The 69211-nt window shown below is 38.4% G+C and overlaps 1 protein-coding gene across 1 annotated transcript; it reads left to right on the plus strand.

The window, feature by feature from the left end:
- Positions 1-11588: 11588 nt before the first annotated feature.
- LOC141941709 (opsin-5-like) lies at positions 11589-29174 on the plus strand. Its single transcript, XM_074864688.1, is given in 7 exon segments — positions 11589-11731; positions 11733-11899; positions 18512-18631; positions 21116-21286; positions 24078-24412; positions 27476-27720; positions 29005-29174. Coding segments are annotated over 7 exon segments (1245 nt in total). The 3' UTR covers positions 29069-29174.
- The last annotated feature ends 40037 nt before the right edge of the window (positions 29175-69211 follow it).

Below are 69211 nucleotides of genomic sequence, written 5' to 3' on the forward strand. Positions count from 1 at the left end.
GTACACACTCAGAAATCTGCCTTGATGAGGAAAAATCAGGGATTGATTCCTCTATTTCACCTTTGTAAACTTCTTTTGCAGGCTTTAAATTTGATTTTACTGCAGTGGGGAGTGAAAGTCAGGTCTTCAGTTAGTTGATGTAAAAATTTACTGAGTTCAGTGTAGTGATGATGATTTACATACATGTCTTCTTACTATCCAACCCAGTTTTGTAAGTGACTGGTGGTGCTGGTGAACATGAGTGAAATACAATACCAATATTAACCCTGTGAAAGCGCCTTTTAAGACTGCAGATATTTTTCCTCTCTTAACAGAAAGTAAGAATCACTTGATGAGGAAAAACACATAAACCTTCAAGTTTAAAAGCATTCTCTCTTTTGTGGTGTGGGCGATAAACAGGATTACAGCTGTGCTGGCAGGAGGGATCCAGCAGTATGTGACATGTGGTTTGACAGAATTCAGCTGGGTCTGGCTTACGCCCCTTCCTCTGCCAGTGGTACGCTCCCAGGGTCTCTCTCTGAGGTGTCGCTGCTTCTTTGGAAAGCTGATAGGCACGGACATGAGGGCAGGATGCTCCGGACAGTGATTTTCATGGGGTAAAGTGTATGATCGACAGCAGCACCACTGGGAAGAGGAAGAGAAGGAGGAACAGCACAGCATCCAGAGACTGGGAGCCTGAGTTGGGAAGGGGTGGAAGGAGAGAGAGCACCTTTTACTGAGGAACAGCAAGATTTCCCCCTCTCTCTCTTGAATTCTAAAAACTGACACGCCAAGAGCACTGTGGATTTAGGTTTTTAGAGATTGCTCTGGTCTGGATGTTGAAATAAAAGCAGCTGTGGAGCTCTAGGGGGATGCTCTATACGGAGTTCATGAATAAGGTACGTCCTTTTTCTCCTCCTGTTCTGGTAAGTTGCTGAAAGTCTAGGTGTGTACATGCCAAAAATGCAGGTACAACATTGCATGCATATGTGCTTGCACTATGCATTTTCCTGTATTCTTAATTTAGGTCCATCTTCATATTAGTTTCATTAATACTTAGTTTCACATAGAATCTTGATTGCCGTTCTACTTTTCTTCTCATTCCTGTGAAATAAGATGTTTTGTCATAGGAATAAAGATTTTAGGGTGTAGCCTTCTGAAAGGTATCTGAGAAAGTCAGAAAAATTTTTTGAAAGTTTTGATATTTAACGTTTGCACAGTGTCCTTTGTTTCTTTCTCTCCTCCACCCTTTCTGAGGGCATTAGGGTCTCTAGACATTTGTGATATAACCAGCGATAATTTAATGATGTAACACGCCTGGACAGTGTAATGGCATTTTGATAAATATTGTCCTTTTTGGACTGGTGTTTCCTCTAGTCTCTTTGGAGGTCTATACCAATCTGACATTATCTTTATTATAGATTGAATTTGGAAAAGAACTGATTATTTGTGTCTTTAGAGCCTAAAATATTGATTGACTTGATATTGATTATCTGATTGGTATTGATTTGATACTGATTATTAGTTAATTTCAAAGTAAGAAATTAAAACAAATGTCCCAAAATACTCCCTTACAACAAGAGAGAAAGTATTTGCAGAAACTGTGTTCATGTCCCTTCCTCACAGCTTCACTTGTTCATAGAGAGAAGGCAATTGCCTGGAGGTGTAAAACTAGTCAGCACTGTGATGGCACTTTACACCAAAGAAAAAACAGCTATTTGTAAATAGAAGAACTCTAAACTGCATTTAATTGCAAATTAACAGTGAAATACTCATCTGAGAGTCAGGCATCGGCAAATGTTAGCGTTTGTATGCAGTTATAGAGTGTTTCTTTGCTGAGCTAGATGCAGGCACCTCTCTGTGTGCCTGGCTGCACCCAAGTTTGCAGTGCTGAACTACAGCTTCAGCGGTAAACAGGCAGCAAAAGGAAAATTTTAATATCGGTCTCAATCTGTAATAGGAGGAGAGAGATCCAGCAGAGAGAGTGAGGGAAAGGGAGTCAGCATTTCCCAGTTACATTCCCAGCCTCTGACTCACTATATGACTGCACATAAATCACTAAGCCACTCTAATTAAGTTTATGAGCTGGAAAATAGTTATGTATGTATTTACTTCAGGCCTTATTGTTTTATATGAGAAAGGAACAGATGAGATTTCATATGCTGGTCTGCCAGGAAGCCACTGTTGCTCCCTGGGACAGGATCAGGCTTTTGTGTGTCTCCAGGACACTTGTTTAATGGACAAACGGAGAGCAATGTTGAAGTGGAGGAATATGATTTTCTCTGAGATAGGAAACTTCCACCCAGAAGTGTTCCAGGAGCCAAAACCAAAAAAAACCAAAATTACAGGTGCTGTATCTTGTAAACTGGAATTGCCTTTCTGCTCTTGTTTAGCTGGTCTTGTTGTCATAGCTTTTCCTTGTTGCTTGTTCTCGGGTGGTACTACTATTGGGGTACTGTTTTCTTGGTTAAAATTGTACTTTCTGCATTACTTAGCCCCATTTTGGTCCTCTCTGAATCATGCCTTGACTGCTACTACTTTTCCTTTTCTTCTAGACAGTCTCTGTTGATTATGTAGCTCCTGTATTTGAATGGCACAAGCTATTTTCTCAAGTCAACCGCAGGAAAGCAGGAGTGTGAAACCTGCTTTATGACTGCTGTGCTGTAGGTACCATAGAAATATTCAATAAAACCTTTGCAGCCTCTTCAGATCCTGTGAAATGTCTGCTCTGTTTTTTTTTTTGTTTGTTTGTTTTGCTGAGGTCTATAGAGACACCCGGGTTCCCTCTGCAAGATTAGGAGAGGAGTAGAGACAGATATTTGGCACGTATAAGTCAGCATTACTCCGCTTCAGCAGGTTGACACACAACTGAAGATCTGCTCACCACCAGGACTCCCAGGAAAACTATTGCAAGAAAATATAGTCCTGTCTGCCTCAGACAAGAACAGGGATGTGTGCCCTGAAATTAGTAAGCAGGGTGAACTCAAACATGGATGTGAGGAAATTCTGGTGTGCCAGAGGGCTCCCTGGGGATACAGTAGGAACACAGATTTTTTCCTCCTCGTATGCTGGCTCTTGAAGTTGAGGAACTTTGCAATGAGGTCTCGAATCTGGAGATGAATTTTTTAATCTAAGCAGGTATAATGTGTTCTTCTCGAGCAAGCTGTGAATGTGTTTTGGGTGTTGCCTTCCCATGCCCTTTGACGAGGGCACTGGAAATGTCCTCTGCTGTGGGCACTGGCTCAGGCGCAAGGTGCTGCGTAGCGTGTTGTTGCGGTGTTGGTGTGTACGATGCTCTGCAGTTAGGTTGATTTTCTGAACTAAAACCCAAGCAGAAGGAAATCTGCATTGATGTTTATCGAACATTTACATGGCTCTTCATTTTAATTTTTGTTCCCAAATAGAGTTTCTCTCAGTGCTTCTTAAACACCCTTTATTCTCCAGATAAAATAATGCTTGAGTTTGAACCCAGGTTCTTCTGAATTTCTCTTATCGCTTTCCTCTCACCTTCCTTCATCTAGATCTCTTGCAATTAATTTATATTTTGTGGTATAATATTATGATGTCTTTCTATTTTTTTGGTGTCATGATGACTTTCAATTTTTTTGGAGTTTGACCAATTCTTGCCAAAGCAGTGACACTAGTCAACATACAAGTGCACTTCTCCACATCTGTTACCTGTTCAAGGCATTTGAATTGTCCTTCCTTGTGCACAACCCTGCTCATAATCCCTTTTCCATTAACAAGTCTTTTATCAAGGCTGAATTCAGCAGATTATTGAATCTACAATAATTGCATTCCTAAAATACTGAAATTAATCTCTAATATTCCTCCCAAAGGATCTACCTATATCAGATATTAAGGATTTGGGGGCAAAATGGGTCTCTGATTGAACGGTGTGAGTTTTTAAGAAGTGAGTGGTCTCAAGTTACTCATTTTGAGAATTGTAATTAACCTTAGGAAAAAATTACCTAGGGAGGCTGTGAAATTTCCATTGTTAAGCATAGGCTGGACAATAATCTGTAACAACATAACCAGAATTTATCCTGCTATGAAATCAGATAAGGAGTACGTGTTTGCTTGATGTTCTCTCCAGCCTGTTTTTCAGTCATAAGGGTCATCATGATTGCATGCCACAATTTCGTTTCTCGGTGTCTGCCTTCTGCAGGGTGTAAAGCCCCAGTCACCACTGAATTGGCTCTCTTGGAAATACAACCCAATCTTCCAAAATTATCATTGAGCATCGTGGTTCTGGCCTCTTGGAAACCAAATGCAGGGGGTTTTATTTGCAGCCAGAGTGAACAGTTAAGAGATTTTCCTTCCTAATCAGAGATGGTTGTTGTGAAGGCTGCTTCTCTACCCATCTTGCTCAAATGTACTGCTGTTTTCGGAAGAAGGAAATTTTCCATGATTTGCATGTCCCAGCACCTTCAGATTCTGCTCCTGGACACAAACATATACCTGGGTGCTGTCGGGCATATTAACAGACATTACACCACAGAGAGCATTATTTGTTGTTTTGTTGAGCTAGAGGAAAACAAACCCACAAATGAATTGCAAAATTCAGATTACTTCAGGCTTGTGGATGTTCTTATGTGCCCTTTGGACACTGAGGACTAAGGGTATAAATACAGAACTTTGAAAGCATAATGTTTGTGATTTTTCAAATCAAAAATTGAAAATGTAACAGGCTGCTGAGATGAATCTGAAATTTCAGTTTTGATCCTGAAATTTCAGTTTTGATCCTCTTATTGTAAATAAATCAGTTGTCCTCCATTGTCCTCCAAAGATGCTATCCTGGGGAAAAACACAGCTTCAGGTCTCCAAATATGACATCACCTGCAAAATCATAGTCTGTTGTTACAGGCGCTATTAAGTTCATTCTTACTTCATAAAAGCATTGCGTGCCTTTACATCTCTTAGGAGAGCTTGTGGTTTATAATAATTTTCCAAAACAGCAGAACACATTATCCTTGCTTGTATCACTGACTTAAGAGCCATTACACCAGCACACATTAACCCATTGGCCCACCTCCGCTGTGGATACAAATTCATTCTGTTTTCCTTCTGGGGGAAGAGGTTTAGCAATTTGCTGAAAATTGCCCATCAAGTAGAAGAAGGGATAAGACTCTGCAGGACCCAGGGGGTTAGTCTGTGCTTGGTCCTCCAGACCTTTCTGCTCCCTTGGGAGGGTAGGGGGCTGTAAGAATCTCCTTCAGAAGATGGGAAAACAGGTGTACTAGGGTGGAAAAGATGGACAGTGACAAAATCATAGTGTGTGATGAAATATAAATGGACAAAAGCACAACCTGGACAGATTGTATCAGTGGTTTGCAGCTGCTGAAGTAGTGTTTACCATAAAGCTCTTGTCTTCTCCAGATGATGTTGTAGAGGCAGATGTGACCTTAAGCTCACAGGCTGGTGTTTGCTTGGGGCATAAAAAGTCTTATGCTGTGTCTGCAGTGTGCCAGCCACCAAGGGGTCTACAAAACCCTGAAACTGAATGTCAGTGCTTGATAAATCACAGAATCACAGAATCATTCAGGTTGGAAAAAACCCTTGGGATCATTGAGTCCAACCATCAGCCCTACTCTACAAAGTTCTCCCCTACACCATATCCCACAACATCACATCCAAATGACAGGTGATGTTCAGGTCCATTCTGGTTGCTGTCATTCACCTCTGTAAAATGTGCTGTTTGGCAGCCCCAGGTGCAAAATCCCTGGATTTGTCCAAACCTTAGGAAAAACATCAGGTGGTCAGTGCTCTGCAGGAACAACTGAAATTTTTCTCCCCCCTCCTTCAGTGCCCTCTCTATAGAAGGAAGGGATCAGGAAGATTGCTACTCTTCTGTGATCTGCTTTTTCCTGAAAGAGGTGAGAATGACATGTCCTTGCCTTCCTCAGGGTAAGAAGAGCCTGTCCAAGCTGCAAAGGACGTGGTGAAACACCCCAGCAGGAGATGAGGGAGAAAAACTGATGTAGGGCTGGCAGAACTGCATGGATTAAGCCAAACAAAAATCCTCAAATTGCCTTTTTTTTTTTTTAGTCTCAGAAATTTTGAGGCTTGATATTGCCGTTTTATAGTGTCTGAGTCAGGATTTTGGATCTCTCGAGGTTAGCTATAGTGGAATGGTTCCATTTTAAAGGATATATTATTTAAAAGTGGAATTGCTTGTATTAATTAAATATTAATGTCTGCAGCACAGGAATAAGCACGAGTCCATTTCTAGAAGGAATGAACAGATTAGTTTCTTTTGTTATGGTTTTAAATCTGTTTTCACAAGCATTGGGGGCCTTTCAGCACGGGATGTGCTGGAAAGGTGATCTGTAGATGAGCTAGATGGTAGGCTGTGGTGTAGTGCTCTCTGTTCCCACACTTTGGTCATTAGAGACCTACTGCAAAGTAGAATCTTTTGGTCTTGAGAAGGAGCAAGAAGAAACCAGTCCTTGATAGTTCGTTTATTTTCCAGTGCTTGTCTAAGTGTGCCAACCACACTAGAAGACGCACCTATGTTGCAAAACATCTTTTGAGATCTTGGGTTTTAATCTATGCTTATTAATCAGAATTAAGAATTCAATTTTAAAAAGGCTTGTCTTATCATTCACTTTTTTAATATTTTCATATATTTGCCTTTCTTTCTTTTCTTTTTTCTTTTTTCTTTTTTTTTTTTTTTTTTTTTTTCTGAGCACTAGTGCTCAAAAAGTGTACAGCCTTGGAAAAATGAAGGTCCTCAACAGCAACTGTTTTGCTATACAGATCCACTGCTGTAGGTCTTCACTGCTTACTAATGCAAAAGTAGGTTCAGGCACTCACATAACTATTTGTGAATTTATTATTGTCCCATTTTTTTAATAATTATTACATTGTTTCAAAACTCAGTAATAAGTCTTATTTCATACTTTTAAGACTGAGAGGAAATAAAAACACCTAACCAGGGCTTTAATAATTTAGGTTTCACCTCTCAGCAGGGTGTTTAGCCTGAGATGGGGGCCATATACATCAAAGTGTAGCTTTTCTTGTATCTGTGCTCTTCCAGTGTTGTTATGTGATGTCGCATTAAGCTGGTTGGGCAGATCTTCTGTGAAGGGTAAACATAAAGCATTTTCCTAGAATCAACATCCAGAAAGCTGATGTTCCAAAAGCTCTCTGATTCTCTTTTGTAGGAGAAATCAGAAACATTGCAATTTAACTGATTTCTGTCATTAGCACAAAAGCAAGCAGTCTGATGTGATGAAGCACAGTGTGCACCTGATATTTAGGAAATGTTAGTTTAAACTTTTAATTTAATGAATACAAAGTGATGATTCTTCTTCAACAGGTGTGAGAGAATCTACCCCAGAATAACCAGCAGCCTGGTGGGTAAACAAGTCTACTAAGGACAAAAACCATATTCCCAGTCCATAGCTTGAATCTTCAGACTTTGGCCCTAAACAGAGATTAAATCAAGACCTTCTTTCTTAAGAAAACCTCTTTTACTACATAGGAGGTAAAAAAAAAAAAAAAAAAAGAAAGAAAAGTGTGTATTCTGTGGTTGTTTTGAGATAAGTTTTCTGGTCACTGTTATTTACATTCCCAAATACAGCAGCTAGTTGGACTGTTAGGAAATACTTGGTTAAGGATGTGTGTCACAGAAATGATTTTTGACAGTCATCATCAAACCAGAGAAAAATGAGTACCGAGAAGCAGGTATTTAAAGGGTGAAGCAGTGTTTGTCACCGGGTGTGTTGAACTTGTGGTCTGTGTTAGCAGCGTAGCAGCCGGGATGGGTGTAGGAGGACAAGTCAATGCCCACTGGGGACCTTTGCCTATGCCTTCCGCAGCCCATGCTTCTGAGATGGGCTCCGCAAAATACACAAGGGACATTTAGAATAAAAATTACTCTTGACTGTATGAACTGGGATCCAGCAGACACTGAGAGCTGACTAAATTTGCTGTGGAGACTCTGAGAAATAGATGTCACTGGAAAAATGAAAGAAAAAGATCATTGCCTCTTTTTCTCTTAAAAGATAACAATACTCTCTGGCACTAAAGTACCCTTTTAACTTTTGTTTTTTACTGACTCAGATAAAATTATACATAGTTTTATTATTTTTAACATATCATGAGAGGGCACAAAGTTATATTCTTAATTAACACAATTGAAATGTTATCACTCTAGCTGTGTTAATTATTTTAAAATGAGATCTACTAATTATTTCTATGAGGTGGCACTGGGTTCACAGACATCTGTTTCATGCTACCATTTATCCCTTGGTAAATTCATCTGCTTCTACAAATAATTATAACACTTACATGTGGTCCATGACATTGAATATAATATTTCATTCCTTGTGCTCTCTTGTCAAGGACATTAAAGCACTGCTGTCGCAGTAACTTTCACAAAGGAATCTCTGCAGCATCTGATTGTATCTCAGTTTCTGCAGTTCCTATGACACATACTTACTACATACCTCTCTTTCTCATACTAAGTAACGTTTGTCTCTGAGCTACAACATGCTTTTTTTTTTTTTTTTCCCAGATTTTTTTTTTTTTGTTGAAAATGCTTGGTATCAATATTTCCTTCATTTGCCTGAAAAGTTACGAAAATACTTTCCCACTTCATACCAGTTTGGCAAGCTAACATAAGTGAAGTGATTGTTTTCTTACTAATTTAGGCTAAGGAATTCAGATTTTGACAGTACGTGTCAATATTTACCTGAGCCACGTGGAAGAAGGCATAATTTGAATCTGTGTTAGTAGACCTTCCCTTTTTGTAGCTTCCCAGTATGTTTTAGGATTTCACAGGAAATTGCAAGCAATGAAGACTGGTACAAGCATGGATTACTGAAGTTTATATTAAAATAACTTTTTATAGTCCCTGCCCCAACTCATTAACTTACAGGGGCTGTGGATCAGAACCTTTATGACTTTTATCAGGCTTTTAATACTGTGGTATCTTAAAAAGCACGTGTACAAACAAAACCAACAGAGTTAGCAGTTCAAATCTTGGTTCCTGAAATAATTCATGTGGGAAAATGCACATCCCCTATATTTACTAGGCTTTGCTTAATATTTTAAAAGTTATCCCTCTCCATATTTTTTTTACCCAACAATTAGGCACTAGATGTTTATCAGGATTGTGACTTTTCTTGACTTGGAATTGTGAGAGGAATAAATATTCTGCCTTGTTAATTACATCACTTTCTGTTTTTTTGCACTCTAGAAGTGAGACTGGATTCTTGAATAGAGCTTCATTTGGGGGGCACAATTAATTCCTGCCTGTCAGGATGACAAAAATCCTTTAAAGCCATAATCTGGTGTTAAAATCCTGCTTTATATGTCACTGTAACATTTTTTGTGTAAATCAAGCAAATTTAGTTTTTAGTTTCTTATATCTGAAACTTATTCTTAATTTGCCAGACATGATTTAAAACAATGAGGAAAGCTTGTGTGTCTTTTTGGAAGATAGACATTAATCTCCCTTTTCTTTTTGATGAAAATTTTCAAGAAATAATATCCTCTCTCTGTTTAAAGTGAAGATAAGGTGTTTCTTTTTCAGCAACCAGATAGGACTAGTCCGTCATAACATTAACCTTTGCAATCAGGTAAACAACTTATATTGAGCAAAGCAGCAAAATCTGCCATGTTGTAGCAATTCAATTTGATCAGAGGGGGTTTCCTCCTGCCCCATAGCTGTGATTTGCTTGGGAAACCTGCACCTTTGCTTCTAAGGCAGGTTAAAAATCTCAATGACTGGGCTTCTGGCTGGACTTAACATAGGCAGAAGTTGCAAATTCCTCTTTAAAGCTCCTTTTCTTTTTGTGTACCTGTAAGCTGGACAATATTGTCCGTGTGAGCCACATAATATTGACTTGAGTGGGAGACTTAGCGTGGTTCAGGAAAGGAACATGTCCTTAAATACTTTGATACGTATTTATATCAAATCCAGATTGTGCTGACAGGCCCATATGCTTTTCCATTTGCATCATTTCAACCACTCACGTGGTTCAAATGTTGCAGCGATGTAAGAGTTTCAGGACTGTGCAAGCTCAGGGGCTGAAAAACATCACAATCCTTTAAAAGGCCAGGTGGAATTTGGATCAAGACCTGTGGCTATGATTGGATGGAGAGGATGATCAGTCTGATTGTTTCCCAGATTCATGCCTTAGTCCACCCTTTTGTACAAGATGGTCTCTTTAGACCATGTCCAGGCACCTAATCCAAACCTAAATCGTTGCTCTGCTGCCTGGAACAATGAACAATTTGGACTGCTTCTTCTTTATGGTTGTGGAAGGAGAAAAGTGGTCATGAAGTCACTTAAGATTTTTTTTTAATTAATAGGCCTTTGCTTATTTTTTCCTTTATCACGGGAAAAAAAAATAAAGAAAAGCAGTGAAGCTGCTGAACTTTAAAGACTTAGTGTTACTTGGAGGCATATGCCTAGGACATCTTTCGGCTTCTCCCACGTCTAGAGTGGCAATGTGCCCCCATGACCTGATTCCCTTAAATGAGGTCTTTTTCAAAACTAGAGGAACAGCAGAGAGGGGGGTTATGGGTGTCATCTGCTACGTTTCTGGCCCAACAGAGCTGTTATTAAGAAGACTGTCTGCCTTCAAGATGCAGAAGAGATAGCAAATGGGTAAAATAATGAAGCATTTTCTCTCCTCATTTACTCTCCCTGCAAGTTTGGACTTCTGAGGGGGTGAAATTTAGAGCTTCACAAGTTGTCCCAGGTCCCACAGCAAAAAGTACGGAAGACCTAGAAGACAAGTGTTAAGTTCTTGCATGCCACTTCTGCCCAACAAAGCACTGGCAAGAACTAGGATGACCTGAATGTTCTAAATAGCTCTTGGCTGGGTGGTTTCAAACATCGCAGAAATGTTTTTGTCTTATGCTAGAGATCCTCACTTCACTTCTTCAGTTGTTCTGGAGGGGTAACCTTCATGGCTGTCTGCCAGATTCTAGTTTTCCCATATGAGGGTTCAGTTTATTGATCTTAGCATGTTTGACCTCAGTAGCCCTTTTCCACACAAAAGGAAATGGAAAGAAAACTCAACAAGCTTTCCCAAATGGGTCTATTATTTAATACTCCTGCTCCTTCTTCATAACTGTGATAGCCATTTCCTCTTTATAACCATAACCATGTAAAGTTATTTACATTAGAACCCACCACCTAAATAACTCTAAGGAAAATTTATGGATGTAACGTTTCACTTAACTGTAAAATTTGCAGAGCTACTCTCTGTAGACAGAGTGTCCCTCAGGATATGAAAAAATTGCCAGGACTGTCTTACTGATAATTCTCAGTTTCTTGGGATTATGAGAACAGTGCGTATAGATAAAGACAACAAGTTCAGTATGCATTAAACACATTGAGCAATGAAGCTAGCCAGACATAAACAATTGCCCTGCTTGTTTTTTTCCGTATTCTCAGTCTTGGGTAACTCTTACACCCAGCTGAAAATATGACACTCCTTAAGATATTTAAGAAAGGCACTTCAGAGGCCCTGGCTTGAATGCTGTAACACACTGGTACCTAGATACTGCTCAGATGGATTACTGTAGTGAGTGCCATATGAATAATGACATTCTTGGATAAAGTAAGTCATGAAATAAATCATGGCAGGATGCTTTATGCAATTTTGAATTGGATCCTGAAATGCCCTGGAAGCTGGTACAACAGAAATGAAGACAGGAGGCTGCATCTTGTTTATGAACAAAAACATCTTTACATTTTCTGGTGGCAGACATGATTTATTGCAAACTCTGTACTTTTGTTTTTCAGACGCTGAACCGGACATGAATGGGATGGCATCGGATCACAACACTTCCTCCCAGGAAGAATACCTCCCACACTATCTCCAGAAGGAAGACCCCTTCGCATCAAAGCTTTCTAGAGAGGCTGACATTGTAGCTGGGTTTTATTTGACCGTAATTGGTAATGATTTTTAGTTCCTCTTTGAAATATGACTGTGTCATTGCATCCTTGTAGGCACTCACAAAGAAGGCAGAAGCTGCTGTGCATTAGATGTGTAATCATGTATTTCTTCATACTAGAAAGAAAAATCTAGGAGGGAGAGGAGAGAATGTCCAACAGTTAGTGTCAACAGTCAGTGCTGCTCTACATAGCTAAAAGTGGTTAGCAGTAAACCTTCCAGCAAAAAGTGAAGAAATACTCAATTTTTCTTGACTGATAGGTTACTAGCTTGCAGTTTAATCGTTCTTGACCAGAACTGGCTTTTGCCATTATACTATGTGGGTTTTATGGCCTGTTTTCAAAGCCTCTCCCATGTGCCTATGCAGCAAAGAGAACATCCTCAGATGTGCTCATCTGAATCTTGCTCTGCTCCTGGCATCAGCTGTCCTCTGTTACATATTGTATTGAACAGTGATTTCTGCCTAACACACTCCCCTTCCTTTTGTTTTGGAGTCTTTTGCCATGTGCAAAATGACTTTTCAAGCAGAATAGGTGCAATTATTTATTGGTTAGTGCACATAGATGATAGCTGGGACTGATTTCTACATTAAGTCTTCTATGCCAAGGAGTTGTCATTCACGTGGGAAATATGGGTGTCCATGGCTTCTAGGAATAAACTGGTCTTTGCCCTTGCTTTGGGGATGGGGGCAAGGTTATATCTTTTTGTGTCAATATTTTTGCTTTCAAGTACTGGAGCTTCTGTTGCCTCAACACTTACACTTCTTCCTACGATTTAGGGTTCCTTATGTTTGATGGCTTTAGTTTATGCAGTTTCTCACAGCTCAGCAGCTATTTTCTCAGTATCTGAGCCAAGGTCATGTAACTGCTACACTGAACTGGGCTCTGGGTGTCAGACGGTTGATCACCAGGCTGAATACAGGGTATATATACAGTGTATTCCTTGACATTTATTTTGGTTTTGATTCATTTTCTTGTTCTTTCAGTTCTGTGCAAATTACAAAGATCTTTCAGTCCTACCTTCATGTTTCTCATTCGCTATTTTACATCCCTCCTTGCTACTTTCTCTTACTGCCCTTCCCCTGACTGATCTAAGTAATCTAATCTTTTCTGCAGCAGATGTTTCACAAGGGCTTGAATAACACTTATTTCTCATTTGTCTTCTGCTTATGTCTTTATCTAAAAAGGAATTCAGAGCAGCAGAGACGACAGGTGAAGCTATTCTCAGTATTCATGCACTGTTTTGTATGTATCCTAGCTTTTCATATATACAATTTTGTGCTGCTATGCAGACAGATGTCTTCACCGAACTGTCCAAAACAACCCCCCCTTCTTGGTTAAGCAAATTTAGCTTTAATCCCAGGAAATACATCTGATTAACTGAAATGAATCCTTCCAATGTACACTGTATTGACTTGTTATATTGGTTGTAATTAGTGTAGATTTATCCAGTTCCAAAGAAATACCCCTGCCAGGTGTGAAACATCTTGGAAAACATAATCAAATTAAGTCAAGGAGCAGAAATAAATTTCCAGTGAAAAAGCAAAACCTAACTATGAAGGCACAGACTTAGATGAGAAGTGTGAGGAGATTGTAATTATAGTTTAAAAAGGGCTGATAATCATTTTGATATTGGATTTATGAGTAAGATTTATCAGTAAGATTTCCACCTTTCTGATGTTGTGAACTGGACATCAAACAGCCTGTCTTGGGTGCATCCAATGGCCCAAGCCAGGAAAGCTCAAGATGTGTCTCTGCTGTATACATGTGTAGCTCTAGATATCATATCTTACGTTTTGTTCTGGGTTTAACTTATTTTTTTGTGTGTTTGTCTTGCGTTGCATTTTACTTGGTTAGTTACTTTACACTTATTATTATTACACACACCAGTAGCAGCTTTCATTAGAGCCAAGTATGTTTTTCACATGCGCATGTAAATATTATATTTGCATCTTCCTTGGACTTGCATCTATAGCCTAAGATACCACTGGTATCCTGCGCAGATATTTTTAATTCCTTTTAGCAACGTTTATAATGATTTTAAGCAGTCATTGTTTAGATGCTGGTCAGTTGTGCCCTCAGCCATTTCAGCAACGCAACTGGTTTCATGTTTTCTAGATCAGCACAGCAGTGTTTTGAACACTATGTATAATACAGAAATGGATATTAATTTGCCAGAGGCTGAGAGAAGTACAGAACCCCCTGCTTTTATAGGGATTTGTGTGAAGAAAAGTGTTATGCTTTTTACCAGTAAACTAGAATTACACATCACAGCTCAGCCACTAAGAGAGGGAATTAAATAAAACTGGTGGAAGCAGCAATGTCAGGTCGTCTTCTCTGTTTGTGAATAGATGACGTAAAGTAGTCTTTAAACATGTCTCTTAACAAAAAAATAAAAAAGGCTTTGTTTGGGCTATTGCTTCTCATGTGAGTTGTACCTTAAAAGACTGGTTTAGCTTAGTGGCTTGGGGATGTCACTGTTAGCTCCTGTTGATGTGCAGATCCGTATTTTATTACGCATTCATGTTTAGGTGGATAGCAACATTTCAATAATATCTTGGGCTTGCAAAAATATGACAACTTAAAAGGAAATGAATCTTTGTGGTTCCCAGGTAAATCTCTGAATGGCTTTTTTTACTTTCTGTAAAGTAAAAAAATAATCCTAAACTTCCTTTTCCGCTAAGCTGATTTCTGACAGTTCAAAGCATCCACTTTTCTGTTGGGACAAGAAGCACTGCCATGCAGAGATTTTCAGTGCTAGATAGTAGATCTTAAGGTGGTGGAGAAGGAAGCCTAGCTCTGTGAAACTGTTCAATGACATCAAATGCCACACAACAGTCTTGCTAAGGCTGTAAATTTGCTTTAATTGGCAGCTTTATAGTTAACCACAGCTCACAGGTATCCAAAACTATAAGCAACTATGTGCTCAAATAGCTCTTGGGCATGGTTGTGTCTTGGGATAACTCTGCAGTATTGCAGATTTACTTTGTAAACTGTGTAATCTGCAGAAGATGGAAAACCAAGCTGGAGCATTCAGTTACTGTACCCAGTGAGGGTATGTCTATGTTTTTTTATTATAACTTGTGGTTCAGACTGAACCTGTCCATTTTCACTTACTGCCACTGATCTGTGTCCCCTATTCCTTTGCAGATCCCTTCCAAGAAATGGTGGCCCTTCTTGAGGATGTCCTCTGTGGACATCCTGATAGCAGAGAGAGGGACTAGCTGCGGAAAGGTGGGAAGACAAGAGGTAGGGATTGTTATTGGGCATCTTTTGTGCTTGAGGCTTGTAAGGTGCAAGTGAGTTTAAGATTTATTTGAAAAGGGGGAAGAAGCTGCACAGTGAGCAAACAAGGCTGGGATCCTATTAGGAAACTCAGCAGAGCCTTTAGGGTCAGGCTGGTTGTACAACTGAAGTATTGCAGTTTGAAAATATAAAAATATATGGTTTTGTCTTTGAAGAAGATCATGTGTCATGGTCAATCTGTGATAAATTCTCTGCAAATGTGTGATCTTTTGTCCTAACTAGTTCATTTCCACATGTATTTTTTTAATTGTCTGGAAAAAAAATAATCAAACAGTACACGTGGTTGTAAGAATCCAATTCTTTTTACTTTGTCACTTCCCCTGTTAGTTTTTTCATCACTGACTTGATTGATTTACTGCACAGCCAGGTAGGGTGACTAACTACTGAGCGGTGACCCACTGGCTGTCAGCTCCTTTGAAAGCCCGTGGAAAGTAACTATTGATTTGCAAACTGTTGCTGCACGCTTCCTCAGTGTGTTATGAAACAACTTAATTGAAAACAAAATCCGGAACTATCTTTTTTTTTCTTCTTTTTTCCCCTCTGATGATTTAGTAACGCTGCCAGATTGGAGGAAAGGAGTCTTATTTGTTCAGATTGTTACTTTTATACACTTTCACCTTTCGCTGCAGGTTACGTATATGAGCCTGGCTCTTTCTCTGTAGGTGTCACTTTTTTAGTTATTGCATCCTTGGCTCTCTGTTTGTATATATGTAATAGTGTTACGGTGCCATGGACAGTTGTGTTTCCTCCTGGAAAAAAGCCTTTATCTTATATCTGAAAAGTCTTTTCCCCCCTGTTTCCAACCCAGGGCTCTGCCCAGGCACACAGCCTGCCAGCACCTACCAGAGCTGGGAGCCTGCACCAGCGAGGACTTCAGCTAACTATTAGGGAAATCTTTTTTTAATAAAAGGAAAACTGAAGCATTAGAGGGCTCATCTAAGGAGATTACAAAGTTTCTATCGCCAAGGAGTTAAACAAGAATTCAGATAAGCAATTGTCAGACGCAGTTATAGACAAAAGGCAACTTAAATTATCACTTGACCCCTTCCAGCTGTAGGATTAGGACATCAGTAGTCTGGGGTTCTCTGAAACATTGCTATTAATAATGAACAGTTGCTTCAGAGGCTTGTCTGATGAAGACATCTCTCTGGACTACCAGTCAGTTGAAAAAGATTCAGGAAAATATCAGGTGTTTTTGAAAGGTGTCTCAAACTGAATGCTGGCACTGTAGATATCCTAAATATCACTAGAGAGAAAATGACATTAAGAGAGAAAAGGATTAAGATATATGAAAAATGCTCAGCAACACTGATACATTCACTTAACTGTAAAGAAGAAAATAATTCATATGAATATCTGTATCCACTTATAATTCAGATTAAATTTTCAGTCATAAGAATAGGATGTTCTTTAAATTTCATTCACCAAAGATGAATCAAATTTGCTGAGAAAACCTAAGATTCAACCATAAGCCAGCTTCTGTCCTGTTTATTTTTAAAACAATGTAGAAAGCAATACTGTCAGTATAAAAATAAGAAGTGTTCCCATTAGACGAGTGTTGCATTTATTACTGAAAAGTTCAAAATCAAAATATTTTTCTCCTGAGTTTGGTAAACTTTTGGTTCCACAGTTACTCATCTGTCTTGAGAGGTTTTAGCCTCTGGGAACCATTTTTCTCCCTGCCTCATGGATATTCCCAGGTTGCACCATTGCAAGGGGATTCTTCCATTGATGGGACAGAGTAAATAATTAAATACCCATCTAATTCCTGAGATTTAATTCCTGAGGTCTGGCCTTCCAGAAGACACTGATGAAAATTATGTGGTGTTCAAAGGTACAATATTTGGACAGGGTGACGTTGCTGTGAAACTGGGGGGCTGCTGGGTCTTTTCGAAACATGGAATATGGCTGAGTTTGCAGCACCAAAGCCATGTGTAGGAAGGCATCACAAAGAGTGACTTTGCTGCCTCATCCACAGAGGCAAGTTGGGTTATTTATGACTTTTTTTATAGTAGTGTGGAGGGTTGGCCTCAGCTGGTAGCCAAGCACCCAGGGCAGCCACTTGCTTACAGCACCCACAGTGGGATGGGGAGGAAATAGGAAGATCAAAAACCATGGAGATAGAAACAGGGTGGAGGTAAAGACAGGGAGATCAATCATCAGTTACTGTTGTGGGCAAAACAGACTCATCGTGGGGCATTTAACCTCATGTCTAATTACTGATTTGGATAGTGAGAAACAAAGATGACAAACATAAAATGCTTAAGGGAAACACCTTTCCTTCCCCTTTCTGAGGCTGAATTTCAACGTCTTTTGCCTCACTGCTGTTGTAGTCCCTTTGGTGAGGCAACGGCAGTGCAGGAGGTTGGGGTCTCTGTCACTCTGCTCTTCACTCTTTTCTTCTGCATCTCCCTCCCTCTTACCTGTCTCCTCTGCTTTGTTGTGAGGCCTCCAATGGGCCACAGTCTCCTCAGGGTGTTCACCTTCGGGGGTGACTCTTGCTTCCTGAAGGGGATCTTGTGCGCTATCCTGTGTTTCCACTGCAAAATGTTCACTCTGGGCTCGAACTCTTTCAAACATAAGTTAGTGAAGAAAGAGTTTTCTTTAAGGGAACTGAAAACCCTGCAATTTTTGGTACCAGTGTGATTAGCTCCATGGCTGATTAACCACTTGCAGCATTGGTCCCTACAGGTCCTTGGGTGCTGATATGACAAAAAAGATGTCAGACAATGTGCACAGGATCCTTCCTCATGCACTGTATTCCAGCTGGAAGTTAAAATTAGATATATTTTATCATTTTTCTTTCTTATGATTGAAATCAATTTGTGTTGTAAAAATTTTGATATCAATATCTTAATTGACATTATTTTAGAAATTTATCCCTCAACCTCTCTTTATAGTATTTACTAAAATTAAGGTTGGTCAGAGGTTGGGGTCCTTGCGACTACAAAGAGCTGAATTTCATTCTTGTGGATGTTTAAATGTTTGTGAGAAAAATGGGGTTGATCAGAACAGAGGAATTATGGGATTTCTATTATGTACATTCACTCGATAGTTGTGCGGGCTCAGGTGGTGAAGGCAATGCCCTGCTACAGAGGTGAAAATAACATTTGTTGTGGGAGAGAGACATCTGCAGTAGATGCCTCTATGAGCTGCATAATGAGGATGAGATGATCATGTTTCAGAATAAAAGCCTTGGGACCACAGGTTCAGGCTGAAAATAACAAGAATTTCACAAGGAAGATGTGATATTGCTGGTTTTGAGGAGAATTCTAATTTGATTGTTTTTCTTTTTTTTCATTATTATAGGGATTCTTTCAACTCTGGGAAATGGATATGTTATTTTTATGTCCTCAAAGAGAAAAAAGAAGTTGAGACCTGCTGAGATAATGACTGTTAATTTAGCAGTGTGTGATCTGGGCATTTCAGGTAATTTCATGTCTTATTTTCACTCATTTTTACTATCCTGCCATTCTCTCTGGCCGCAGCAAGAGACAGTCCTCTTTGCTACTGATATTTCTGCTTCAATGAGAGTCACTCCAATGAGATGGAGTGTTTCAGGAGAATTTCCGTAGCTATATATATGGAATGTAAACAGATGTATCCTAACCATATAAACTGTATGTACCAACCATGCAAACTACAACTTGTTTGGGAGCCCTCTTAACAGAAGGACTGCTAGTTTCTCTACTAAGGTCTGTCATCAACATAGCACTTGGTCACCTTGCCTTCCACGTGGATCTCAATCTGTGTGTTTAAGTTTTGTAATTAAAAATAATTGTGATTGACACAATCATGCATGCTTTTTCTCCCTTCTCTCTCTTTTTTTTTTTTTTTTTTTTTTTTGTAAACTGAAGATGTTGACTCAAGAAATGTGATGTGTTCTGTCTGCTGGATGGGAAGATGGGACTTTTTCCAAAATCTTCATGTTTCACACATTTGTCTTGGCACCTTGTTCAAGAAACAGGTTTTGCCATGGCCCTGCTTCCTGAGGATTTCCACAGGGTGGCACCAGCTACTTGTTCAAAACTGCAGCAGACACATTTTGCACTGATACCATGCTCAAGAGTCCTGTGCTGCTGAAGAGAAATTTGATTTTGTGCAAATAAATGTGTTTACCTTTAGAGCTGGCAATGATTTACATGAATAAAGCTGCTGACTCTTAGCATATTTCATGTTTTTCTTGAAACCTTAATCACTGAGGTCAGCTTTTGCTTGAAAAATTAAAGTATATTTATTCTGCTCAGAGAAAAGCACATAATATATTGACCTTAGCACAACCTTCAGGCTCAGGCAAAATTTTCCTTACAGGCTGAAGCTAAAGGAAAAGAATTCCAAAATACCTTGTTTAAAATTAAGTCTCATTTTGAAGGGTTCTCAATCATGATGTTTTTGGTATAGAAGATGAAGCAAAGGCCATTTTCTGCAAGATTTTGTTTTGGTAGAAATGGTTTCATTTTCTGTTAAGAATGAAAACAATGTTTAGTTTTGCATCGGTTTGATCTGAAATGGAATATTTTGGGGAATAATCCAAAATATTTTTCTACAGATCACTTAAAAAAAATAGAGACTTTTGTCTTGACTTCTATGAATAGGTTACCTTGTGGGAATTACAGTTTGTAAGCCCATTTTTGCCTTCTTTATAAATCAATTCACTGAGCTGCCATGACATTACAGACAGTGTGGTTCAGCTGGGGAAACTAGCCTAGTGCAGCTGAGATGCTTTCAACTCCTTGAGATGCTCTGGAAACTCTTGTGCAGGAGGGAATACAGTCACAGGAAGGTGGAGTTCAATATTTAATGTTTGAGTGTTGCAGTTGAACTGTCCATGCCTTGGAGCATTTCAGATCAGTCTGGTAAGTAGAAATGAAGGATTTGGAAAGCATGTTGGTGTTCCTAGATTGTAATTTTTTGAGTTTTCAGTTCCGTTAAAGGTGGTTTTTTTGTGTGTTCAGTTTGAGACAAAAAAAAAAATGAAATCAGGAAATGGAGATTTCCAACTAGAAAATTACAATTTCCAGACTTTCTCATTTTCATGATACAAAGAAAGTGAATAATGTTAATCTGTTTTAAGGTGAGAATGGAACAACATATGACCTAACTTCACTTCTTCTATAATGCACCACCCACTTTTACAATTGGAGAAACGAGCTAAGGTGCCACTAAGACAGAGTCTCCAAAATAGTTAGGTATTTCCCTTCTGTTTGGGGATGCTGAAAACTTTTTAATATCTGTGGCCAGGTGACTTGCTGAGAGTCACCAAGGAAGAGTGTGGTATGGACGGGAGCTGAAACAACTCCTGCAGCTCAAGTCCATGCTGCAACCATAGCACCATCTTCCTTTCTAACCTAAAACTTTACCACAGTATGCATCTTACTGTTGGGCCTTGATAGGTTTGCAGAAGCCCTCTTTGAAGGCAAATTTCTTTATTTTGTGTTTGAAGACACTCAATGGATTATAGGGATGTAGCCTAACTAGATGTGTACCTGTTTCAAGCCCAGATTCACTCATCACCTGTACTGTTTACATACTGGCATGTGTTTACATGTGGACTTAACACATACTCCAAAGTTTTCATAATGGGAAGAGCTTGCACATGTTCAGTACCAGAGTATGGGTTTACTTCTGGCTCATGTGGTGTGCAGTAAAGCACATTTCCAGACATTCTGCAGGCTTGGCTCATCCTACCACAGCATAGATGTTATGCGATCCAGATACAACTGTCTTAGGCTTAGTCCTGTGGATGGAGGGCACTCAGGTCATCACATCTGTTGTGCCTGAAGCCCTCTCTCCACTCTGCAGAGCATTTTACTGCATCTTTGGGCAAAGGAGAGGGTTTTCATTTCTGGAAAAGAGTGGTTATATCAGTGATGGATTTTATCGGTCAACTGACGTTCTTTTTTCCTTTTGAAGTTGTAGGAAAACCCTTTAGTATCATTTCCTTCTTTTCTCATCGCTGGGTGTTTGGATGGATGGGCTGCCGCTGGTATGGATGGGCTGGTTTCTTCTTTGGCTGTGGGAGCCTTATTACCATGACAGCTGTCAGCCTGGATAGATACCTAAAAATCTGTCACTTGTCTTATGGTAAGAAAGAAAAGCTATATTAAATGACTATAGAAAAAAACTATATTAATTGATACAGTTTTCTAGACTGAAATCATACTTAAAATCTTCAAAATGGTTTTCTTAAATATAGAAGGGAATACACAGATAAGAAGAACATATAGGTATGACCCAAGTAGTCCCACCTAAAATTGTGTTGCTGGACATAACACCTTCACTGTTTTCTCTCTGCTGTCTGCCTAAGTCATGAGTTTTAGTAATCACGCATAGATAAATCACTTTGTGTCAATCAAGGCCTATTGACATTAACTGATTCAAGTACTGCACATCTTGCAAGGTCTTATGATCTGACACACAAAAGTATTCCATATTAGATGCTTAAATTCCTTTAAAATATGTGGCAAGCTATTTAAAACATCTAAAAGATATGGACGTGCCATAGGTCATAATGGATGTGTCTCTCTAATACGGAGATGGAACCTGAGAGGATGAAATGAATTTAGCAATGAAAGGTGTTATCACCATATCCATCAATATCTTATGTCTCCTGAATATGAATTATTATATGCTTCATTCTTTCCAGTTAAGAGATGTTCTCACAGTTTAGAAAAAACATTTTTCTTGCATTGGAAGAGACTAACTCCCCAACAAAATACTGGGAACACTCAAGGTGACTTTACATATAAAAAACACCTTTCCCATGTGACTTGAGGGGCATACAACTGATCTCATTATAATGACATACGGTATCAACCATAAGTTATAGGAAATGTTTGCAGCTAGGAAGTGTAAGTAAGCTAGTCTGTCCAATAGCTGAGCATGCTGTCAGTTAAAAGCTGTGGTACTGCACTAAGATCTGCTATCATAGATCCTGGCATGTCTGTACTTGTCCTGGTTTCGGCTGTATTTCCTGAAATGTGAGTGCAGGGAAGGTCTCCTTAGCTGAGTTTTAAATACACCGTTCACATTAAGCAGGATTCCAGTTCTTTCTATAAAGGTCTTATCAAAACAATTCAGTGGCAACTCAAATCATAGACAATTTTTCAGACTTGGTGAGCTGAAGTGAACATTTCATGACTGGCTGCATTCATGCTGTGAGTTCTGGTATTTAGTATGACGTCTTAGTTTAAGAGAGACAGAATGTTTCAAAACCTTTTTTCTCAAGGGCTATCTGATCATGGTTGTCCATACAAAATGATGGGGAGCAATAAACATATTTAGCATGTTCAGTCCAGGTGGTTAACTTAGCCATTTCTGTATAAGGACTTCTGGTGTGGTTTATGTTCCTGAAACCTAGGATTTACAACCTGACCTTTCCTACATCATTCTTCCATGTGAAGGTACCGGGTTCCAGTAGGGTGTGTCAACATGGAGAGCTATTCCTTGACCTACTTCTCCTCTAGGAGTAGGAATAGGAAGACCCTTGCCACAGGAAGTGCAACCTGGAAGCTCTTTGAACAATTTCTGAAAGCAAGTTTCATGGCCTAAATCAATCAGGAACCTGGACCACCTGACTATATGCCTACACCTTTGTTTTACTCCAAGCAGCAAGTTTATTTATTTATTGGTAATAGGTGGATGTGGTTTGACAATAGCTGTGAAAATAATGCCAATATTTTAGTCCTCATGTTATTGTTGCTGTAGTTTTTCTACACCCAAACACAACAAACCACCTTCCTGTCTCTCAGCCATTGTGCTTGAATTAATTTAACAGTTAGTGTCCATCTTCCTTCCAGTGATCTGGAAAGGTAAAATCAAGTAGGGAAGGGGCACCAGTCACATTCAAATTAGAGTTGTTTATTTTGCCTTGGTTTTGTTTTAAGTCATTCTAAAACCATGAAGAAAGCTCCTCAGTGTCAGTGGATGGGGAGTGAAAACAGATTAGAGTTTCCAAGATGGAAGGAGCAGTTATAATGCTGTAGCCTGAGTGTCTGTGTAAATCACAGGTTTTAACTTATTTGTCCTATCTGAATCCAACAGGTTGAACATAGGTGATGACGGAAAGCTTGTAAATTGAAGCTTTTTCTAGCTGAAATAGGGTTGCATGCAAGGTGAGCAGAGAGACAGTACTCCACTCCACTACTCCAGGCATTTAATAAAACAAATGGACAAGGATACAGGAAAACACCAATTAGAAATAATTCTGACCATATGCACATGATGATTTACTGTACTGGAAAAGAATGATAAGGTGAAAATAAACCTCGGATATGTTATTTCCTCTGTCAAGCTTTATCTTTAAGTTACTTGGGCTAATGATTTATGTTGAGAAGTGTCCTGAGGTCAAACTGTAGTCAGTTAATATGAAGAATAGGAAATAACGTAAGTTGCATCATATGGTTGCAGATAACGAGCTTTTGCACTGAAAAATGAAAGGCTGAATTAAACACTTAGTCCTTCATGTGGGTTGAACCTCCATCTCATCTAACCACACACTATGAATATGCCTTTACAGACCACAAAGCAATTTTCAAAAGTACTAGACAAGGTTCCCACGATCATTGCTGAGCTAGCTGGTGGATTGCTTTTGTACAGACTCTTCCAGGTCGTAAATCATCACAGCCTAAAGTAGAGATCTGAAATAATGGCACGTGGAGCCCTTTCTATGAGTGTGTATTTCTCTTTATGAGGTACGATGTGAGTGGGGGTGGCTAGCTCACGGGTCACTATAGATAGCTGGAAGGAGGCAAGATAAACCTTACAGCAGCTGTTATCAAACAGCCAAGCAAACTCATGGCATGTGTAGAATGATGTATTCAATTGTGCCAAATACATATGGACCTGAGGTTGTAACTCTTGAATTATCTTCCAGGTACCTGGCTTAAGAGACATCATGCATTTATCTGTCTGGCAATAATCTGGGCCTATGCTACGTTCTGGGCTACGGTGCCTTTTGCTGGTGTGGGGAGCTATGCCCCTGAGCCGTTTGGGACCTCCTGCACTCTGGACTGGTGGCTGGCGCAGGCTTCGGTGGCTGGACAGGCTTTTATTCTGAGTATTCTTTTTTTTTGCCTCCTGTTCCCAACTGCGGTGATTGTGTTTTCCTATGTCAAAATCATTCTAAAAGTCAAGTCATCCACCAAAGAGGTTGCTCACTATGATACCAGGATTCAGAACAGTCACATACTTGAAATGAAGCTGACCAAGGTAGGTAGGAAGATTTAACTCAGTTTTCTTTGTCAGGTCATAAAAGCAGGCTTGGAGAACTTCAACCATGCACTCTCCTATGCCAAGCGATAGTACAATGCTCTGAAGGTGGTTCTTCTAGCACTCTCCTCCATTATTGTCAAGGTGGGAAAAGAGAGGAGTTGAAACATAACTTTGTGATTAGGGCACTCAAGTTCCCAAGATTGTGATTCAGTCTAAAGCTCTGCCACAGCCTTCCTGTGTGACCTTACACAAGTCACATCATCTCCCTGTGGCCCTATTCCCCATCGTAAAATTCCCTTTGTTTTCAGATGTAGTTGTGAAAAATTGTTTTAAGGCATTCAAGGTACCCAGGAATTAGAATAGAAAAACAGATAAAAAGCCAATTATTGTAGCAGGGAAATAAAACTTTCAGACAGCTTACGTTCCTCTGTTAATGAAGATATAAACCAAAGTCACTCCTGTGACATTGCAATTGTTTTTATGCAAATAATATATCATTTAGGTTCAGCCATGAGCTGCTGATAAAAATGAACTCAAGTTATAAAATTAATTTTCCATCTCAGACCTTATCCTATTTTCCATTTTTGATTTAATGTATTTTCTATTTGGCAATGGTGACAGGCATGATCCTTTCTGATACTGGTTATTGTGCCAGGAAATATCACAAAATAAAAACTTGTGCTGAATGAAACCGGATTCCTTAGCTGTAAAAGATTCATCAGCCTCTGTATGCCATGCCAAGAGGGAGACAAGCAGCATCCTTTGCTTGGTTGATCAAAGTTTATTACATTTTTGGGGAGTTGAACTGGAAGTTATATAATATACAGCAACAGGTGACATGTCTAAACATATCAGAGAAACTCAGCTAGCTGCTTGTATGGTCCATGCTGCTAATACATCTGGTAAAACTGTACTTGCCTTTAAAAAGGGTTGCTTCAGTAGAGTAGTTTTGCAGTTATTCAGGACCTTTCGTTTGAAGAACAATGAAAAATTTTGATTTGAGGTTGCAGATTTATTTTTGCCATATTGGAGGGATCATGCAAAACTTTAATGTGATCGGAGTAGAAACACTAGTAGTTGTCCCTTCTGTCTGAGATCTATAGTGGAGAATATTATGTTGAGATATATATAAATACGGAAAATGAGTCTCCATCATAACCCATTTAACTTCACAGCACAATTTATAACTAACAGGCTGTGTTTGAGATCCTTGGCTCACACGCACTGTTTCTTCAGTGGCAGACAACAAAAAAACCATAAAAGTTTCCCGGAAAAATAATATTACCATCAAGATGTGGAAATAAAGGCTCCACAAAAGGCTATGCAATATCCAAAAAAGTGTGCTTTCTGAGGATTTTTTGCTGTAATCCTAAATGCCTTATTGCAAATGAGTGCACGGGTACCATTATCATTTTGGATGCAGAATAATAGCCTGTCAATTGCAGCAGTATAATGGCATATGTTCTTCAGTATGCACTATTGCATGATGTCATTTGAAGCTATATCAGGCTGTGACTGCGTACAGACAGGCTGGTTCAGGTAAAGTATATTAAACACAAATTTTGCCCCCAAACAGTTTTTCTTTAATATTTATGCTAAACATATCTATGGCTACATTTCCTCCTGTTATAAGGAAGTCCTTTTCTCATTTACCAGGAATGCAACCTAAATATTTGGTAGAAATTTGTTTTTTAAAGCATCTGCAGATTCTAACGGAGTACAGAATCCATGCTATATGTTAGGAGAAAGAAAACTAGACTTTGTACTAGTGTCCTCACTCTGAGTTAAATTCCCAATAGTTTCAATTCCAGTTTACCCAGGTAAATACAGTCATTTTTTATCTGCTGGAGTGGGTATACCCAGAGACTTAACAGCTCATGCCTTATTGAATAACTTTATGTCCACTTTTTCCATATTTGTCTTGAAAGGGTTTCAGATGGTTGGCATTTTTCAAGTGGATGATAGGCCATAGACCCCCTCCTGGGTGCAGGCAGAAGATAGACCTGGTTTACCAAAGCTGCTCTCTCTTCTTCCTCCTGTTACCAGTGGCCATCCTCATGGCAGGTTACTGGTCCCACTGGGTTTTGACGCCTTCTCTGCGGGACATCAGCACAGCCTGCAAGAGAGGAAGAAGCCATGCGTTAGATCAGGGTGTTGAAAATTCTTTTCTTTTCTTCTGTTGCTCATTTCCTTTGTTTTTGCATCATTGACTGGTACTTTATGATACAGAAGAAGGAGCTATAGTAGATATAGACAGGGATATACCCTCCTAAACAAACTCAACTACAGAGACACTCAAGGTCCCCCACTCCCACACACCATCAGGACCTAATTCAGTCCTGCAAACTTCTTCAAAGACTTTGATTTTATGAACTTTGGAATCTGATTTCAAAGGACCCAGAATCTGGAAGACTTTCACTTAATTTTTTTGATTTTGTTTTCCCATTGCATGTTTGTTTCACTCTGGAATGAAAAAGAAACTGGGTTTCTTTTTGACAATCTGAGAAATATTTGGTGGAAGGGACTATAGAAGTAAGAGGCTCTTCAAATAAGCAATAAAAAGAGGAAAAAAAAAAAACCAAACAAAAAACCAAAGAGAAACCCTGCAGGATTTTTCCCAGTTTAACCTATGTTCATTTCAAAGATCTTGCTAAGATTTTTAAAAACTTTCACAGCTCCACATTATATATTATCCTAAAAAAGAGAGTCTGTAGGTTTTGAGAGGACTCTTCTCCTTAAATAATTTAAATTTAATGTAAAAGAATTATTATTTTCTGACATCTCATTCAGTTCATTCATGTTTAGCCAGACCTTTTAGTATTTTTAAAGGTCTCTGATAACTGACTCATTAACTGCTCTGTATCAGGTGAAAGAAAAACAGAGACTCGATAAAGAGAAGGGAGATGCGTGACAGCTTTTGTTCATATTGTAAATTTAACTGAAGCAAGTTATAATTTTTGTTTTCTACTCTGTGGCATGTGCCCTTACATTCTGTCTAGCTCTGTGCTGTGCTGTCAGTGTCTAACTGCTAGATTAACCTCTCTCTTTTCCTCTCACAAGGTGGCAATGTTGATCTGTGCAGGGTTCCTCATTGCCTGGATCCCTTACGCTGTGGTCTCTGTGTGGTCAGCTTTTGGACAGCCGGATTCAGTTCCCATTCAGTTTTCAGTGGTACCAACTCTGCTTGCAAAGTCAGCAGCGATGTACAACCCAATTATTTACCAGGTCATTGATTGTAAATTTGCCTGTTGCCAGTCAGGAGGACTGAAGACACTGCAGAAGAAGAGCTCTTTGAAGAAATCAAGGTAATTTCTTCTTTGAAAAGTAGGATACATTTCAGTATACAACATTCTAAAAAGTACCAGACTAAGATCTTACCAAGAGTCACAGCTCTCTGAATCTTATTTCTTCTTTTTGACCATGACCTATTCAGGGTCTTTCTTGCCATGGAATTTTGTAAAGTCACTCTAGGTGTAAAAACAGAAGCAAGGAGATGGTTCTTTTAGATCCAGCTGCAACTCCATTTTTACAGTTGGAAAGAGTCCCATTGGTTTTAGTGTTTTTTGGATCAGTCCTGTTCTCCTGTTCCTTTTCTTTCATGTCATCATATGAATTACCTCCACAACGTGTTGATGACCTCCATTGCCAGTAAAGTAAATGGGAGAGAATTGTGTTTATTCCTTACGTAATGAACCTGTTAATACTATGCCTTTCTGCCACAGAATTGTCAGGGAGAAACAATAGTTCCTTAATAACCCTGTAGGTAATCCTCACACCAAAAGAACCCCAAACCAAACAAATCAAAGTATAGTAAGGACTCATAAAAAGGCCTCTCAGCTATTTACACGTTTCTGGCAAAATCTGTTCTGACCACCAGTGGAGTTCCTGGAAACTGTGCACTTGGAGGAAAAATGCTTCTAGTTCTGCCTTATACCAGACAAGTATTTTACTTCTGTGACTGAACAAGAATGAGATAATGATGGATGTTATTCTGCCAGTGTAGACTGATATAAAGGCCACAAATGCCCTACCACATATAAGTGACTGTGAACCCACACAATTCCAGTAGAGTAATTTGCTTCAACAGCCTAGAATATGTGTGCTTCAGTAAGTACTTATTTGAGGCATGAAGGCTGATTTCATCATTCATATTATTCCCTTACCAATTCCAGCATTTTTCGATACATTGTTCAGAGAATGAGTCAATATCTCCAGCTTCCACAACTTCCCTTAGCAAATTATTCTATAATCTTACACACAGATTTATGTCATCCGCAGAATATAAAGGGTTCATATGTTGTAAGTGTCTGAGGTGCTGAATTTAGTTTACCAAAATCCCTTCTGCAGTTTTACACAAATCCAAAGTAGCCTTCAGTGAGCCTTTGGCAGCTGGATTTGTGTTTAACCTCCATGTTATCACTCTGAAGGAGGAAGGAGGTTTCACGTAGTCCCTCACACTGAATTCATGTTGACCTTCCTAGGCCTGTGCAGTGAACAAAATGATCTGGAAAAATCACTTCCCAGAATTAGGAACTTAATTGTGAGCTTGGTACGAACAAAATGATTGTTGTCCTTTCTCCTTCCCATAGGATGTATACCATATCTGCACACAGGGACTCGACAGCGATGAATGAAACCCAACTGGAAGTATGAAGACTCATTTCGCATACAGCAAATGAAAACCTGATGACAAACAATCATACTGTCTCAAGTTCCTCTTTCTGTAAATAAATTAAAACATGATGACAGTTTTATTTTACTCCCTAGTCCTATGTACAATGTAGTTCTTTCCATCCTGACCAAAATAGTGCTATTAGAGCTGGGCAAATATTTTAAGTACTCAGAGGAAAAAGAAACAGAGAAGATTCATTTGTAGAAAAAATTTTTATTCACTTCAGAGCCTTTGAAATACTTTTATTTTTTTAGCACTAACAGAAGTGATCGTTTGGATGAATTTTCCCTCATGGAAAGGAAAGTATTCACAAAGGCCAGTTTTAGTTTGCTAAAGCTAATCTCCCTAGATTCCTACTGCAGTCACTGGAGAACTGGAGCATGCGAGAAAGGATTCCTTAGAGGACAAATCTGAGTCAGAGCTTCACTTATCAAGGCTCCGAATCACCCATTGGAGAAATGTTATCTCACTGATTATCCCTTGTGAATATCTCTCCAACTTATGTGACTACAAGCCACAGTATTCAGAAATATTTTGGTTTTAGTCAAGGCAAGATCAGAAGTGCCACACTTATATACCACAGATGGTCAGCATTTGTGAATGAGAGGGGCAAGTTCTCTTGTTCAAATGCTAGTTTCATTTAAACCGTTTGGAATCATGAATGACTTTGTAATAAAAAAGCAGAACCTAAATGAAATTAATCTCATACAAGCCAAACTGAGCAAACCAATAGCTTGCACATCTTTTTACCATTCCCTGGCCAAAATTACAATGAAATGTGATGGCAATAAGCAGATGGGTTTGACTTCTTGAATGGTAACTGACTTTTTTTACCTTATATTGTACATTTTACCATTCTTTATGATACCACTATTTAATACAAAATGACAAATCCTTCCTCAATCCTAAGCATGAAACCAGACTCAAAACTAGTGAATTAATGAGAAAAGTTGCAGCACATGTAATAGAGAAGTCTTTCTCAAGTGGAGTTGTATCCAATTTTTAAACACTAAGCCCTGGAAGGATGAGGATTAGGAATGATTTAGGAGAATGACAGTCCTGTTAAAACAAAGTTCGTAAATTCCTAATACACTCAGTAAAAAAAAAAAAAATGTGCCTTGAAAAGACTTGCAGAGCAAGGCAGCCAAAATAGTGGCATTGGATCTGAGCCATAATTATTCCCATTCTCTTCTTTTTATTTTTCAGATTTACCTTAAGGTAGAGGCATCACTACACCCCAAAAATTAGCAGTCCAGTATAAGCAGATTTTTAATGCTTAAAATAATGATTTTGATGTTTGTACGTCATTTCTTTGGGAAGAATATGATACTATAAAAAATAAGTTAATTGCAAATCAAAGAGTCTCCCACACAGATCTATGTTGACTGTTCATTAAGAAAAAGAAAGTTATGAGGGTTGAAATTTTCTTCTGAATTGTTCCTTTAAGGAAAAAAAGCATTTATGAAAGAGTTTCAGTTGTTTCCCTATTTAACGTTTAATGGTGTTTTTTATCATACTTTTATTTCATAATTGTGTTTAACATGTATTCCCTGCCATACTGAACTTTTGTAGCTGATCTGTAGTGATGTTAATCTTGTTTTATAAAATAATATCATAAAGGTTCAGAGTAATCTGATGTTTGTTGGCATGTCCCAGCACTCCCATTCTGCAGTGCAGTTGCTGTTTTCTCAAATGATATTCAGAGGTTGAATTTTGTTGATTTTCCTAAACTGAGTAGAGGAAAGCATTGTTTCCTCCTTTGCAATATTTTAGCAAAAGACATTTGACTAAATACTAGGAGAACTCACAGAGGTACCAGAGGTACAATCTTTTACCTATACAATATTTTGTGCTAATTTTCCCCAAGAAGTTGAGTGTTTTCTCTTCTATAGACCTTTCAGTACAAAGCAAGTTTATTTCTTGACTATGGTTGCAAGTTGTGCCGAAGAATGGATCCAGAGCAGAAGGCATCCTTTACAGTATTTCCAGGTTTGGTTATGAAGCCATTTACAATCTTCTCACGATTTTCCTGCAAATTTTATTCTTTTCTTCATCCAGACAAACTTTGGCTGGTATCTATAGATGTTTGTTATAACTAAGGTCTGATGTAAGGCAAATAAATGCAGATTAGTTGGAGCAGAGCTGCTGGTAAGACTGTCAGAGTCACCCACTAGTCTGGCCAGATTTCAGGGTAGATGAATTCACAGTTTGTTCATGAACCCTTCCTGTGGTTTCAATTGGGGAAGTTTTTCTTTTTATTTTTTAAAATTATGTACTCTCTTCAGAATTGCTGCTGGGTCATCCTGGAAATGGATACGTATATATGGTAGGGCTGAATTTTACATTCTTAAAGATTATAAAATATTTTTGGATTCCACTATAGGGAATATATCTAGTACTTGTATCTTAACATGTGCTATTTAAACAGTTCAGAGGTTTAGTAAACTCTAAATATGAACTTCAGGAATCATGATAAACACATTTCATATGATTTATTTAAAGGTATTTCTTTTTTGTTCAGTACCATAATTATATTTGTTTGAAGACATAGTTTTACCACTACTGAATAATATCTTACTCTGTAAGAAACACTGGGACTCCAATTTCAGCAGGAGTTAGAGACATATTTATACTGACCATGTGTTCAAGTGAAAGATGTTTTCTTGAATCAAGCAAGACATAAACATTCAAGCATGCAGTACTGTAATTTAAGTGCAGAATCTGAACCTAAGTGCTCATGGATCTCATTCGATTAAATGATAAAAGAGAACTGGAGCACCTTCTTTGCCCACCTGTATAAAGCAGATCATACAATTAGTTTGTGCTCTGTTTAGGATCACAGTAGTAGAGGAATAAAGGGCTGTATTATGGATTCAAATTTTTAAGGTCAACTTTGAATTGAATTGAAGGTTGTAGCCTGATGGTTCAAAAGGTAGTCATTTGTCATTGGTGCTCAGGACAGAGTTTTGTCCTCTCCATGTGGTGAGGCTGATAATTGATGATTAAATAAAATTGAGACCCTTGGTCTGAGGTCATCAAAAGACAGTGAATCTCTCATTTTCTGTTCAAGATATGTTTTAAATGTTTTGTAACATTCAAACTTATGTTGTTGTGTGATCTGAGCTTAGTCAAAGCACCAACAAAGTGAAACCTATTCATTATGATGAATGAGTAAGGAATATGACTCTGAAGGAAGATAGTTTTATTGCATTTTCAATATGTCAGCCTCCTTGTTATATTAAGAAAGGTCCTCATTTTATGGATTAACATTAAACCAAATGTTTTTCAGTGAAAATAGTGCCATCAAGAATAATAGCTATAAATGAGAATCTTTTGTTATGTATCCTATGTCCACATTCAAACTGAGCTGCCAAGAAGTAAAATACTATCTGAATTCACTGTCAGTGACTTGAAGGAAATAATTGACACAGGTTAAGACTCCATCTAGATAATGAGCTGACCATTATCTGTATGGAGGTTTGTTACAGTGACAGTAAGGCACTATGTATTTCAAGGTTATAAACAGTGAAATTATTCAAAGCATACGTATATGGAAACCTTTAATTTGGTCATTTTCAGTCATAGATGAAGAATGCTTATAAACCTTCTTCTACAGACTTGGAAATCTGTTGACGATGTAGAACTATCAAGATTTACAATGCTTGAAGAGACACCTTAAATAGGAGAATTAAGCAAACTTTTACAACAGAAAAATTTGAAGGAAATAAAGCACTAAAAATGAAAGTTATGGTTGTGAGCTTTCAGAAGAGAGTAGAGAGCATTTGTTCATGTAGCTGAATGCAGCTGTAGCAAGATTTATTTCTACACCTGTAAAATAATGAAAAAAAACCCACCCAACAAGTGGTTTGTTAAAAAAATTTATGACCTACAGTGCAAGATTGCAGCCAGCAGTAGACTTTTGTCTTTGTAGCATCCAAAGGGAAAGAGAAAATTGATGCATTTTCATATGAAGAGAGTATGATTAATGAATTGACAGGCACAATGTTAGTGAGTTGGATTCTTTGGTGGAACTTTTCTCTTGGCTGACTGTGAATGGACAATGTCTTTTGGAGGATGTCTTACCTCCAGTGTGCAGGGTGATCTTGGTCATGATAATAAATCTGAATTGCTCTTAACTGACCAGGCACTTAATTCTTCTGTAATTCTAAATTATTCATTTTATGATTGTGTTTCTACCTCATCTTCCCACCAGGGAACTTTCACACATGTCAGTCTGCAACCCTCAGGAAAGCTGCTTTGACATCTTTTTAGTTACATTTCCCAGCTCAGGATGTTCCCAGATGAGTCTTGCCCGGGGTAAGAAGCTCTTAAATAACGTTTGCCGCAACACCCATTTCTCTCCTTCCCTTCTCCCAAGACAGATGGATGTTTGGTTGCTTTCCTCCACATCTGCATCTTTCCAAGTTTCACAAGTCTTTGTAGTTCTCCAGCCACAAAGAAGAACATTTAGCCACCTGAAACTAGATTTTCTGGAGAGGTGTTTCTGAGCAATGAAAAGAAGAGGCCTTTATTATCATCACCATGTTTACATATGTTCTTGAGCCATTGTGCATCCCATACTGACCTTTCTCTTATTGACATGCCTTGCTTTTCAGGATGACTTGTATTCCCCTTTGGCACATGGTGCATACAGTGATAGGGCTATTTTTGTAACTGCTGAGCATGATCTTCACTTCCCCAGTTATGCCACTTTGTAGCTAGTGCAGCGGGTCTTGGACCTATAGGTCAGAACAAAATCTTTTGAAATACAAGGCTTAGTTCCAGGTTTTTATGCTTTCATTGTTTCTGAACTTAAAGGATTCTTCACTAATTATATATAGTGAGCCTTCATCAGTCACTGACTGTAGTTTTGTGTCTCAAGTGGGTAGAGAAGAAAACCCTTTAAAATCACCACCTAGCTTGTGATCTATTAGATTTATTCTAAGAGAGACGTTCAGTATCAAATCAGGTAACTGCAACATCTGGATGAAAGATAGTAATAAATAGCAAAGGTTTAGTAGCTTCCCTGAGTAAGTAAGATGGACTGTTGGTCTGTATTTTGGACATAGCACCTAAAGGGAATTTTGGGAGTAGATCTCTTAATCTTTGTGTAAAATGACAAAAAAATTTAGAAAATACCAAGTAACCATTGCACTGACCAAAAACTGACTGTTACACAGAACACATTGCAGTCATAGATCGTGGACACAGCATGTGGTATACCACACATTTTAAAGATGAATAATGTTTACATTGCATCAAGCTTAATCTTACATCAGTGAAAATATTAAACATTTAGAAAATAAATATATGTAGAAAACAGATATGAAAATAGAAGGTGAAGGGCTTTTTCAGTTTGTAAAAGGGGCCACACAGAGGCTTGGCATCCTAAAATCAGATCTTGGTGTGAAAGTTTTACTCTTTCTGGACCAATCTTGCAAAACACATCAAGAAAGGAATCTTAGCATAGGGTTTTGCATTCATGGAGGCAATTTGCAACACTTGAAAGTGTTCCTCTGAAGCATCTGAACATCCTTTATCTTGAATTACAAATCATTATATTAGATTGATCAGTGTCTAGAAACCTGCCTGTCTGCCTGCAGTTCTGGTCCTCAAAGCTAAGGAAAGCTTTAGAGAAGCTAAGGGAAAGTGTAACAGAGAGAAAAAAGTGATCATGTATAAGAAATGGAAGCTGAGAGGAGAGGATGACAGGGTTAAATTAAGTAGCCTAGAAGAGGAAAGGTCTGAGAGTAAATGATATCAGTCTATAAATAGTTTTAAGGCTATAATAATGTAAATGAAGAAAGGGAATTATTCAGTCTCAGAAGGTGATAGAATGAGAAATCAAAGCTGGAAGCTAAGGCAGAAAAAGCTGAGATGAGACTTTCTGAACTAGAGGAACAATCAGGCTTTGGAAGAGATCTCAAGGGAAGAAGTTAGGGCATGATTTATCAGATATTCAAGAACAGATTAGCTAATCCACTAGCAGAAATTATTTACAACTGGAAGCACTTCTAAAAATGGTCATTTTTAGTCATGATATCTGATTTTCTGAAAAATTCCCAAATTTAAATATTGGTAATATCTCACCCTAGGACCTATATATATTGCTGGGGAAATGAGTGCTGACCTCGTTTTACTGATGGCTAGATTGTATACACTGAAACCAGCTTCAAAAGACCTGTTATACAGTGAAACTCCACTTTTAATAAAGTAGTTTCAAAATCCAAAGTTGGTGCAATGCAGTGGCATGTATAGATGCCAAGTTAAACTTTGTTATGAAAGAAGTAGCTTTGCTTTCTCAGTTATTAGATGAGCTTTTCAGAGAGGTATTATTTTGCAACACTTGCAGTTCAAGCTGAAATAAAGTGCTGTAATTTCTGCCATAGACAATTTCTTGGAATAAAATATTTTCAGTTATGCCATTGAGCTTTTGAGAATATGATAATAAATCTAGACCCTCAAAGCGATTAAATTAAAATATACCAAATAACCTCAGGGAAATTACATGAGAAAATTACCTTTAGAAAACATTTGTTAGTGGTTTGTGATCTGCATTTTCATTTGTAGGAATTATATTTCTAATAGAGTTAAATTTACAAGGATATCAATAGACTTTTAGTGATACTGACCCAAAATAACTGAAATCCAATTGTCATCTCATGCTTAGGTGTATTCAATGTATAGAAAGACATTCTTACTACCGAAGATGTGTCCCATTACGAAATTATTTCAAGTATAGTTTTTAGTGTATGATGTGTTATTGTTTCAGTTTGCTGGCAGTAGAATTGTATTCACATTTAATGTCCTGATACTGATCTATGCTTAGAATTGTAGAGCAAGAAATCACAGGCACGTATTAGCTAGCTTTCTCCTCTGATTAGGTGATCAGATTCCTTCCTGCTGAAAATAGGTACACACCTCCTTAGAAGTTCATGGTCTACATCTATCTGCAGTTTCTAATGTAAAAAAAGGATCTTGCATTTCCTATTTGTCTTGCACGTTTTCAAACACAGCCTAACCAGCCTCACTGGATTTGCACCTGATTTACAACACCTACAAAAGAGGGCCTGGGTGCATAGGGAGCAGGGAAAGCAGGCAGGGGCTGGGCTTCTCTCTCAATTAGAGATGAGACAAACCAGGAGCAACCCCACTGAAATCAGGGGACCGGCCATGCTCTGAAACTGTGATAGAAATAAAAGGAGAAAGTGTCTTTTCAGCTTTATGGGAGCATGCCGGACCCAAAAAGTGCCAGACATGTTGACCACTTTCTAGGGGCTAGTTCTCCAGCTCTGACTTAGATAACTAGAACTTGAGCTGAGACGGTCCCTCTTGCTGGGCTGATGTATCAATTGCAGGAAGGTTTTGACTTGGCCAGTAGCATAAAGGCGAGGAAGGCTGAAGGCCACGTTGTTCCTGTTGCTGAGTGATTTCAGCTTCCTCCATGTTCTGCTTCATTATATTCTTTTTAAAATGCACTTAACCTGCCCAGTGGCCTACTGGACTACACAGCTGAAGTGTCAGTAATAGCATGTTGGTGTTGCAAGCAACATTCAAAGCTGCATGCAACACTAAGAGATTAATACAGAACTGTCTAGAACACTTATTACTGCATTCTTTCAGTATACTGGAGCTCAAAATGTCATGGATGATATGAGTATGGCTATTAATGAACCTCAGAAATCAGAGCTGTGGAAAAATTCATAAACTGCTACAGTTTTGTAACTCACAGTACGAAATTCAGTTGTTAGTGTCCATAAATGTTTCCAATGCATTGTGTGTCAGTGTAACATCCTGAAACTGCAATCAGCAATGTAAGAGAAAATTTATGGAGTGAACCTGTAAATAAATGTGTAAGTTCTCAAGTGGTGTTGCTGAGTTAATATGTTGTTAATATATAACACTGTGTTATGAAACAGTAAAGAACCTAACATACTGGCTGCACTTAACATCAGGGGACACTTTGTTGTCACTGTATTGGAACAACAGATTGGTTATTTTCATTTTTCTCTGCCCTTTTTCATTCCTCTAAACATACAACTAGACTGATGGCATCATGGGCAGACTTTATTTTCCACACTTTGTTATCTGAATGTGCTTTCAAATAAAGTAAGAGAATGGATCGATGTTGTTACTTGTTTTGGCTCTGGGTTTTGATTACAAAGTTGTATGTTTTCACATCAAGGCTGCTTTTTGTGATACTTCAGTGTAAGTCATAATCTGCATGTGTCTGTAGTCAAATGCTTTACCATGACTTGAGTGGCTGCAGAAAGAGGGTGAGACCCATTTCAGTGTAATGAGAAGCACCCAAAACCTGAGGTTAAAAAGTGATTTGTCTGCCTTCCTGATTAAAAGGTTTCTCTAAATAAAGAACAAAACATTTTCTCCACATCTTTTTCCCTCTGCCTCCATGATCCCAAAAGACTGCTGGTAGCTCTGGCCAAGAGATCCTACAAACCAAGCTTCAGGAAGTACCATGGTTTGGGCATCTTGGCCCAGTGGAGTGCTACCTGGACAGGTTTTTAATATGCTCTTCTCTGTAGGTGACAGGAAAGTGAGATGCTCTCCTTACAAGTAGCTTTGTCCATTTCTTCTCTGAGATGACTGAGGAGAGTTGAAAACTGGGGAGAGGGAGTCATCTTCCTTTTTCTGTTCATCTGACAAGATATGCACTGTGGAAAACCTTGTCAGGCAGTGCTGGCAGCAGGTAAAGTGATACGGGCAGGTGGAGGCTGCATAGAGCTTGAGAGTTTTTCGTCCCAGACTCATCATCTCCCCTTCAGCAGTAATTTGTCCCTAAATCCATCTAGCCAAGGCTCAAGAACTGCAGGAGATCAGACCTGCGCAAAACTGAATGCCAGGTGGTATTGTCTGGACATGGCAGTGCTTCAGTCTCATTGTACTCTGTCCCCACAGTGATCTCAGCTACAGTCAAAAACACAACGGGATGAACTGTAAACATAGGGATTGAGCTGGAAAATAGTGCCAAACTGCTGCCTGCGCTCTTGGCATGCCGCATCAGCAATGAACATGTGCAGCTCCAATGCCTTGTCTCAGAGTAAAGGGTGGAAAAGGGAAAGAAATATCTGGTGAAGGGCAGCAAAACTCTGCTACAAGATGTGGAAGAGATTCTGTACAATGACAGGTTAAATGGACTCGCCTTTGGAAGAGGGGGCAGTCTGATCAGGTACAGTATGGATAGCAGATAGCACAGAAAGGGTGAAAGGAACAGATTTACAATTTTTTCATGGCACAGAAGTTGGAAGGCACCAAATGAAATGTCCCAATGTAAAACAGCAGGCTTGAGGCAAAAGAAAGGACATGCATTGTCCTGGCAGCACATCATTAAGTGGCAGGGGAGCACTCATCCTTCAGCAGAATTTGGGTTGCTGGCCAATTGCTCAGAGGTGCTCCATGATCATACAAAGGCAAAGGTACAAAGTGACTTCTGTAGGAGCCACAGGAGCCCTTCCTGGCAGGGTCTGGTCCCACAGAGGTGACATAAAGCATGTTACCTGACAAAGCATTCAAGGATGCTTGAACAGACTTGCTTTAATGACCCTGGGAAGGGGTGCTTCTTCCTACATCGTATGGGTCCACCGAAACAGAGCATTGAGCTTTGATTTCATTGATGCAGGTTTAGATCCTACGACAGGTATTTCAAGACACTCAAGAATGTGTTTTGTCTTTCTTTGAAGGTCATGCTTATAAATGGCATAAAAATAGTTCTCTGAGTGAATCAGAGGTTATTTCTATTAGCTTTCTTCAAAGCCACAATAAAAGAACAGATTTTTTTTTTTTTGCCTTTATTTCATAGCTGTTCCTCTGATATACTGAAAAAGAAACACCAGGTTTTGTAAAAAAAATTATGAGTAAAAAAGTTATTTTTAGATCAGTAGGAAAACTATAAGATCAGAGAGAGCACCATAACAGATGCACTCTCCATGGAGATTTGGAGATTAATGAGGAGCTTTCTGCTTATGGTAAGCTTTTTCTGTAGTGGGAGCTGAAAATAAAAGGAGAATTTAATCAGGATTTAAAAAAAGAAGAGGTTCTGGTGCATGTAAAACTTATGTGTGGATGTTAAAACAACCGGGGTTTGCAGGTAACAATCGAAGAGAGATTTGAACCTCAATATAAAATATTGGTTTCACTGTTGTATTAAATTAAGTCTCGCTCTTTATCTGAGTTTGATTTTCAGGAACAAAATACCATAAACCGTGAGTACCTCTATGACGTGGTGCTGGAGCAACCCTAGATCTCACAGAGTTGGTATTTTGGGCCAACCCTGAGTTTTTGAAACCCTCTCCACATGAGAGCTCTCCCTGCTTGGCAAAAGCTCCAGTCCCTGAGGTTGAAGAGCTGCAGTACGTGGGAATCTGGTCAGATCAGAAATGGGCTTATAAAATTTTTGTGTAGCACAAAAACAAGTTTGTCTGAATCCGTCTTTAGTTTTACTGCATTTGCCCAGGGGTTCAGTAGGTAGAAAGGATGGTGGAGTGGTGAAGGCAAGTCATGTTTTAGGTACCTAATGTTTAAAAAAGATGGTTATTCACCTCAGAGAAGGCAATCCCCTTTTAGGATATTTCAGGGTCACCACAGTTTAAGATTTGGTTTAGATTTTTTTCCCCAATTCCTTCTCTTTACTTTTAACTGTTAAATAGAACAACAACAAAATCAGAAAGGGAGATGACTCAGTTGGACAAAGTTTGAAGTGGGTCACTCACTGCACTCACTGATCTCATTCCTCTGGAGTTTTATTTTTTATAATTTTTATAACTTGACTCTTTTAATTTTGATTTGTGCTGATAGATAGGGAGAACTTTTGATTTCAGCTATGTTGGCTATAAATAACTTCTCAGAATTTCTTTCTTCTTAAAATATTCTGAAGTACACTGCTGTGTTTCCGCTTATCTGGATCTTTTGTGGAAAATTGTGTGCATAATTTTTCCCCTTGGAATGGTGCATACTTGATTTTAAAAGAATATTTTAAAATCATGTGAAGCAAATGACACAAATTTGCCCATCAGAAGAAAAGCTGTGGTAGACTTAAAGGTTACATACATCCAGTGGTAGTTAAATGTTAGGCTTTAGTAAAATTCTGCTCTTTGCCTAAATGCCTCACTTATATACCAAGTGTATATAGGTGTACACCTATATACCAAGTGTAATAATGATAATTTTCCCAGGTTTTTTGATGACCTTTGAAAGCTTTTCTTGATATCCAGAATGTAGGGTGTACACAGAGCAAGTGGATGGTGAACGTTCAAGTGTCTCTTCCCTACCATTGGAATGAGGGATTTTAATCAAGGTCTGCTGTATTTCAGACTCTTGGACTGTACAGTTACTTTTTCTATTTTTCTCTGGTCCAATTACTATTCAATTGTTCAGCCAAAGTGAGTTGCCCTTCTGAAGAGACAAAGAAGTAGAAATTGAGACTCACATCCATATCTTTCCAGGAAATATTCTTACTTTCTCCTCATTAATCTAAAGATGACCTTCATGCAACAAGAATCCTTGTCTAAGGAAGTAGACTGTAACCTTGAAAGAACTATCACAAAACCATGTGCAAACATTTTTGATATGGATGTGAGTCTCAATTTCTACTTCTATGAATGTCACCTTCACTGAATTCACCCTCGGTGACCAGTATCTTAAACTATGAAATCAGTCTTTGCTAAAATTATTTCCTAAGACCATATCTTCATTACCATGATGAAAGTCTTTTAGCAAGGGATTCATTCATTTAAATAGAGATGAATCTTGCAATACTTAGAATTTATCCTGGAATAATTCTGTGGGCTTTGAAATCCCTTAGTGGAGTGCCTGAAAAGGTGTTTAGGGTTTTGTATGAATCAATAACCCCAGGATGTAGTTTTGTGCTTATCTCAGGAACCAACATGAACTGCTGCTATATGAAGAAGAAAATCAGGAGAAAAGAAAGACCAGAGAGGGAAAAAGAAGAAAATTATGCTCTAGCTGAAAGCAGTTTGCTGCTCCATACCACACATGCAGTAAAGTAGATTGGGATAATGGAAAAAACAAAAAGTTTTCTTTTTGAAGTCTTATTGATGCTTATGCAAAGGAAGGGGAATAAAGGATAAAGGCATCATTAATGACGTGGAGATAAAACTGCCAGCTTTAAATAAGATACGGTTTGAAGTTGAAGCTTTGAAGTTTTCTATTCCTGCTCCAGTCTCATCCAATGCATAGTCTTCCAGAAGATGCAAAATACACATGGGATTTTAGTCATATGGAGTTTTGCACAGAAATTGGTTAGCATTGATGCTCAAATGCATCACAGTAATCTTTGCGCAGACAGTAAGCCATGCAGCATTTTGAAAAGAGACTGAGAAAATGATGTCAGCTTCTGGGGTGTTGAACTGGACTTGAGGCTTAAAAGTGAAATGGAGCTGCTTACCCAGTGTTCACGTCAAGCTCACTTCATGGTCTACCATTGGGGAACTGGTGTATGTGCAGGACCCGCATACTCACCACCCGCCTCTTTTCTACCCAAATACCACTCCCATGGCACTACATGAACAGCGAAGCCTCAGAGTACAGAACGTACGTTTCCAAGCATAATATCAGATATATTTTGACTGAACCCTGCTGAGCAGAAATAGAAGTATACCAAGCTGGCTTTACATCTGTTTTGTGCTTCAATTGTTCATAGCTTGAAGGGTGGGACAGCTTCATGGCCATGCTAACTCTTCCAAGGTCACAATAACTCTCAAAGAAATGCACGCAAAAATAACTACAGTACACAAATGTTCTGGCTGCACTCCAACATCCCCATTTTTTTGCTGGCTGCCGTTGTCTCCATCTCATGAGGGAACTACCATTATTCCAAAGGTTTCTGTCAGTTTCAGTGTCAGTTTGACTTATTTATATTGCTAGATTGGGCAATAGTCCATTGGCTATGCTATTAGATAACTATGCAGTTTCTTATCACTCATTCTTCTTACATCTGTTCAAAGAGGTTGGTTTAAGACAAACAATCCTCCTGGGATACTGCTGGGATTAGTGCCAGAAAGGGCTGTATGGCACTAAGGCAAGGCAGAGCATAATAAAAGTCATGCTGAGTATCGTAAACCTCACCCACTTTTAGTGCCATAGCCAGAGCCTGTTGCTCCCAGAGCTTTTGCTTCATGAGCTGAAGGAACGGAAACAGGAAATCAGCCTGCGGTGCTAGCTCACCAAGGAATGGCAGCAAACGAAACGTTTTCAGCTGAATGTCTGAATAGAAAGAGACATCACCAAGTAACGGATTTGTTTCCATGTAGGTAGGCATATAGGGATTTATATTAAGCACTGTCAAAACCCTGCTGGGAATATATCCTCAACCTGCCATGTTTATTACATCAGTGACAGGGATGCTTTCAGGAATGCATTAAAGTCTGCTATTTGAAACAGGAGTACACCATTCTGTGGAAATACAATGGGCATGTAACTGGGGTTAAGCCTTTTGAAGAAAAAGGGTTTAGTGGACAGTTGACAAATCATTTGGGTTTGGTAAGGAGAGTCCCTTCACAGAGGGTCCATTAAGATAAGAAAAAAGCCATAAATTCTTGTAGTCAAACATGGCCTTTTCAGTAGGTTTGGCTTTGTTCTTCTTTAGCTCCACTTTCAGTTTTCCTTTCTCTGGAAAATTCTCCCAGTCCTCATTTTTCACAATGTTTCATTCATTTTCTTATTCTTTGTGTAGACATAAGCCAGGATAATGTTTTTATTACATTATAGTCTCATTTTTGAAATGTTGCTGTCAACCTGACTTTTGTAGAATAGCTTATATGTTTTGCTTAAATATTGCAAGCCTGTTTATGTCAGTAAGTAGCATTTTTTTGGCTCGAGTAAATGCTGAAAGATATACCGATGGGAAAAAAATGCTTCAGACAAATAAAAAGTGACAGTGGATATCTTATGAAAAGCTGTTTATTAGGATTTCAGTCCTGAAGGCTTCCAAAAAGAAAAAAAAGAAAGTGTAATTCATCTTCAAAGAGATCGGTTTATTATATTTGCTTACCTCCATGTAAAGTTCCTTTGTTTGTTAAAGGATGACAAGGGGCTTAGAAAGAAGTAGTGGGGAAGCTAGGAAAAGACAGGGTGTTTTTCTGTTTCCATATTCTAAATGAGCTTAGTGGTCTTCCAAGGTCAAGTTCAGAGAAGGTAGGAGAGTGTGACACCTCCAATAGATTTGTACTAATAAAAGAGGCATGCTTGGCAAAGTAGTATTGCTGTAAGAGAAAAATATAGACTCTCAAGACTATGAAAGTGCTTAAGAATGGAAAATTATTGTCCAGAGAAAAATCTCTTTGTCAATCACAAATAGATGTCTTTATTCCTCTTTTGTTAATAGGGACCATGTGTATGCCAGAAGCAAAGGAAGCATCAATAAACTTAGAAGCATACCACGGTGAAAACTGTGTTCATTGAAACAGATTGATAATCAAGGAACTGCCATCTAGATGGCATCAAAAGCTGAACTGAAATACCTATATTTGTTGTGCATGTAACTACTAACATTAGCCCCTTTAGGAAGCCTGCCTTACTATTGCTAGAAATGTGGGGTAAAATCCAAATGAAGTGATGTCTGTTCCCAGTAGATGTTTTCAAGGTCTCCCTGAACATGCCATTTGTGCTCTCGGAGCTTTTGCTGCAATGCTCACAAAGCCAGAGTAAGTCTCTAATGCCTTTTGGGGCTGTGTATGAGCTCCTTCCAGAGCTGGATCCACTATTGATAAAGGAGACACCAAGCACAGGTCCTGGGGAGGGTCAACCTTCATCAGCCAGTCTGAGCTGCCTCCTCACTGTGCTGTGGGGAGACATTAAGACATACCAGCAGGTTAAGCAACAGCAGCTGGCTGCTAACTTTCATATAGGATGGCAACGAGCAGCTTTTTCAGCAGCAGCTGAGTGTGAGCACTCTTCCTTCATCCCAGAGCAAAGTCACTGTAATTACTGTGTCCAATTACTGAGTCTGGCAGATGTTTCAGAGCAGACTTGGTTTGCAGTATATAAATAGAGAACATAAATAATAAATAAATAAATATTAGAAAATAGGATAATCTCTTTTAAGCACTGATCTTGATTAAGAGTTGAAGTAAATGATGGAGGGAAGGGATGGATTCCCCATTCCTTGATGTCTTGAGTTCAAACCTGAGCGCCTTTAAGGAAAATAGTGTAGTTTTAGGTAGTCCTGTGCGGAGCAGGGAGTTAGACTTGATAATTTTTATGGGTCCCTTCCAACTTGAGATATTCTATGATTCTATGAAAATAGTTTAGCCATATATGCAAATTATGGGCTGTTACATAGGAGTAACTGGGTGAGGCACAATGGTGGTGATATGGAAGAGGCCAAAGGCAGATGGTCTGACTGTTGTCCTCACCTTCACCTAATGACCTTCTGCAAATGTCATGTCGAAGGACAGATGGAGATAGCTGACTGTCTCTTGGAGGGCAACTGCCTGCAGTTTACACAAGGGGAGATGAATTTGGCACATGAGTTTTATCAAAAAACAGTTTCTCATTTTGAAATCAGTCTTTCTAAGCTACTCAGTCTTTTTCATTTTATTTTGATTGATCAGTGGTGTCAGAACAATAGAAGGACAAATCAAACAGTCCATTCAGTTCATCGAGTCTTTTCCCTGCACAGCACTTGGGCAAGAAAACCCCTGTTTTTTCTGCAAGCAGTATGAGCATGTGAGAATATGACTCTGATGTATAGTGATTGATGTGATCTGAGAAGTGACAGGGCACTGCCTGGGTACAGACATACTGCTCCTGTCCAAAAACATGTCAACATGCTATTGCATCTGGGGGAACAAGATTCCTCATGGCATCAGGCCCTCTGTGCTTTATATCCATCAGTTAAAATTCCAGGGGTAACCTGCAAATGCCCTGTGTGTGGGAATTTTTATATGCAGAAAACCTGGTTTTGCTACAAGGCATCAAGAAGGGAAATAGAACTTTTAAATGCTTTTTGCTAGGAGTAGTAATGAGAAAGCTTAAAGGTTTCAGAAACTGGGGATTATGATTAGGAACACAAGAGGTTTGATGCCTTCTCTTGTAACTCAGTATTTCAGGAAAATAAAAAACCCCCTGGAAATTAGTTAGCCAGGAAAAGCCTCTTAAAAACAGCAACAATAAAACTAATGATACAAATAGAGCAAAATAATTAGCTGGAAAATCCAAATGCATACAGATCAGGCCAGCTGAATGGAATATAGCATAGCATGCAGCAGGAATTAGATAAAGACATTCCTGAGGCCATGCACATTATTTTAGAGAGGCGGGGAGGCAGAGAATTTACCACAAAGCTTAAGAGAAGACAAGGGAATAGCATTTTTCAAAGAGTGGGTGTGATGATTTCCATAGGGTAACTTCTCTTCTGCAAATAGCAAATGTAACAAACTAAATGCTAAATAACCAAGACCAAGCACTTGGATCCCATGTTTCATGACGTGTAATACCTGGTTCCTCAAACAACAGTGTTGATGGACAGAGGTTGTTCAAATTGTGGGTTTTTTACCAATTGTTTTCTGTCATTGAGTTTAATAAATCATCATTGTTCATCACCATTTCTTTTGTGCAAATGAAAAATTCTTGAAATTAACTTGTTGCTATGACTATCCAACAACTAGTGTACTCATATAGCCTTGAGCTTCAGTTTTAATGATGTAGCAATTGCAAATGTGCAGTTTGTCTAGAATGTCAGATTGCTGCAAATATTTATTTTCAGTAATTCCCATTCTCACCAAGGATCTAAGTTTTTGTCTAAAGCTACCGCATCCTGGAAAGCAACAACTGATCACAGTGTCCAAGCTGCCTAAACTTGGACCTTCTTTCAATTATCTTGGAGGAAAACTGGGTTTGTAAGACATGAAGAATAGGAATTATTTGTTGGTTTCTTGAATTTAAAGCCAGTAATATTCCAGATGACTTCTAGCAGGCAGTTTGAATATGAAGAGTTTACCTAATAACAATAAGAATTGTAAGTGAGATAATCCTACCATTATAACAGTGTGATGTTGTAGCTAGCACAGTTTTTTGACTGCCTTGCATGATAGAGTAGACAAGCAATTTGGGGAAAGAAGTTTGTCAGGTCTAAGATATATTAGATAGTATCTGGAATATGGCAATGCTGGCTTGGATGGAATGATAATTTAGGATTGAATAAAAACCCTTTTGGTTTTGGTGGGGTTTCCATAGGCAATTTGTAAAACCTTCTGAAATCAGCCCAATTTCTAATGCCAGACACTGATTGCATTGTTAGAAGAAGGTGAAAGTTTTTCATATGTAACCCTGAATTCCAAACAATATATACCTTCCAATTTATATATTTAGCATTAAAAAGGAAGACAGCCTCTGACTAAATTATGCTTTGAGTAAGAACCTGGAAAGGCCAGCTAAAAAAAAAAAAAAGGAAAGAAAATAAAAGAACTAATCCTTTTGAGTTGCTGAACATACTTTACTTTGTTTCCTTTTCCTTTGTGTTGGTAGTATTCCTTTTAGAAATTCCCAAAGGGCATGTGATTTGAAGACACACACTCCGCCTTTTTGTTGCAAGCTAATACATGGGATACACCCAGACTGACCCAGACATGGGATAAAAGGAAATTTTCCATTCCATTACCTTTAATACTGGCTCTTTAAAGGGTAGTACTGTTGACAATGTGCCAAATGTAGCACATAATGAACCTTATGAATCACAGTCATTGTTCCTCTGGGGTAAAGGCACGGTACAAAGGTTATTGTATATATTAACTACTTCAGTGATTCAGGTCTTAATTATGAAGAAAAAGACTTGAATGGTCACTTGGATGTGTGTCTTTTCACATATGTATGAAAGACCTTACTGATTCTTCAAACATCAAAGATGCTGTACACATGGTGGATCCAGCTCTCTTCTTCCTAAGAAAGCCAACAAGGATTTAGCACCGATCTCAATAAAAGCAAAGAGGAGTATAGGAGAAGAACTTTACCATTGCCATCTCCAAAGCTGATTCACTTGAAAACAAAAAAAAAATCTGCATATAGCTTGTGCATTAACCTCCACTGATGCTTTATTAGGTTTCTCTCCTCAGCTGATTATGCCATGAAGGAGATTACTTCATCTGTATGGTCTTTGGAGCTCTGTTTTCCTTACCACATGGCTGGTATGCCAATGGATCATCTGCAGGAGATCTCAGAACACTCTAGTCCTGAAAAACACTTTGTGCACAGCATCAGAAGGGAGTATAGAAAAGATTTGTTATAACTTGGAATTAAATTCCGTACTTATTATAATTTAGACATTATTTGTTGGATATATTATAGTTTGTTGTTACAAATTAGCTGACTTTGATGCAATTAAAATTGGAACCACAGAAACATAGTAGTGTTTTCATGACTTTTTCTAGATGAAGAGTTGGTCACATACATTGAATATTCAAGAAAATGATAGTGTGGGATTCTGTTCTTTTCCTTCTTTATCGTTTTTCTTAAAATAGAAACCAACACTTATGAATGCCTTTGTTGTGTTTTCTTTCCTTTTAATAACTATTAAAATTTTTCCATGAGAAATAAAAATTAGAAGAGCCTTGCCTAATAATGTAAGAATTGCTTCCTGTTCCCCACAAAGGCTTATTGATACAGATATATACTTTATATGTGTACATAATGTCATATATACAGCATTATGAATGGTCACAGAAGACAACGAAGGAAAATAACAGACTTCTGACACACAATGCCCAATTTTTGGAGCGGAAAAGCTCCATCTGTACTAGAATTAAATAGTACTAGGGTCTATTCTCTGGTGCAGAAGTCAACTGGTACAATCTGGACAGATCCATAGAATTAAAATAAGGTATTAAAATATAAATTAAATATTAAAATCATAAGACTGTAGACTCCTTTAGCTTGGAAGAGGAAGATGGCTTCTGGAGGTGAGGTAATCCAAACCCTTTCTCAAATAGGGCTATCTTCAAGGTCACTTGGGTTTCAGAGGGCAGTTCAAAGTTCAGCTGAGTGTCTCCAAAGATGGCAGTTCCATGAGCTCTCTGAGCAACCCTTTTTGATATTTGAATACCCTTGTTATGAAACTTTTTTTCCTTGTATCTCATCAGAATTTCCCTTGTAGCATTTTATGCCCATTGTCACTTGTCCTTTCATTTTGCACCTCTGAGAAATTCTGGTTTTAGCTTTATTCCTTAACCCCAGTTAGACTGTGGAAGTCTTCTATGAGATCTCCCATGCAGCTTTCTTTTTAGTAGTCTGAATAAACCCCACTCCCACAACCTATCTGTGTATGTCATATATGTCTCCAGCTTCCTGACCATCTTAGTGACCCTCAACTGGAATCTCCCCAGTTTGACTACGTTCTTATTGTACTGGTGGGGGAGGGATATAACTGGACACTACACTGCAAAATTTGGGTCAAAACCATGCCAAAGACTTCTCTAATAGGTTATTAGTATAAACAATCAGGTTCTGGTCGCTAGACCTGGCCCTGACACTAGTATGATGATATAGGGCAGATGAAACCAAAAAGGCAATGAGTATAGTAGACTGTTATTGGAATAAAGACTCCCTCAGTGAGCAGTGTTTTGTATTGGACAGAGTGGCCATTTGTCAGAGAACTGGTATAGCACAACATTTGTATTATATTATTTACATCTTTATTCACAGTTTTTCAGATTGTGTTCACTACAGAAAAGCAACTAGCGCAGAGCCAGTACTGATCAAGCATCTGCACTTCTGCTCCATGAAAAGTACTTTGTACATAAACTTTTTAATGAAATGTCAAGGTTTTGAGCTAATTTAAGAACAGACAGTTCAAAGAAGTTCTATCCTTCAAAGAAGTTCTATCCTTCATTGTGGCTAGAAGCCTGAGCTGTCTTATATATTCCATGGTGCACAGCCATGTAACTCTCATGACGCAAATGGTTCAGGCAGAGAGGTCTGCTACTACAAAGAGAAAAAATGAAAATATTTTTCATTCAGAGTATGGATCACTGCAGAATGCTAGTAAGTCTGATCCCAGGTTATAAAAGGTATGTGCAGATTTTTCAGAACAGAAAACTTGTGAAATTTAGCTTGGGGATGTTCTGTATGAGAAGCAATATGTAAATAATAACCAGATTGCTCTGCTTTATCATCTGTGCAGCTCTACATATTGGGCCACGAGGAAAATGTGTTAGTGAATAAAAAAAACCAACAAACTGGAAAGAAGGTTTGTCTTCAGAGGAAAAAAGGATGGAATAAAAAAAAATTGACACATAGATAAATAATAGAAACAAAGAAATTAAGGTGCTAAGTTAGATTTCTTCTTCCTGATATGGAGTCATTTTCAAGGTGGAATCACGGGTAAGCATACTCCCAGGGCACAAGTAGTGTTTCTTGTCCTAAATTCTACTTTTTGTAAATACTTAACATAAGATATTTTTGGATGATTTATCAGTCAACCTTCACATTTCACTACTTGAGAATGCTTTGTTTGCGCTTAACAAATGCAAAGAGCTCTCTGCTGTTTGGGCTGCCTGTTTTAAATGTAAATATGAAGACATATGTTTGCTTTTGTTTTTGACCTTTCTTGGTAGCTTCTGCAGCTGATGAATCTGAAATGACAACAGGCTTTCTTCCCAGCTGATATTTCTGCTAGAACTTTGGCTAATTGCAAAACATGAAGGAAAGCAGAGGAGCTGGCTGTAAAATTGCTGCACTCAATAACCTCAGTATTGGCCATTGACGTCAAAACAGGATGATCAATTCCTGAACAAAGATTTAAAGACCCACTAGAGAAGAATCTGAATTTTTAAGAGAGTAGAAAGCTATTTCTTACTAACTCAGGACTATTCTACTATATATACCAGTAGGAGAGTGCATATCTTGATTAGAAATTCATATTTTTATATAATTTATAGAAGGAAAATGTGGATTTTAGGATCATTTGGAAATCTCAGAGAGTTTAGTCATCACAGGAAAGCTGTGCTGAGCAATCTCATTGAAGGAGTTTTTCATTTGCAACCCTTACTATTGAAGACGGTGTGATTTGGTATACTGAAAACAAATGTTTTGTATTAATTTTTCTCTGCATTTAGTAACACTGACACTAATAAATGCAGAACGCAGAACACTGTGAGAAGAGTATCCCATTTTTGAAGAACATGTGTTTCAATAAGTGTCTCAGCTGACAGGCGAGCCTGTGCAGTGGCTGTGTTCCTCTAGTTAGCCCTCAGCCTTATGTCCATCCCACATAACTAAACATGAAGCAGGATTGTAACCACCCCAAAATCCTTCCCCACTTTCACGATGCAAAGTGACTGACTTAAAAACCTGCAAATTATTAAAATATGACCTTGTTTGGATAGTTTTCCCCCCAGTTTAATAGACTAGATGGGAACCAGCTGACTTGACCAATTTAGAGGATTCTTTGCACCTAACTTTGCAGGGGGATTCACCTCCATATTCAGACTCCTGCCTGGGTGTCTACATGTATGGAGCTACATCAGAGAGTAGTCACATCATGACACAGCTGCCTAAGAAGAAAATTCATCCCACGCTTTGAGAACTTCTCCTGTTCCCCACAGACAGAAGTGTTCTGGTTACAGCCACTATAGAGAACCCGGTAAAAATTCTCACCTTTATTCCCAATCTCTAAACAAAAAATAATAAAAGAAAATTGAATGACTTTTGCAAAACACTTCTCTGTTTGAGGTGAAAGCAAAGGCAACAACATGAAATGGGCAAAATAGGAAATACTGAAGCTTAAGTAATATAAAAATGGTTTAAATAATGCTGATTTTCTAACATTATCTCACATTTTACTGCTGTTGCAATTATCTTGTAGGTATCAATTTGGAGAGGATGTCAGAAAACTGATTTTCAGCATTGCAGCTGTTATAAACTGTGGCCCCAAAAATATGTTATGACCACTGCTCTGTTACACTTTCACAGAGATGAAAGCTAGTAAACTTTCTAAAGTGGGGTTAATGCACTATTTGTATCTGCAAAGAGCTACTTTTCACATGAGGGTGATCCTTCATGTTTCAAAGATGAGGCAAACAACAGCATAGAGGAAGGGAAAGTGAAACAAAAAAATAGACAGTGTGCTTAACCTTCCTCTGAAAGGACAAAAATGTAAGTGTATCAGACAGGTGCTTTCTGAAAACTACATTCCTGTCTCAAGAGTGACAGGAGTGGCATGAGAATTTTCTATACCTGTGAAATGGAAGAAAGAAATAGGGATTTATTTTTATTTAATTAACATGATCCCACCAAAAGCAGTTGAATTTCTGATATGTGTTGTTAATGCCAGAACATTAGATCTGTTTATAAGGAGACGTGATAAAAGCACGCATAGCAATGAATGCTTTAGGGGTAGCAGAAGAGAAATCTACAACACAACGTTAACAAGATCATCAATGAAATTGAGTAGTGACAAATTTTACACTCTGGAATAGGATTTTTTTTTAGATGATTTATGGTCAGTGGAATTCATGCACTCAGCAGTACTATGTGGACCATAGTGACCTTCAAAGAGGGACTGAGTGATTGCAAGGATAACAAGAACAGCAAGAGAAATTCTAATAAATAAGAACAAAAGAGCCCTTTGTTAGGGGTTTTGAATCTTCCAGACATATAATTTCTCTTAAAATAATAAGAGATCAGAAGATATTTTATCATGGAGATAGCTTACTGCACTTTTGTCTACTCTGGTTTTGGTGTTCTTTATTTTTGGTGGTATTTTTACTCTACCTGCTTCTCAGCAGGACACACTAACCCAGAGAGAGCAGTCTCATGCCAGGGATGGGCAGGTCTGGAGCCTGCCTTAATGCATTTAACCCCAGTCTGGTGATAAAGTGCTCCAAAGTGTTCCTTTTCCTGTGGGGTCATTGTAGAGGTTGATCAGACCCTCAGCTGGAATCAGATGTATTTTCTCATCCTTTTTGTCCCCTGTATACAGTTTCCAAATTTCTAAAAGACTTTTTATTTCTAAAAGAATGATTGCCCTTGAGATCTAACATTAAATTGTATATCCAGCAGTAATGGTCAGCCTATGGTGTTTGTTATTACATAATAGAAGACGCTGCGGTACTATGTTATAGATTATTGACATCATAAATTGCAGTGATGAATTCAAAACTATGATTGTCCATTGTATCAAGCATAGCTAAGGCACGTTATATGTTCTTACTTAGTGGGGCTTCACATCTTAAAATGGATATAATTTTGGGTAAGCATATTAGTGATCCAATGATAACGCAGAAATTGAAGACATTACTGTTGATGAAGAAATCCTGAGGACAGAATTTCCTCAAACTTAAAAAGATACTAGACAGGTTTAAAATGTCTTTTGGCCTGTGTAGTCAAAAGGTCAATTTGTGATTGGTACTGCACCATTTATGAAATGACGTTAATCCGTTGTACTAAATGCTGTGCTTACCCAGAACAAAGCCTGTTTAAAGTGCTTACGATCAGAACATGAGGACAAGGGACAAGGGATGAATGCAGGCAGGCTGGTAGTAGATGGATGAGGACAAGTAGGCACTAGAAAGTGGTACATAGTCGTTCAACATGAGAGGTCTGTGTTTTCACACAGCAGCACTCCAGTTAATGCTAAATCTTTTTCATGAGCACCATACCTGGAATGGTTTCCAAAGTAGAAACAGTGTGGTAGTTTTTCAGATTTCTGGGATGTTTTGCAATCTTTCCAAAGGATGTCAAGATCTCAGAAGAAAACTATTGATGGATAGCAACATGTCAAGACTGTCTCTCAAAGCCAAAAAGAAGGGTGTTGCAACTAGCCTCGGTCTGGTTTTGGTTGAGGGGTCAGAGAAATAGTATTGCATCACGGACGTAGATGCAAACAGGTCTACACAAGTTTAGATCCTAAAGAATTATCTATCAGATACCATGTAAAAGTGGCAGCTGAATTTGTGTTCATGAATAAGGGGATCAGGAGAGTGGAGACTATCTTCTCCATAGAAACCTTACACTTGTAGAAACTGTGAGGGTGTACACAGGAAAAACTTACCATATGTGGATTCACTTTCTTATATTCTTTCCATAAATATGTGCCCTGACCACTTTTCTAGACAAGGTATGTGGTTAGATGCAACTTTGTTGTAGGCCAGTGCAGCAACCTCATGTTCTTCTGGTGTTGGCAAGAACATACACAAATATAAGGAAGAAGTTTTTGCCTTAGACGAGATGTTCTTTGTATTGTAGGCTGAACTTTTTTGGTTTCCATGGCATTTGAGAGAAGATAATGTGTTGATTTAGGCCTGGTTTAATACAATTCACAGGAAAGAGCTGACCTTATTTAGTATATGGACACACAGATATTACCTGGTTCATGAATGGAGTCCCTGGTTGGGAGCCAGGAGCAGAACTCTTTAGGTTTTTTTTGGTTGATCATTTACAGCTTAGTAAGGTACTGCACAGAGAATGACCTTATTTCCATTCAGAGAAGGCAGATGATATTTTCTTGTAGATTTTGATCAATGTGATGGAAAAAGTTTAATGTTTCTTACTTTATGGGTGTGATGTCTTTGAGGAGGAATGACAGGACAATTACAAAAAAATTTTTCATATCCAAATGGATGGAAAATCTGAGCCCAGAATTTTTGAGAGTTGTGGGGAAAAAGAGAGATTGAGAGTTAAAAATATCATCATCTTTCTGTGCATGTTTCTTGTCTCAGTAAGTTCAAAATCTGCTATTTAGTTCAATTTAACTTATCACATGCAGCTAATATTCCTCTTTGAATTGGCCAAGAAGATCTGGAAAGAAAATCACCAGATGCCAATTCTGTATTTCTAACTGACTATGTCTACTGAAATCAAGGTCCAGAGAAGCTTTTACTTTGGATGTCAACAGAAGAACAAAATTAGTATTCATATTTTCTTTCTTCATTTTGCTGAGATCCACCTTTGCACCATATCTTTTCCCTTTTCCTCCAGGTCTGACAAAGAACTTCTGCTCATTAGTACTGGCAGCCTCAAGACTCCAAAGTCTTAAGGCTACAATTTATTCAGGAAATCCCTTCACCACAATGTCTGAGAAGATCTTGGGTGCTTAAATCCATGAGGATCTGATTATACCAGACACCTTAGTCCCATCTAGTAACTAGTGGGCATTCACTCTGTTTTGCTGGCATTGAGAAGTCCCTCCCATACGAGTGAAGCTTATGTGACAGGTATGTGTTTTGGGTAGGACTTGATAAGGAATTTCCCCTCACTCATGGAAATCCAGAGCTTGGATTCATCTCACCTCACATAGAGCAAAAATTCAAGCACTGAAGCTGGAGACCTTGTCTCTCTAGTCTCTCTGGGTAGTCAGTGGAGAGAGACAAGCATGGGATAATCTGTCACACATCAGTGTAACAATGATATAATCCCCTGGCACAGCTCTGCTGCTTTCAGAACCTTGGGCACATGCATCTAAAAATGGGTAGGCTAAATTTGATATTAATGCGAGGTTAAGCATTCAGAGAGATGACCCTGTTCTGTGTTTTACACAGATGCATCGGCAACTGCTTTCAGTCCACAGAATTTTGAATGGATCTACAAAGAACAATGAAATGCATTGACACAGGACTTTGCAAAGGCAGCTCAACTATTTTATTTCATATGACTGTCCCCCAAAGAGAGAAAATACATGCACACTTATTTTCTTTATTTGACAACTCTTTAATTAGAAAATCAGTCTTGTCTTTATTATAAAATTTCACAGGCTGATAAAACTTGGTAGGTTATAGAGAGGATATTTTTTCCATGAACCTAATATAAAAGTTAAAATAAATAACAACATTCATCAGATTATCTCTCCCTCCTACTATGCTACCTATTACAAAAAAGCCTATAGTCATCAGTTTTTATTTAAAAATCATAGATGCATATTGCAGCCTTTTATGACTTGAAGGCATGATATTAATATTTGATAATTTATTACTCATTTTCTGTGACTCCGACTGGCAGGAGTGGAAATGCAGCAGGCTTGGATCTAAACCCATACATGGAATTTTAATGTTCTGAACTCAGCAAAACAACTATTTGCAGGGGAACACATAGTCAAATTTTATGATTATAACACTGTCGCTTTAAAAAGAAAAATCCAAGTACTAATTAGCATGAAAACATTAAAATCAATTTCACAGTAAAGCTTGCAATTTACATATAGTTTTTGCACCAGAGTGCTGCTAACGTTGTGCTGGTATGTTGTGCTATCTATGAGGTGTGGGCACGCCTATGAACCAGGACTCTCCGGCTGAATACCATAGGGCTTCCAGTCACTTGAGCCTGGCATGAAGAGACTTTGACTAAAGGTGCAAGACTGTAACCTGGACATTTTTATAGAACTGCATTAAATGACATGATCACTACTTAACTCAACCATGCACCAACATGCAAGGGTACTTGTTTTTTTACAGTATGTTTACAAAACAGCTGCTTCCCTGGAAAGAAGTGTCTAAGCAATGAAATGAAATCTCACGTGAAAAATGAATATACAGTATCTACATTAACTTATGTTTCTCATTAAAACTATGAACAGTTTATCATTCATATCTAATTAATAGAACAGAATCTAAAGTCTGGAATTTTGTATCTATTTTGCATAGTCTGTTTAATACCCAGTGTTTTCTTGCTTGCATGATTAGTGTCTAAGAGAAACAGTTAAATGCAGTCATTTACATAATGTCACAGTTTATTTAAAGCATTTTGAAGCTGAAATGATGAAAAGAGGACTGGGTAGATTACTTGGCAAACTGCACATGATTTATTACTACACTGAGTAAGTATATTGCACTGTCTAAAATAGTCACTGTTAAATTACCAACTTTTAGACACTGTCTAGATAATTTTTTGTGATTTTTCCCTCCCCCCGCCCAAGCTACAAATAAATACACAGTTTTAATCTGGATTTTAATGGAAGCCCTATTGAAAATAATTAATTATTGTCACCCCAAGGTTAGGATCAGCAATGAATATAGCAATAATGCAGCTCTTCTTGTTAGACACTTCATTGCTGATTCCCCTGTACATATCCATGCCTCTTTGAGGTGCATTTGTCAACACATTATCAGATTTCTCTTTCAGCGGGCTTGTTGCAAAGTCCACTGATGGTCTAAAAATATTCTTCTTGTTGTTAGGCTTCAGGCAGGTCTCTATGTGTCTCATCTTCACCTTTGTAGTTTTCCTGCTACTCCCCGGGAATAAGTTTTGCTAGATATTTGGCTGTACCCATTGTTCTGTCTGTTGGCTGCCATCCTCAGAGGAGATGTACTCCAAAGAAATCCCTTCAGAATCACAGAGGATTTACTCACCTCACCTCACCTCTGCAATGTCAACATCTATGCCTGAACTAGACCTCCCAAGCTTCCTTCCTCATCAACAGAAAGTAGGAGGTACTTTTAGGGCACAGTTTAACTGTCCTGTTTTTTTTCACCTTTGTTATGATACAATGGATTGTGCCCAGGAAATGTCTACTTCTGCCTCTTGGCCAAACATGGACTCTGCAAATGTCCTTATCTTGGTCAGAAGAATCCCAGGCTCTCATGTTGAAGTCTTGGTTCATACTTATATTCTTGGGTTGGGAGTTTTAAAAAGAGTCATCATTTACTTGTCAACTTCGATCAAAGTCAGATGAAGTTTAACTGCAGAAGCCAGTGAGGTTGTTTAGCACAAACATACAGAAAACTCTGATTTTAACACTTTTCAGGAAACTGCCACCTTGAAATTGCACATAGGTTCCTAACCCCATGATTTGCTGCAGGATGAATTTGTTTTAGCTAAGAAAATACAACTGGCTAGGAGATTCCATTAAGGAAAGAGAATGAAATTGGGATCTCTTTTTTTGCTAACTAATCATCATCAAAAGAATCAACATTATGGTGTACAGGTGGTTTGGCTAAACAACTGGGTGCATTTCAGGCTCTTCCACATGTTTCAAAATACTGAGTGTTTCATAACTAGAAGCATTGTATACTTAAAAAAATGTAAGACAAATCTTACATATTGGAACTTTTGATGTTAATGAGACTGAAGTTTGGGTTTCATTGTGCCGGTGTTCAATTTCAAACATGAAATTGAAGAGTTCTGAGTTCAGAAGGTAACTTCATGTCATAAATGCAAGACAGTCTCCCTTCCTAATTTATGTCCTGAAATTCAAAAAGAACAGGGAAAGGTCAAAATAAAATAGATCACAAAGCATGGCATTATCTCCTCTTTGTCCTGAAAATATCATTAATAACTGAATGGATATTGGGAAGATTTGGACTCAAAGTGTAAGATTGTTGGAAGTGATATTATCCTGGGGATTACACGAGCATTTGTCCTTGAATTGCTGTTCAGTCTACCGCTGTATAAAAGGCTGTGGTCACTTATATTTCAGTCAAATAATACCAACAATTTTGGAAATAGCTCACTCTTGTCCCCCCTGCAGCTGATGCAAAAACCTGCTGAAGTCAGAAGGAGTATTTCCAACAGTTTCAGGAGTCTGTGGAGCAGTCCTCAGTGCAAGCAAGTGAAATACTAATTGTGTCAGAATGAGCAAAAATGGGAGTCTGTATCTAAAAGGACCCAAGTCTTAAAAGCTATCATATAACTAATCCTCTCATAAGCTTTTGCAGGACTCAAAACCTTTGATGTTCATATACTCTAGTGATGGTTATGGCATGAAAGCATGCATAGAGCCTCACAAACAGCTGTTCAGTAAACATTAGATGCACTACCCTTACGAAAGCATAATCTAAATGATTTTACTAAAACACTGCACATTTTAATACTCAGTGGTAACTAATATTGGGAAATGCTGGAGCACAGAAACAGAAACAAGGAGTTCCTCATTTATGGAGCGCATTGCATTCTGTTTGAATGCTGCATGAGACGTCACACTTTGCAATGCGTGTGCTGAGAAAGCAGAACCATTTGCTGATTCATACTGTAAATTTTCATCCTCATGGAGCATGAACTAAACTCTGGGTCATGAACTAGTAAAATCTATCATTTGATTACAAACAGCTCTTTAAATATATATACACATATAAAATAAATTAATCATTTATTTACACTTGGCAATAAAACATGAGGTTGCTCATCCATTATTTATCCCTGCAGAGGAAAACAAGAATAGGGATGAAAAATTTCACTGAAACTTTTCTTGCTTGTACTGTACAACACTATGTTCTGAAGTAAAATCCCTGGTGTCCATCCTCCCTTAAATTTTGATCCAGAGCAATCAGCAAAACTTCTGCACAGATGGGAAAACACATGGTACTCCTTGCCCAGGCTTTCAAGCAGAGAAGAAATGGCATCCTGCTCCTCTATTTTTGTTATCATTGTTTTTCAGGGGTTTTTTTGAGCATAGTCTAATTTCACTTGTCACAAGAGAAAACCTAAGACAATTATGAAAGTAAGAGGGAGATGTGAGGGCTGAATCTCTGCTCATTTTTTTTTTGCCACAATAAATCCATTGTAAATCTGTAATTTAAACTTTACCAATACTGGAGTAATATCACATAGAGAGTACAGTGTGGAAGATTTCATGGGCAACTGTTACCAGCACTGTCTCATTATTTCTACTACCTCACTCTGTGTGTCTTTATCCATCTGCCCTCCTTAGAGCTGTAGCTGCCTTGGTGCAATCTTTGTGGTTTTCTGTTTCAAGAGACCCTAGACAACAGAGCCCTACGAGCTCTGCTGCACAACTAATGGTTCAGCACAAACCACTTTCTAGTCCTTGGAAAATACTGTTTTATCAGCACTTGTTTCTCTTACAAATTGGAGTGAAAAGATGGATTTTACTATTACTGTTGTTATTTACTATTTAATAATATTATTAATTTTATTCTTAAATCATGAAAGATTGATTTATAAATGTTTTATTTTTGTGTATTTGAAATGGGATGGAGCATTTTAATATTTCTGCCTCAGAATATTTTGTTTCAGTTTGTTGAACTTAAATTCTTTCAGTTTTTGTCCTTGGTACGTTAAGCAGTGTTTCCCTGTCATGGTACACCATCTCCTCTTAGGAGTTACAGTTTCAATATCCTGTGTGGCTCAGAGCTGGGCTACCTCTCCCACAATGCCAACACAATTCCCCTGGGACCCAATGCTCCTGTGACCCCTTTCTTAAGGGGGACTTATAGATACCCCACCTTGGCACCCCGCGAGATGTGTCATTTGGCTGTAGAGCCTGACCAATACCTGGTGAAGAAATAGACCTTTGTACAATAACTCTTACAAGGCACTGAAAATCATTGACAGAAGGGGTTTAATGCTGAGCTGATGTTGAGGAGACAGGTTGCTTCATTTGATTTGGGAAATCTTACCAGCTCTGCTCATGGTTAAAAGCCTTGATGGGAGCAGAAACTCCACTGCTGCCTTGAGAACTTGACAACAGCTCAACCAAGGAGTCTTCCTACCTGTGATCAGTATATATAATATTCGATCTTTGTCAAACTTTACACAGAGAAAACTTCATAGATTATGTTGCTGAGTGCAATGTGATGTAAGACATAATAAATGAAAAACTTAGCTCTCAACACCTCTTTACACAGAGAATTGGCCTTTACTGTGTCCAAATACACACGCAAGATGTTTGCACACTCCTCCCAGAGCAAGATATATTTGCAGTGACAGCAGATAAAAAATTGTATCCCTTTATGCAGTTTTCAACAGCTACCAAAGCAAACCTGTGTTGTCCAGGAGAACCTTATTGCAGAGTTAGGCAGAGTATTCATACTTACAACCATGCAAAAGCATTAACACAAGTATAACATCATGGACAATGTGCAAAAGCAGAGAGATGTGCTCATTGAGGAGCACACGAGTATCTTTCAAAGAGGCATAATCTCTCACAGGACAAACTAATTCTGTGTACTCACTCAGCACAATTTACTACTCCATCAAGCAGCTGCTCATGCAGATTAATAGTCTAACAATGTCCTCTTATTCTGTTACTGCATCTACACTCCTACTCTGTTACTATCTACTGTATCTTCCTTCCCCTCCTCAATACACTCTTTCACTGCATTATCTGACATTTCATGCTTTACCTCTGCTCTGGCTACATCAAGGCATTATGTTTCTAGGACTGTCAATCCATCAGTTTTCGCAGCTACTAAGATCACATAAAAAGAAAGAAATTTCTGATATGCTCTTATCCAAAGCCTCAGATCTGGTTCTTCATACACTCTAGAAATTTTGACTTCTTTTGTTCCTATTGATCTTAGAAAAATTAATGGTATCTGGACATAATAAACCAAGAGTGATACTCCATGTTGTAAGTTTTCTCTCTGCCACTGCTGACAACCCTGTGGATGTATTTATTTTGTCCTCAAGTTTCTCAGATCCCTGTGGTCTGCACAGTCCCCTCATTTTGCAAAGGCTTTCATTTATGATGCTAATTATGCCAGAGATGCCTGTAAAAATATATTCTTGGTAGTGGCTGCTGGTGTAGAACTAGTTTTTCTCTTCTCTCTATTTTACCTAATTAAAAAGTAAGCTCCTATTTTGCTTTGCTATGCTTAAACTTTATTGAGTTCCAGGTCACAGTGAAAAATTTACTCTGTTTCTTGGTTTACTCAGCTAAAAGATATTCAGTGACTTGACATTCTTTTTCTGCTGTTATTTATATGGTTTTCAGCTTCTAACATCAAGCATTCAGATCCAGTTGTTCCCAAACTTCGAAATAGCGGTCAGAAGCACAAATCATATGAGGATACAATTTTACACCTAATCCCAAACTCTGCAGTGAGTGAAACCAAATCCCCAGGTCCAGATTGTCTCCACTTGGGAATGACCTAAACAACAGTATGGATGTGACTCACTTCTCAGATAAACAAGCCTGTAATTTTAAGGTGTAATCCAAAGATCATGGCTGCATGCTGAGTGCTCTTAGGTCAACAGTGAGATCTCTGAAACAAATCCTGGTGACCTGAGATGTGTCAGGACAGTGCAGACCACCTGCAGAACAGAGGGAAGGAGGGCAATGCACTACCTGAATATTAAAGGCCCTTGTTTGTAAGGGTTCTCTGCTTTAGCTCACACAGGAGGGACTTTTGTAAAGTGAATTTAATTCCTTCTGAACTATGTATGTCCCTTGCCTCCACTCCATTTACATGCAATTTCCAGACATGTCCTGTCCATTTCCCAAAACATTTTAATTTTGAGCACTTAAACTGTGATGTAACCAGGATTAAATTTTTTTGCTTGGTTTTATCTTCTAGAGTACAGATTTACTGTTTCTGAGTAGCTGATCATGCAAGTGCGTCAGCTTGGGTAGAGCTCTATATAATGTACTTGAATTCAGTGAGTCTCTGTCTGGATCCAGGGAACAGGAATGAGCTTTTCCTTCCTGTTAAGTGAAGATAGAGGGTTGAGACATCAAAGGAATTCCAGCAAGAATTTATAAAAAGCTTCTTTAAATTGACTTTACCTGCATCAATAGTGGAACCTATACCCTACATTAATAAAAATGAATGATTATTTAAAAGATTAATACATTTTTAACTGGCTTTGATTCACATTTCCTTCTGCAACACACTCTTCAAAAGCAGTAAAACTTCTTTGGTTTATTTCAGTCCTATTTCTAGGCAATTTTACATTTTTTGGGTTCTCCCATTAACACTAGGATGGCCAGGATATTCAAACACATCTAAGGATTTTGAAGTCCTTGATTAGACATCCCTTACTGGGTACAAAAGTCACAAAAGTACAATCTCTGAAAAATGGGCCTCTTGAAGCTCTCAGTCCGGGGAGCTCCACTAACGAGGCAATCTCAAACCTGTACAGCCAGGTTTTTCAAAGTCTTTAAAATGATAAAAGTATGTGTCTGCTAGATTTTTAAAAGCTCCTAAGCAGTGAGCCTCAATGGGAACTAAGAACCACCTTTATGTATCTTAAAAAAACTATCTCATTTCCTGACTTTTGTAGATGTTGTCTACCTTGGGTCATTAGTGCTTTAGGGAGGTGCTTATAATTTTGGCAGGTTTTCAAGGGGGTTTCTGTTGCATTAGAACTTCTATTTTGGTTCAGCTACATCTATTTTTAGCAAGTCAACACATGAATCACATTTCCAGGAACCAGCTGTCAAGGGACTGCTTGTTAGACTTTATGAGCAGGAGATCCTTTACACTTCTGCAGTCTTAAGAGAGCTATTCCTCTGGGAATTCCTCAGAAGAATTAAAAATAGAAACTTGGCTAACTGAGAACATAAGTGCAAATTTATGCTAAGGAGGTGAGCTATTTATAACAGGATGGCCAAGATGACATGGAAAAACTGTGCTGTTTAGAGGCCATTGCTGTAAAATGTCCCAATGAAGTCTTAAAGAAAGAAGAGCCACCTATGCTTGAATGCCAGGGGGTGAATTAAATTCTTGAAAAATGAGAAAATAATATACAGAAGTACACAAAAGATATATGCTACCAAGCTGTCAGTTGTTACCAATTTTATTCTCTTTAAACTGAGGCTTTCCTGTGATAAGGATGTTGGAAATAATTATCATGAAGTCACCCTTATTTGTATTCCATCCATGTACAAATTGATTTGGGAAAGAGTTTTAATGTTACAGTGCATTATAGACAAAAATGGATACTTTTTAATTTAGAAAGTTGTCTGTCATCTCTGTGGCTGAGTATGAGTGGGAAATATGTGCCAATGTAACTGCATTTTTGTGATCACCATTATAATCCTAATTTACAGCACTAGCCAAATCATTGTGGATAGCAGGAAAAAGGATTTTAATGAAGAATTACTTATTTTACCTGGTGGATGTAGTGCAGTACCTCCCAGATGCAACTCTGATCTGAATTGTCTGTAAATATCAAGCCTTGAATTTAGTTTTATTCAGAGCTCTTAGAGGTCAAACCCTGCTCTCCATTGACCTAAAAACCAAGGACAATGTTGTGGCTGATCTTAACCATTATTAATCATGTCACGTACTGTAAGAGATACTGTTGCTGTTGCCTTTCTTACCCCCAGCCATATTTCATAACCAGTCACATAGGATATGCCTTGGGGGAAAGGGAAAAAGAAGGCTGAGACAGTAAAATGAAGTATGCAGCTCATCTATTGAGCCATGGAGTTGAAACAACTTATACATCTCCATCCATCACAAGCCCATGATATTATTCAGAGGGCTTGAGGTCTATGTGGGAAGGGGTGACTTGACTGCTTTAGGGTGTTCGAACCTCTGTGTCGGAAGGACAGAAAGATAGAAAGCTGTAGAAGACACCGGAAGAGCAGAGATATAAAAGATAACTAAGACTACAGCTAGACTAGGAGCATGATTCTGAAAAATGCCTATGGGAAACTTCTTGCTTTGAACGGGGAGAAAAGAGGGGACTTTCTGTGAGCCAGGGAGGCTGCTCCATCCTGCCTGGAGGCAGCATCTTTCTCATGACTCGTAGGTGAAAGAGGAGGATGCTGAAGAAATAGCTGAATTCTTTATTGATCTCTCCTGCCAACAGAAATGACTGCAACCTCCAAAATTTGGATAATTGCCAGGAAGGGAAAGAAAAAAAAAAAAAAAAGGCTCTAGAAATAGATCTACTCCTCTCAATTTCTATTAATCTTTTTGTTGGCTGGTGTTAGACATTATATATGTTGGAAGGGAGTGAGTTTTCCCTTGCCTTCTGCAACTGTAGATTTACTAATATTCTGAGAGCTGTGGACTCCTTTGGAGATGCTTTCTTTTAAGATGTACTCTGAGGAAATGACTAGGACTGCAGAATTCCAGCCATTTGAGAGATATTTGCAGGCATCTTTGAAAGAAAATGCTGAATAAGTCTGAAACTCTCTATTCTGAAAATGCTAGAGCCTGGAGAGGTTTTCTAGAATAGCAGATCTGTATTGCCACAGGTGCTTATTTTATTGAGTAGTCTTAAGAAAGCAGATGCCTAGCAGTATTTTTCAGGGATTTGTTCAAATCTGTTTCAGCTGAACTCTGCTGACACCATTACCTTCAAACATAAATATTTAGTCTTTAAGTATCATGACCGATCTGACACAAGAAAGCATTGGCTTCCCAAAATCTCATGGCCCTCTGGCACAAAAGGAACTAAACAAGTCAAGTATAATTTGAACTGGTCCACACACACACTCAAGGGATTATATTTTGTCAAATAATTAGAACAGACTGTGATCAGTACAGTACAACAGAACAGAGGCAGAGAAATATGAGGCATATTTACCTTATCTGCAGATAGAAGAAATATGAGCCTGATGTGTATGATCAGTCATAAGTCATAAGCTTCAAGTTTACAGTCATAGTTACTCGATCATTATCTTTGACAGTATTTCCTCAGCAAGAAAACCTCTAAGATACAAATTTTCAAGTCTCTATTAAAATCTGGTAAAATAGGCTCCATCATCACATGAACTGAAAAGAATGCACTTCAACAAATTCTGATTTTCTCTGAGTTATTTCCTTAACTTTATCATCTGTACCCAGAAACATTTAGACTTCTAACAAGAAACCAAGAAGAATCGGCAGCATGGTTATGATATGACTGCTTCTTTGCATTGCTAAATTTCATTTTTAGCTTTATAGGTTTTTTCCTCAACCAAGAACAAAGCAAATCCCATTTACAACTGGTCGTTATTGCTGCCTTAGAAGGAATTAAATATCCAGCTACTTACAGTTTAATAAACTCCTTAAATCCTTCTTGAACAAAATGAACAAAGCTCATAAGTGTATGCTTCTCACCCACAGACACCAATGAGATGTGAGCCTGTGCTTGAAAGATATGAGCAAAAGTGGGGATGTTTATGACTGTAAATCTATGCTGGGTTAGAAATACCAGTGTTAGTTGTAGAAGAGCTGTGTAAAGGTACTAGTTTGGTTTTGAAAATGGCGTAGTTGTGTTGGTGTGATGTTACTCACATGATAGCCTTATTTCTCTGAGCAGAAGTGACGAGCTCCAGCACAGAGCCATGTTGGCACAGTTTTGCATCTATGCTTGCAAAGCTGCCTTGTCTTCTCTACATTGCAGCTCTACTCAGTGCAGAAAGACTCTCTGCAAAGCTGTAGGTTTGCACAGATTTTGTGTTCAGTAAATATATTCTCCTGCACACTGGAAGATGAGTTTAAGTAAACTATGCTTATATTAGTCTGAAATTTCTTCTACTTTATGCTCTGATTTGGCTATTTCCAGCTTTGTCAAACTTGGATTAAAGGCCAAGTGGTTGCAGCTAAAGTGATAAGCAGCAAACCTGTCAGCCATGCAGTAAAGAGAATGTTTCAGGACCTTGGCATCAAGTTTTGAGAACTATTAAGAGTTACTCCAGGGAAGTGTTAGTGCTGGGAAGCCCCTGAGAGCAATTGCAGGAGTTTTCACAGAACGCAGGGGAAAAGCTGCTGTAAGCTGTGATACAGTGCTGACTGCACAAAGCAACAGCTGTGTTGTGAGACTGAGCTCCTCTAAAGTAGGTGCAAGGCTCCTTCAACACAAGGGGACTGAAGACTTTCCACACCACATCAGTGATTAAGCTCTTAAAATGCCATGGATTTGGAAATGGAGGAACAACGATGTGAAGATTCCATCCTTCCAGCCCCTCAGTACTCTGGTATCCAGTTCTCCCAAATCACATCTATAGGATGCATCTATAGGATGAAAGTAAAGGGCTTGTTCCCTGTATCTAGTATTCAATATTTTTGTGTTCTTTTGTCAGGTGGGTACAGGCTGGGTTTCCAATCTCTTCAGCTGAAGAGTAGAAGAGACAGCAATAGTTCTGAATGAAAATGTAGTAAATGCCCAATACCAGCTCAAATTTATACAGTGGATAACATCCAGAATAGAGATGACCTCCTTGTCAAGAAGCTAGATCCTAGCTCAAGAAGCGTTAAGAGATTCCAATTTAATGTGACAAAATGTCATCACAAACATGAAATTCTAAAGCCATCACTCAATGATTATAATTAGCCCATGACAAACTGCTCTGAATACTAAAGCAACTATAAAAGGTGAAAATTCTCTTAATTAGCAAAGATGCAGAAAATGTGTGAGACTGACTCACAGCTGGGAAGGCTCCAATTAACCTGGCCCAGATTGAGATGATTAGGAGGGTAGCTCCAATTGTGTAAAGGATGTAAAAACTGCTATTGTGGTATTAGGTCTTGTATTTTTCCATCCCTGGGTCTATTCTTCAGTGCTACCTTCAGGCATATAATCTGTTATCATAAAATCATTTCCTGAACTGGCTGCTGAAAACCAGACCTAAATGCAGCAAGCCCTGACAATACTCTACAAACCTTTTCTGATATTAACTCTTTCACTGACTATGATCTGTACAGGAATTTTTCTGCCTGGGTATCACACAGTCCTGTTCAAGCTCTTGTTCAATACTATTTCAGGGAAGTCTAGACCAAAAGGACTGGTAAAATTACCACCCCAGGCTAATAAAAAGCAAGAAGCCATTTCTTTCCATATAGTGGCATCTTGCGGACACAAGACCTCACACTGGGTCTCTGATCATTGCATTGTAGTTGAAAAGCTGTTTAGATCTTGCACGTAACAAAGTCCATGACTACTTCTCATTGACTTCAGGAAGGGAAGATCATGCCACCTCCTTCAGATTCAGACCACAGGAGTACCTGTCCTGCCAATCACTGTACAAAACCAGAGTGCTGCAATGTGTGTGGGAGCCACCATTTAATTTAGTTTTAACAGCAATAGCAGAGTTACTATTGATAATTAGGGCAACAGGCATTTCTGCACAAGCCCATCACTTGGGAACTTACTAAGCTTCTCAGAAAAGTTTTGTTTGTGTCCCGTACTCTAAAACTCAGATATGAGCTGCAGTCATATCTCTGAGATGTGTCTTAGGAAAGAGCACTAAGTAGTTGTATTCCTTTAAAGGAGAAATGGAGAATTATCCATAAGCACAACTGCAGCATTCCCAAGAAAAATGTAAATTACAACAAGAAATCCAAAAGTGATCATGAATGAGATGGACAGAGTAAATTTTTTCAAATCTCTACTGCTTCTACATGTACCCACAACTAGCCAGGATATAGGCCAGTTCACTGCAGCTGACAGGTTATTATAGCAGCACCACTAATAATGTTTCTGAAACATTTAATTTGCTGTGAGAAACTATACCAAACATTTGTGTTGCAGGACGATATACATGTTTTTGTTGCATGATGTCATGAGCTCAAAAAAACTTCAAATGTTAACAACCACTGCATCATTTCTCCATATCCTGCCATGAAGATACCACCTGTCTTTCATACTGTACACTGATTTCTGAGGTGTGTAGGAGAGCACCAACAACTCAGAGCAGATCTGAGGTCCATTGATCAACACACCACCAAAATCCATATGGATCCAATGTTGACAGTACAAGGGAGTTATTTTCAGGAATAACAACAATGAAAATTGACCTTTTTTTGGCAGAACTAAAACTAAAAAGTCAATCTGCATTAAAGAAAGGAATTAATTTAAAATGTCATTAATTGGTGACAGTTTAACTTTAGTAGGTCCAAAATTATGTATTCATGGGTTTTTTTCATATTCAAATCCATGTTACCTTTTATTTCGCACAATAAATTGATCTGCATTTACATTTAGTTTTTAAAAAATTAAAAATAACTGGAAACATTTTATTATTTTTAGACAAGAACTGGCTAAAATTCTGGAATGAGAACTGCAGTTTTCTGTATGAATTGAGCAAAGACTAGAAATAAGCTGCTACAAAAGACTAGAAAGCAGACTGGAACAACTGTCTTTATCACTGGAGGGCAGTATAAGTAACAATATAAGCTAAAATAGCAAAATGCCAGTATCCTCAACTAAGTGACTTTATCTACCAGAACAGTAATTGCTGCTTCTTTATAGTGGCCAGCTACAAATAAGTGATCCTACAGACAGCAGGTCAGACCTGCCACTGAAAGACAGAAAGACAGTTTTCTTGCCATCAGTTTTTCTTTATCATTAAAATTTCCCAGACCAGATCTAGGTTGGGAGGGAGAGAAACTTTCCATGGCCAGAGAGCTACTGGAAGTGAAATTTGTTTGCAAGATTCTTATTGAGAGTTTCTCTAATTTTAATAGCAAATATATTTGCAGAAGCCCTTATCACATTATGGCTACTACCAAACCTAAATGCAGTCCCAAGCCTCTTATAACCAGGCATACACTACCCTTGTTTCCTGGAGCTCAGCAGAGTTTAAGGGCTCACTGGCTGAAATGAGACTCTAATTGTTTAGTTTGTAACATGCACAGAAAACTTTGTCAAACTTTTCTATGTCCTTGGCAATGAAGAGGAGAGCCACAGTTCTTGGCTATCTTTTCTTAATCATAGCAATCCATGAAGTTTCTGGACTAGGCATTCCTCAGAAAACAGTGAAAAAAGCACTTTAATTCTCTAACCTCTGTTACTTTACTTCAGATTTGCATTTTCCCTCATGAAAGTGAAAATAGCACAGAATCAACACAGGTAGAAATGGCAGCAGCTAGTTCATGCCAGGAGAAATGATGTTGACTTCTTCTGATTTCACACAAAGCCAGAGCCTCTGAGACAACAGTAGCTCTCTGCTTCATTCATTTTGGCTGGAGTGAACATCTAGTGCCAAGACTGTATAAGCAGCTATCATATAATCAAAATTCTTTTAAGTTTTCCCTTGAAATAAATCAGTTAGAAGAAGAAGAAAGGAGAAAATTTTGTACTTTAAACTAAATTAGTTAAATCAAAATAAAAGAGAAAATGGAAGAAAAAGAAAGAAACTATTATGGCAATGTTAATAAACTGGTTGGTTAAACATTTCTGATATGACAGCCTTAAGTCAGACACAGAAACTTGAAGACAATGTCCTCAGTAGGTAAGGAAGTGTGTTTCATTTGCAGCTATATGATTCAGGCTGACTTACATCAGCTGAGATTCTTGGCTGTACATGCAGGAATCATTCTGATAAGCTAATTAGCTTGATTTCCAGAAAAGCCTATGCAATGGATTGACCAGGGGACATCTGACATGGGACCAGCACAGATATGTTACTACAGCTGAATGTCTGTGTGTACATTGCAGTATTTGGTAGTCCTGAATTTCTAGGCAGAAACTTGGTAAATTGCTGTAGTATGATTAGTGATTTGCAACATGAGCTGTACAATTTTGATGATAAATAATATTTCAACTGA

This window comes from Strix uralensis, chromosome 3 (assembly GCF_047716275.1).
Source record: "Strix uralensis isolate ZFMK-TIS-50842 chromosome 3, bStrUra1, whole genome shotgun sequence".
Taxonomy (NCBI): domain Eukaryota; kingdom Metazoa; phylum Chordata; class Aves; order Strigiformes; family Strigidae; genus Strix; species Strix uralensis.